Genomic DNA, 69630 nt, shown 5'->3' on the forward strand with positions numbered 1-69630 from the left:
CCTCACCCCCTTCTCTTGCAGTCTTCTCTATTTTATCACCCAATCAGATTTCAGGAGATTAGCCAGAGCCTTACGTCTAGGCGAACGCGTGATGCGCTTCAATCCACCTGCAGGACCCAGAGAGCCATGCAGATGGGCCCCAGCCCCAACCAGTCCCAGCCCCAGCCACAACCAGCCCCACCCCCAGCCCCAACCAGCCCCAGCCCCAGCCCCAACCAGCCCCAATCCCAGCCCCAACCAGCCCCACAACCAGCCCCACCCCCAGCCCCAACCAGCCCCAGCCCCAACCCCAGCCCCAACCCCACCCCCAGCCCTAGCTCAGCCCAGCTCAGCAGCGCCGGCCGCTAATCCGGCTTGACAGCGCTAGCCCTGAGAGGTGGTGGAGGGGTGGTAGGGCCAGTGCAGTGGGGCAAACAGGGCAACTGTTTTCATGCTCTTTTAATTGTTTGGTTCAGGCAACACATCACAGAGACAGACAGTCAAGCCGGACTTTAACAGAGCGGCGGTGGTGTCAACATGAGAACGTCTCGCCTCTGGATCTTAATTGTTTTAATGAAATATTGAGAAAGAGACTGTTCCTCCTGTCTTCCACAGGACGTTCTGGGATGAGAAGGCCACAAAGCAGTTTGGCCTCGAGTTTAATGAAGCAGGGAGAAAGCATGTCTCTCTTCCCCCAGTCTCCCTCCTCCTCCCCAAATAGAAATAGTCATGTGTTTATTATACACACCCCAGAGAACCAAGAATAAAGGGAGAGAGGGTGAGAGAGAGGTGGAGAGGGGGAGATCCCTTCTTTCGTTTTCTCTTTTATTCCCTCTGTGATGGTGTCTGTCAAACAGCGTATCCATCAGTGTGCCACAGTGGGGTAAACACGGTGTGCACGGGGGCACACTGTCACTTCAACACAGGAGCTTACTGACTCACTCTTCTTCAGCCGCTCCAAAGGAACCTCTAATTGTGTTTTGATCAATTGGAATATGAAAGCAATACATATATGATCAAAAATGACATACGTTTATTATAGATATTTTTTTGTCTCAGTCAGAATGGTCCAATCTTTTTTTTTAAAGGCTACTTTTTGGGGTTGGTAAAAAGCTGGTTTTATTATTATTATATTATTATAATTTTTTTACCCCTGAATCTGTAATACAGTACAAATATATTCAAATGTTTAAATGGTACATTCTGGCTCATATAACAAAGGTTGATGATATTGGTTAACCATTAAATATAGTTTCAAGATTTTTGCAGAACTGACATGTGGTCTTGGGAATCTAGCCGTGTGTGTTTTGCAGGGTGTGTGTTGGTGTGCGTGATGTCAAACTCTCCCACCCTCTCTGCCCTGGAAACAGGCTACCTAGAGTACTGGGGACAGCTGTGGATGAACTGGGTTGCATCTAAAATGCACTCTCCACTGCATATTTCATGACCTGTGTGTGTGTGTGTGTGTGTGTAACCTATGTATGCAGGCTTGGGTGTATCTTTTAGGGCCATAGGTGACTGAGGACTAAAGATGGCAACACTCATGTCGCCCTCATCGCTCCCTCCTCACGCTAGCCTGAACTATACGATGCTGTTCAGCTGCTCAGCTGTGGTGCTTCTTATGTAACATAACAATACAAAGATTCTGTGACACTGGAAAGTTGAAGTGGGGGTTGAACTCAGTGAGGTCTGGAGTGGGAAGTTCACCTTTATCTGAACTCAGAAAGCAATGAACTTGGGAGGAAAGTTCAGCGGTTGGGTGGGCTGGTCAACACTCCCAGTCTGGCTAGCAATTAAAACCCACACAGACACATGAAAGAGCCTGCCCAGGAGTGCTGTTCAAGTGTCCTTTGTGTCAACTGAGTTTCCCACAGATTTAAAAATGTGTTTTGTTTTGTTTAGTTTTTCTCCAGCTTGGATGAAAAGGTATGTACAGTATGGTGAAGTGAAGACTGAAAATAAAGCCAAAGGGAGTTGACTAGAATAAATGTAATTATTTTACATTTACTATAATTACATGTTCAATCTATTATAGTATTTGGTTGAATTACAGTATTTTGGCATATTCCAATATTTGGGTGTAGTACAGTGATTTCAGACAGTCTATTGCAGTATTTGTGTGTATAATAAATTATATATGTGTATAGTATATTCCAGTATTTGGGTCCATTATAGTCTTAGGTTAGTTATAGTGTTTCTGGATATTGCTGTGTTTGGGTAAATTACAGCATGTGGTTGTATTCTAGTGTTTGGGTATATTTCAGTCCCCGTGGTGAGTTGTCACATTGTACTGCTGTTTTTAAAAGTTACAATAAATCTGACATTTTGTTTGTGTACGCATGACAAAAGAGGAAGACAGAGGGAATGACAAAAATATGTGTTTGTGTGAACCCAGGGGACATAATGTTTGTTTTGGGAGGCAAGAATGTGTTGATATGGTCAGTATTGTAACAAGCAACCATCCCCATCATGGATGTGACGAGAGTGTAGCAGGGGGGATGACTTCCCTCCATCCCCCTCTCTCACATCTCACCACGGGGGAGAGAGAGAAGGAGGGAGAGAGAGAAGGAGGGAGAGAGAGAAGGAGGGAGGGAGAGAGAGAAGGAGGCATGGGGGGGACAGGGGTCACAATAAGCCCACTTATCTCATCCCTTCTCTCATCCCTCAGTCCTGCCTTTCTGGAGGTCACAGCCACTGGGGTTTAATACAATCTATAAAGTCATATGTCTGTTTACATATCAGCTGACCATGGCTCTCTGCTGTCCAGGGCATAATGTATAAACACACACACACACACACCCTGTATGTATCTCTTTCTCTCTCACACACGCACACACACAGTAAGAGAGAGAGAGGGACGTGGTGTTGTGTACACACACACACACACTGTGTACACAACACACAGAGCTTCCCAGGTGCCGTGGGGGAGGCCTCTGCTTTCACAGCACACTGTCACTTTAATGAATAAAGCATTCGCTCCAACGGCCTGGCAGTGCAGCAGGCCTGGCCACATTGCGTGCAAACCCACCTCACTGCCTCTCCCTGGCTGGCCTTGAGTCTAATGCAACCTGACATGTTACAGTGAAAGTACTTTATAAAATCAATATTAAATTCACAGCCTCTGACATCCTGGGACATCTAAGATAAAGGGGAAATAAGGCGTGGAGTAAATAGTCCTACAGCTACGAAAGGGGCTGCAGGAGAAGACTGGGGAAAGACACAGGGGACTGCAGGGAGAATTAGAGCAGTGCTAGTCATGTTTTATACCAAGGTCTTGACATCGATGAAAACATTATAAAACGGCACGCAAACTCTGACAGAAAGAAAAAAAGCAAAGCAAGGCAGGGGAGGCTGAGCGGGCAGGCGGGGCGGGGAGCTGTGGGTAGGATCACTGCTCAGCCACTCATACTCATGGAGATGGGCTGGCTGCTTGGCTTACTGGCTGCCTGGCTTACTGGCTGCCTGGCTTACTGGCTGCCTGGCTTACTGGCTGCCTGGCTTACTGGCTGCCTGGCTTACTGGCTGCCTGTATAATACTTAAGTATTATTAAGCTTCCTGTATTTTCGTTATATTACTGCTTGTGTATTGTAGTGTACAACTTATGTTCTCTTTATTTACAGTAAGTACAGAGGAATATGACTTCAGTCACTATTTACCAAAGATAGGTTCACAAATTTTGATATATATGTAAAAATAATATGACCGTAGAAAATAAATATAAACTGTAATATTACCAGACATTACTAAATAAAATAAAAAAATGTTTTTTTCACAAAAAATTATTAAATTGATATTTCTTTTCTCCTGTGACTTTACAGTACAGTTAATATATAATATATGAGAAAAACTCAGTCATTAACACAGAAAGATTTACCACATGACAAAATTATCTCTTTCAGCAACCTTTTTGCTCACATTGATAAGAACATTCATAACTATTCATAAGTAATATAAATAAATAAGTATTCAAACATTTACAAACTGTTTTGAATATTCATAAATATGATACTGCCTTCCTTGCACTTACATTTAAATATGTGGATAAACTAATTTATCATTTATGAGGAGACAAACCTTGAATGTTGAATCACTTTTTCTAACTTCCTGTGTGTCAATGTGTATAAAACAATTACTTTACTGTAAGCGCTATGACCTTCTGAACTCTCCCAGCAGCCGGCAACATGTTGGACAACTGCTCCCTGGCAGGACAGGCAGAATTAATGGATACTTAAAGGATGGATGGATACTTTTTTTTTTTTTTACTGTTTGTACTTGTGTGTGTGCATCCCATACTGTTTGTGTTTGCATGTGTGTGTACTTGTGTGTGTGAATGTTGGTGTACAGGCCATGCTGAGAGTATGTGTGTGTGTGTGAGTGTGTATGTGGGGCACAGCAGGGTTAGATAGGTCACCAGCCCCTGTAGGAGATGTGTTGTGACAGGGATGGGGGGGCAGAAGGTCAAGGGTGGGGGCTGACCCATCCATAGACCACCTTCCTCCACCCTCCCACATCCTCCTGCCTCCTCCCCTCTCATCTTCCCTCCTCCCTCTCTCCTCACACCCTACCAAAGACCCTAAATCTGGCGGTTTCCCACTAATTAGTGTAGGAGGGGGAGGGTTCAGCGCGTGGGTTAGGGTCAGTAAGTACACGAGGAGATGAGGTTTAGGAAATGTAGGGGAAGGGATATTGGACATAAACACTACCAGAGTACCGGAGTACCGGAGTACCAGAGTACCGGAGATGGAGACAGAGAGGCCAGGACACTGACGGGTGTCTCTGCTCACGACAGACACATGGTGCGTTCTGTCTCCGTACCAAAACAATCACACTGCTATCATTCAAATGGAATACAATTAGAAAACCGAGTAACAGACGTACAACATTTTCTGCTTCAGAATACAAATGTGGTTTGTGGGAATTGTACTATCACAACACAGTCAATTTATTGAAATAGACCAGAAATAGATTATTGAAATAGTCTCATTCTTATTATATAGAAATAGACCAAGTCTTCCTGGACTACCCTCTGCTCAAAGGTTGGGTTCACACAGAATCACAGTGGTCTGCAGACAGTTCAACTACTACCTTCCTGGCCCAGGTATGGCTCAGTTGGTTCTATAATGATGTACAGTACAAGTCCTGCACTGACCTGCATAAATACTCCAGCTACAGAACACTGCACACTCAACGATTTCCAGAAAAAAATCATTATGATTTTCATGCGGTTGAGAAAGTAGTTAGGTGTTATTGTGGGTTATGTGTGTGTGTGTGTGTGGTTAGCTGCTGGAGCTGTTCTGAGGTTTGTGCCCCCCACCACCCAGCTTAGCAGGCGAGAGACTGGAGTGCAGGGAGTCTCTCCTCTGAATGCATGAGTGACCCACAACTGAAAATCAATGCCAGCGAGCCTGACGCCACACTCACTGACAACACCAACTCTTGTTCTGTAAAAAGATACACACACACACACGCACAAACACCACACCTATACCCACACAATGCTCTGCACAGCCTAATTGATGTGTTTTCTGGTGCTGCTACACAGACAGACACCCTGAGCAACAAACTGGTCAACAGTACCCTTCTGACTAATACATCTAAGCTCATCTGTCTCTGTTTTTCTCTGCCTCTGTAGTCAGTCATAGTCTCTCCATTATCTCTATTTCTAATCAAATGTACTAACTGCAGAGATAACTAGATCTGAGGACCGAGGAAGAACATAGCTGAAAATATCCAAATGTCCAATAAACAATCTTAGCTCTTCTGCTGAGATTCAGTTAGAGTATGTAGACCAGACAGGTATTATATTAGGAAGTCATTACCTGAGGCGACAATGTTAAAGCCTACAGCAGACTTTTTAGCTATGGTACCATCATGGGGTCTCCTTCAAAGAAGTCCACAGGGCCATTAAGAAGATGAATTAGACTGAGAGAGAACTCAGATTTCCATTATTCATATGGGCTCTACTCCAAAACCATTAGTGATGGTTGTGAAGTACGATCCATCTTCATATAACTTACACACATGTGCACACACACACACACACAATATTCCAAATCCAAATTCCAAATCCCTTAAATGTAGCTGGGGAGACAGGAGAGGGGCCTCCTGGCTGAAGTCAGTGGTTCACCTGGATTTACAATTTCAATAAAAAAGATACCACTACAAGGAAAACCCCTTAAACTCCCAAAGCTGCTGGTTCCAGGAGGAGAGCTAAAAGTGGGGCGAGGAGATGTATATTTCAAGGCTCCTGATGGGCCGGCCATTGATAGATGGCAGGGTGTGCTTTACATGAGAGATCGATGCCAAGACAAGAAGAGCATTACAAAGCTGTTCTGGCACCCTGTTTCTCTCCCTTTTCTAAACGATTCTAAAATATAATTCCAAGTGGTTTCTAAATCTCTGTTACAGCAGAATCTACAGTATTTTTGCACTTTCTCCCGAGTGCGGTAAAGCTGTTCCCTCCTCCGAGTGGATGAAGCCTGAGAAATCTTGACATTGTGACATGAGAGACAAAACCGTCTTTGAGAACACTGTCATTCACTGGCACTGACACTCCTTTCTCTCCCACTCCCTCGTTTCTCTTCTCACTCAACCCCCCCCCCCCCCTCCTTCCCTCTCCTCCCACCCCCTTCAGAGTCCTTTAGACAGAGCTGTCCATAGCAGTGCTTGTATGCCGCTCATTAGCGACGAGGCCCTTGTCTCCGGGGAGTGACAGACAGCTTGTTATAGTCAACCAGGGGCCTTGCCTCGTTAACACCAACACGGACAGGGGGAGGCCATGAAAGAACCTGGCAACACATCTCCCTGCAGCTCTTAGCCTCTTTCTAGGAAGCTGCTTCGGGGCCCATTCAGACCGAGGACAAACAAAGACCCCGACTCTCCTTTAAAACATCACACACACAAATCCAACAGACAGCTGGGCTAGGAAATCTCACACCGTGTGTGTGTGTGGGGGGGGGGGGGTGGCGGAATGCCCATTATCACAAACACACACACATTTATTTGTTCCTTGGTACTTCAACTAGTCCCCCCTCCATGTCACACACACCCAAAACCTCCACACCTACCCACAATGAGTCCCTGAGAAAGACAGAGATGGAGAGAGAGAGAGCGAAAGAGAGATGGAGAAAGAGAGATGGAGGGAGAGAGAGAGAAAGAGAGATGGAGAGAGAAAGAAAGAGAGAGACAGAAACAGGAAGAGAGGACTAATTGCTTTAGAGCATCAGACGTGATTCAGTTTTTTTCCCTAACTCCTCTACCTCATTATGCCCTGATCCCATTGAATGACCATCAGGTCATCACACACACACACTCACACACTCACACACAGTGTGAAAGGCGATATTTTGTTATTTTTCCGTTTGACAGTTTTTTTTGTCCGTACACCATCAACTCCTTGTCTACAAAAATGCGAGTCTTCTTTCTGCACTGGTCGAGCTGACCTCTTATCACATGACCTGGTGGCATCATGTGACCCAATAGATGACTGATTGGGTCATTTCTGTGGGTGAACGTTCTGCTGCCTGCCTTCTGGATTCCAAGCGTGTCACCTCTGCTTTAAATGAGGGTTACAGAGTTATATTAGTTATATTAGTACAAGATCAGGCACTGACTCATGACATGAGACTGTAGAGTTACATACTTGAATCCTATCCATTGTCAGGTCTCCTTGTCATCAGTATGTAAACAGCATCACATGGAATCATGTCTGCCAAGTGGAGACAGGACAGCAACCTGAGAAAGAGCCATGCTGACAAGTGTTGGGGAAACACAGTTAATAGTTATACAATCATCTGATGTATTAACATGCCACTGTTGTTTAAGGCAATGCAAGGGCCAGCTATTGTGACACCAGAGAGATCAGAACTCCAAACAGTTGACATTTTACGTTACATTTCGAAAGGGGCAATGAAAGAGGAAAAATGGGATGCAGTTCTCCATGGGTACAAAATGGTTCTCCAGATGGCTGTGTCATGTCAGACATGTTTGGGCTAGATATTCTGACAGTCCTGAGGTATGAAATATTGAACACTTTGCGGGGCAGGAGGCCTGAGAGGGAGCTTCTGGTGCCTGACCTGTAGGCTGATCCCAGTGGGCTGTCCTGGCCTCCGACTCCATCTCTCCCCTCGGCCCTTTCTCCCTCCCCTTCCCCAGCTCTCCATCCTCTTCCTTTCTTCATCTGTGCCCCTATCCTCCCGCTGATGCAGCGCAACACTGAGTTTACAACTGACAAATGGCCACGAGACAAACGGACTCCCAGTCTGCTGTTGCCCTTGAACTGCACCTCTCGTTTTCTCTCTTTTAACTCCCCCCTCGCTCTCCCTGTCACCATTCCTTCTCACGATCTCGCTCTCGTTTTCCTTCTCTCTACCCCCCCCCCCCTCCCCCCCTCCCCCAGTCATGTGTTGCAGCGTGAATGGATTCAGAGTCATATACCTTTCTCTTCCACGCCAGATTAGAGCTGTGTAATCTGTCATGTGACCAGGCCCGGCTCAGTGCTCAGGGCAGCGGAGGAGTCCTGATGGTGGGAAATCAGTTTTGCGGTCTGCTGAGACCGAGTGAGGGGGCAGGAACCTGGGTCTTCTAAGACCCCCGGACTAGCAGTAAACTAAAGCCCAGACGTGCAGTACTGCAAGCCAGAGGAGATAAACCAGTGCATGGCCCCCAGTGAAGGTGCTCTCCCTAATACCTCCTGTACAAGTTCACTCCATCACACAGCCATGGACTGTGAATACCTTAGCCACATTGATGGTTCTCATGAACAAGACAACACATTCTGCCCACGGACCAGAAGAAGCTGTCTGATTGAATGTGCAGCACAGCCAGTCCACCACACAGCATGCTATCAGACAGAACTATCAAGCTAAAACTCACAGCTACTTCCTGGGTTGTTTCTCTCGAAATGAATATTGGTGACTAATTATGACCAGAAAGAAAGACAGAAATATATATATATAGAGAGAGGGGAGAGAGAGAGAGAGGGGAGAGAGAGAGAGAGAGAGAGAGAGAGAGAGGAAAGAGAGAGAGAGTGAGAGAGAGGAAAGAGAGAGAGAGGAAAGAGAGAGAGTGAGAGAGACAGAGAGGAAAGAGACAGAGAGGAAAGAGAGAGAGAGATAGAGAGAGACAGAGAGAGAGAGAGAGAGAGAGAGAGAGAGAGAGAGAGAGAGAGAGAGAGAGAGAGAGAGAGAGAGAGAGAGAGAGAGAGAGAGAGAGAGAGAGGAAAGAGAGAGGAGAGATCACAGCTTTGCTGTCCCAGTGTTGTCAGCACCTCACCGGGTGTGCCCTCTTTATCTGTTCCTTCTGCTCTGCCAGGAAGCACGCATGTGAGTGGTGAATACACACGCGTGTTTAGCCGAGGCTGTGTGTCCCGGTGAATACACGCGTGTTCAGTCGCTCGACCTCCACAAAACCACCACCTGCTGCTTCTGTGCCTGTTTTCATTCAGTCTCCCATTCATACGCCAGCCAGAAAACATCAATAAATAACATGAAAATTCATTAAAATAATAATTTTCAGGGGGTTAAAAAGAGGGCTTTATGCTCTGGTGACGTATTGTGGAGGTGATTCAAATGGTGATTCAGATGGAAATCTCTGTCTCTCTGGAACCTTCCACCAACAGAGCAATGGTTCCGTATTCGGTTCTCTTTCCCGGTTCTATCAAGTAACAGCTGGACTTTTGTTATGTGCGTCTGTGTTGAAATTGAACCACCCCTCCTTCTCTCTTTTTCTCTCTGTTTCTCCCATGCATCCATGCAGTCATCTGATCTGACAGCATGGCAGGCAGGCATGGGAGAGCTAGCTGTATTGTACATCAAAGAAGGTTACAATCGACGGCTCTCCCATGCAGACACCCACCAGGACCAGCCTCTTGCGTTAAGCCAGCCTCAACTATCCCAGAAAAGACCACAGGCTGTGGGGTTGACACCCAGCACTTGCCCTCTACCTAGCTGGCTAAAAGCACTTTTGCTCTGCTAAGCACATAAGCCATTTAGGGGTGTGAAATTGTGCTGCTTAGGAATAATACCATAACTTCGCTTTATCCCTCAGGACCCAGTCAGCCAGTACAGACAGCCCCTGGGGGTTTATAGGGCACCAACATGGCAACCATGCATAGCTTTCCTCTTAAGGAAAGATAATTCCTGTCTTTCTCTCATGCAGAGAGTAAGGAAGATCAGGTTGGGACAATGGGTGGGAATTAAAAGATTTTATGGGTCATATAAGTGTGTTCATCGGATATGCAGTTATTTTGATTAGATTTAGATTGGGTTGAAGGCGGTTTGATACCTGGTCAGTCACACAAAATTTCCTGAATTGCCCGCTCTTTCTCTTAATCTCTCTCTCTCTTTCTCTCTCTAGAATCACACCACCATAATCTCAGTTTTTCCACTGCAATCCATTCTCATCGTCACACAAAAGGACAGTCCACCAACCAGCTGGCCTGCTGACAGTCAGTATTTACAACAACACCACTCAGACTCTGCAAACAAACGCCTGTCAACAGCCAGGGTAGTGATCAACACTGACCTGGGATCAACTGTCCGGAGGTACACAGTACTGTAATCCTTTGGGTGGGCAGATTACAGCTCTTTTAGAGACCAGGGGGTGTTGAACCCTGGTCATTCTTGGGTCAGTGATCATTCAGCTAAACCTCAGTGATCATCTGGGTCACACAAACAAACAGTCAAACTGGGAATTAAACAGACTTGCAATGGCACTGCTGTACATAACCAAGCTATATGTGCAAATGTATTCAGTTACACAAATAAAGACCATCTGATTATCTGAATAAGAAGACTGCAGCCCACGAGCAGAAATCAGTTAATCCAAAAGAACATTATAGCTCCAGCCAGATAGACTGTGAACAGCTTGTCATCTACTATGTGACCTTGTTAAGTCTTACCTTATTACTTTAGGTTTGCACCTGTGTCATACATGTCACATACATGTCATATATAGTTTTAATCTACCGGCTAGATGACATACACACACTGTGTCTTTCTCACCTGGACCATTACTCTGGTTACCACAGAAACATCAGCACACCTGTCATGTATGTGAATTGTGTTTCTGGCATGTGGGTTTTACACGTTTGATGTTTGTCATGTGTGGACTGTCCTACGTTAATTGTTTCGTACATAGAATGAAGACAAAACTGGGGCAATTGGTGTGGAGAGGTGAGGGGAAATGAGAGCTGAGGGGGACAGGTGAGGAGAGTTGGGGAAGAGGTGAAGGGAGAGTTAAAGGTAGAGTTGAGGGAGGTGGGGGATAGGTTAGGAGAGGAGGGAAAGTGGAGGCTGGGGGGAAGGGTGGGGGGAAGGGTGGGGGAGAGGTGGAGGACAATTGGAGGCCCCGAGGGAGACAGATATTAGAGGGATACCCAGGAAACATCACAGGGACACAGGTTAAATGATCAGGTGGTGAGATCAGATACTGATGGATAATCATAAACACACTTCACGCCTGATACAGAGGCAATCACATATTTATGACACCAGAATATGACAGATTAAGACTCCCTTTCACATACACGACTAATAAAGACCTGTCAAATGTATTTTCCTGCATGACAATTAGATGAAAACTGCAGACTAGTAGAGTCTGTTGACATGCAGTAGTAATGGTTGACTTGATTTACATGTTCCTAAGGATGGTGCAAACAAATTGGAAAAACAGCGCCCCCTGTTGGAGAGATGTCTCAACAGTTTTCATTGCGGTAAGTTTCGAGTTAAGGCAGGTGAAAGTAGAATACTTTTAATATGGATTGAAACCTTATCTTATATCTTATCAAAACGTACTAATTAATAAAATTGAAGAATATGTAATAATACCAAAAATATATCCGCGAGAACGGTGACAAAATTAGGCCAACACCAGTTTTATAAAAAACGTAGGCCTAAAATTGACTAATTTAACAAAATAATAAATACTTAGTTCCTGTTTAAGGATAGATTATACACGAATCAATAAGATGCACCGTTACCAGATAATGTTATCTGGTAACGTTTTCACTTGGAGTGCAAGTTTACTTACGGCCTGCAGGTGGCGGTGCAGAACACAGCTTGAGCCCAAGGCATACCTGTCGGTTGCGGATCAACATACTGTTGGTACTGCAACAACACAACAGCGGCAAACATAGCACAACAAAGTATGAAACATGTAGACTGACATGTATCTTCTGTAAGTTGTTTCTTTAAATACAGTTTGGCAATGTTGGAATGTAGGGAAGGGTTTTTAAAAAGGGAGTCAGATGGCTGAGCGGTGAGGGAGTTGGGCTAGTAATCTGCAGGTTGCCAGTTCGATTACCAGCCGTGCCAAATGACGTTGTGTCCTTGGGCAAGGCACTTCACCCTACTTGCTTCGGGGGGAATGTCCCTGTACTTACTGTAAGTCCTTCTGGATAAGAGCGTCTGCTAAATGTAATGTAAAAAGCACAGAAGAATGGAAAGTAGGTGCTGCTGTAGAATGTGGTCTGATTCAGTCGCCCTATTTACTCCAGTGTGTCATTCAAACGACAGGCTGGTGGAGTGTGTCTGGGATTCGATGGAGAGATTTAGAGAAAGAAAGACATATTTCAAGATTGAAAGAAAGAAATTTTTATAGAGAAATAGTGTGTGAGTGAGAGAGAGAGCATAATATCTACATACACAGAAGTTGGATTGTTTTGGCATTATTGTGCCATTGTTCTCAATACCGAATCTTCATTATTCATTTGTGAAAATGTATTATTCTATTAGTAGAAGCATTGAATGGCCCAGTTGTATATAAGTGAATTCCATCACCACATCTCAACATGAATGCATTTAGCGCACACATGATTAGTTGTCAAAAATTACTAGAAATATAAACTAGAAATAAGTATTTAAATTGTTTAACATGTCAAGGTATTTATAATGACTACTGACACACACGCACACACACACACACACACACACACACACGCACACACACACACACACACACACACACGCACACACACACACACACACACGCACACACGCGCACACACACACACACACACACACACGCACACACGCACACACACACACACACACACACACAATGGTCTTACACATTCCAACATAAAACACACTGCCAGAAACACACACAGATTCAAATGGTCGTCATGGCGACAGTACTGCAACGCCATAGCAGGCATGCAGCTGGCTGGCTATCTGTGTGTGTACGGGGGTTAGGATATAGATATAGGTGGTCTGGCAGGAGCACCTCCTGTTTACACCACATACTGTCCATTCAGGCCAGTCTGTTGGGGAGAAATGCATCACATCTTGTCTTAAATGACTCCTGAGGACCCCCCCCCCCCCCCCTCCCACATCTGAGATAATGAGCACACACACTCTCATTCTAACATACTCCTCACACCATGGCAGACTGATGTGTGTGTGTGTGAAGAATTTGTATTTCCCTCTTTGGAAACTCGATCCCCTCAGGAGACTGCACCTGGAAGTCACATCTTCACTTCCAGAGGCTGCTCCCTTCCTGTCTTCACTTACTTATTCCACTTCCTTTTTTCTGTTTGGAACCACAGACATTCTCATCGTATTCATGGTGGCCATCAGCAAAACCTCTGAATGTGTAGGAGTGGTCACACTTGTGTTCGCTACTTCCATCAGAGTCAGGTGGTGTGTGGTCTAGCCAGCAGTCAAGGACATGCTGACAGAGTTGGGAAAGTGTCTTCATAGATATTCTCACAGCTGATCATATTCAACACCTAGTTCAACAACAACAACAACATAATCAACAACAATAACGTCAACAACGTGTTTTACAACAACAATACCGACAACAACTTCATCATCAACAACAACAACTATAGATTCTTTGCACTCTTCATTCCAGAACCTTGTCACTCTGTTGTGTTACCCACCCTCTGTTGTGTCCCAACACAAGCTCTTCTCCTGTCTGGCCCCCCAGTGGTGGAATCAACTCCCCACCTCCATCAGAGACACTGACTGTCTCTCCACCTTCAAGAAAAGGCTCAAGACGCACTTGTTCCGGGAGTACAACGGTATTTAGGAATGGTTCGCTTGACCCGATGTTAGTTTCCTCAAGGATCACAATGACTCTTGCTTAGAGACTTGTTGCTCTTGTGGTTAGTGGTAACTGATTTAAATTTTTGTACTCGCTGTGATATATTGTTTTTATTATTGTTGCTTGCTTTTTCCACAGGTACACTTGCACTTATAGCAGTTCATTTTGTTTAATTGTAACTTGTTTAACTACATGCTCTTATGGTTCTTCCCTTTGGCACTTACTTTGGTTGTTCACAATGTGTGCTTCATGTTTTGGCTACTCGCAATGTTTTTGTGGCTATCTTGTTGTTATGATCAGTGACCTATGCACTTTGTAAAGCTCTCTCTTGGAAGTCGCTTTGGATAAAAGCGTCTGCTAAATGAATAAATGTAAATATAAATGTAAGTAAATGTGTTAGATGTTCTCTACAACATTACTTTCACTGGCAGAATGTTGGAAAGTATACTTTTCTCCTTAGTTCCTCTGTTATTCTCAAACCATCTGGTGACTCGCTGGGGGAAGAAGGATAAAGTTGTAAATTAACACAGTTCCACATGTTCCAAGGTGAAAGTGCCACCATTTTTTAATTATACCTGGACGCGGCTAATTTCTAAATACTTAATCTAACAAATGGCTGTCTGGTCTCCAGGTAATTGGGCCTGTGTTCCTGGCGTCTGCTGTATTCATTAGCACTGTGATGAGCACTGCGACAATATGCTCTTTATTTGTTCAGAGTAAATCCCCTGAAGGGATTCGAGGATAGATGGGAAAGCAACTGATGGGAGAAGACTAACCTGTAGCTCATTAGGACCCAGCCCTCCAACCACGACTGCTGTGCCAATGTGAAACACCCCTCCCCATTGGTTGGCTGGAGAGATGGGTGGGTGATGTGGGAAGGGATTGGTCAAGGTTGTTTTCAGATGTGAGGTCTGCATTATGACGATGTGGGCTCATGTGTTGTTCCTCTAATTAGGCAGTGGATTGTACGCCACATAGACACACACACATCTGTGTGCATACAAATACATGTACACACATGCACTATTTCACGCAGATGGAAACATACTCACACCGAGAAATACACAGATGCACACAGGTACATACACATACCACAAACACACACACATAGGGACACACACACATAAACACACACTTACACACGAAAAAACACCTAGGCTAATTACCCTGTTCTTTGGTGTGAGAGTGTCCTTCTACCTGCCAATCAGAGGCTCTCTGATGTTCTCTCCTCCTATACTCCACAGCCCTACGCCTGTCTGATTAATTTCAGTTTACCTATTCTCTCCCATCCCCTTTTAAAGAGGATTTCACAGTAATGCCTGCAGTCCGCCCACACAGAGCCCTCCTTCTTGTACAATGGAAGATAATAGCCCAGAGGTAGGGTTTGGAAATGAATGGCTTCACATCCCATAAACACATTAAAACGAGTTCAGTCTCTTTGTTTGTGTATGTGTGCCTGTGTATGTGTGAAAAATAGTGAGCGAGAGAGGGAACAGAGAGAGAGAGAGAGAGAGAGAGAGAGAGAGAGAGAGAGAGAGAGAGAGAGAGAGAGAGAGAGAGAGAGAGAGAGAGAGAGAGAGAGAGAGAGAGAGAGAGTAAAGAAAAAGAGACAGATACAGAGAGAGGGCGGGGTGTAGTATTAAGTGCGTGTGTGTGTGTGTATGTTCTCCGAGCTGTTTGTAATTGTAAAAGGGAGCCTCTGACAGTTTAGACATTTTGCCAACGAGCTTCTTCCAACACAAAAATATTAATGATCCGCTGGATAATGACTGTCTAGATGAACACCAACCAGAGTCTTTGTTCTGCACATGTCTGATGTTTGTGGGTTTCATTTCAGTGCTCTGGTGTGTACATCTGCTCAAATGAGTTTGCCATTTCCTTTGTTCTAAAACTTTCTCATTTGTCAAGGACAAATTCTTAGACTACTACAATAGTATTGCATTCATATCTAATTGGTACGCATTTACATGGAACACTGTTCTGTTATTTTCTTATAATTGTTCTCACATCCAATCTGAATAGGACTCACATGACCCATGTCTAATGCGCTGCATCTCTGATGTGTGTTTGTGAGAGAATATTATTGTTATTACAGTAATATTATTATTGTGTCCTATTATTACGATTCTGGTGTCATTATCATCCCTCACATCTCCTCTGTATCTCAGTGGTTTGTGTGTCTGTGCATGTGTGCATGCCTATGTGCGTGTGTGTGTGTGTGGATGGGAAATATTTGCGCAGTGCAAAGGGAAGATGCTACAGAGATACAGACCAAGGCATCTTTCAAACTGGTGGGGAGACACTCGAACACAGCAAACTCTGCTGTGTTCGAGTGTTTCCCCACCAGTTTGAAAGATGCCTTGGTTTGATGGAAGAAGTGTGTGTGCGTGTTGTGGAGAGGATTAAATATGAGTGTGCTTGTGTTGTGGTGAGAGTAAGTGTGTGTGTGTGTGTCTATGTTGTGGCGAGAGTGTGTGTGTGTATAGAGAGACACTCCCTTAGCAGCACTGGTTACTCAACACGTCGTCAATGCAGCATCTCTTTATTGGTAAACAAACAACCAGTGAGTTTGGTCAATAGAGCCTCTGTAGGCATACTGCTGGGTCTGGAGGAGGCAGGGTGAGCCTGTGCACCAGCGGCCGGCTGCCTCTCCTTTAAAAACAACACCAATACGCCGTAATGAGACGCCTTTCCTGACACACACAGCCTCAGACACTTGCAGCCAAACGCCTTTTGTTGTTTAGTGCAGTATTTCTCGGCACGCCTGGCAATCGCAGTGGTAAAGTAGCAGTAATTGCTGGCTGGTTTGCAGCTTGTTTAGCTGGTGTAGCCAAGCCAGATGAGAAGCGCTAATGAGCACAGCTTCCAGCAGCAATTAGTGAGCCAGCCGTGTACATCACAGATGATTTGCAATTAAAGCAGATACATATCATAAACATGTACATGTGACCGCTGCAGGATGGGCACTGGGCACACAGTGGGTGGTGTGTGTGTGTGTGTGTGGGGGGGGGAGGGGGGGGGGGGACTGAGTAAAGTAAGAGATGTGTCTGTGTGTGACAAGTACACATGATACACACGCGCACACACACACACACACACACACACACACACACACACACACACACACACAGTCCGTCTCTCCCCCACACTTGCAGAGGTCCAACACCATTATAGCATCACTGTCACTGTGTGCACCACCTGATTGGGCTATTATAGGTTACCAAGGCAACGCAACCAACTGCCGGGGTGACACAGAGTCAACAGGCCAAGGCGAGGAAGCCATTGTATTGTGGGTGGGTCTCAACAGTCTACAATGACCTCCTGTCCTCTGAACATGATGTTCGTGCCTTACATGAAGTGACACTCTTGAGCTTTGGAAAGAAACATTTGAGACAGGAGCCCTTCTTAGGTCAATAGACAACAGCTCAAAAAATCTATGAACTTACATCGTGTTTTTGTTTTGCTTTTTGAAATAATACTGTAGTGGCAATGGATACCATGTGCTACTTACATACAGTGTGTTAACAAAACTGACTAATTACAGTATCTTTGGCCAGTATCTTATTTCAGATTACGGAATAAATAAAGAATCAAATATTATTATGTGAATCCAAGACAAACAACACTGGGGTCATGTGACACTGAAAGTTCCTTTTAAGGAGTGAGTTATTTTTCCAAAACGGAAGCTAGCTAGTTTTAGTTAGCTTCCGTTACCTAGCAACCTAGCATAATACTCGTAGCAATGCTACTACCTGCTAGTGTTACTTGTTAGCCTCCTAATTGTAAATTTTGAAGCCATACTATAGCGTTTGTCATATAGTTTTTGTCTATCGGAAAATAGTCGGTTGGAATGATCAGAATCACATATGTGTGACGCTACTCCTTAACGGGTTAATAACCACCGCTATAGTGACTAAGGTGATCAGAGGTGACTTGACAGCTCCCCCAATTATGACGGTGCAACATTTACCAAATGACCCCTGCTCCAGCTGAACAACAGAAGCGAGCACTCTCAGAGGAGGCCATCTTGTTCCACAGTTCAATTTGCAGGTTTGAAACTGTAGATTGAGGAGGTCCCTCTGGGCTCTATTACCCTGCTAGCTGGCCCATGCCCTGATGTTCTCCAGCCCTACACCCTGACACAGACACACCCAACCCCAATTACCCAGCTCCCAGAGCAGCCTGAGGGCAGAGGCCGGGCTGAGCTGGGGCTGGAGCTGGGCCTGGGTCTGGAGCTAGCTAGCTAACTAGCATGCTATTGCTAAAGAGATATTGGTGACAATCACATGGGTCATTAGTGGGCTGTGAATGTAGGCAGAGGGAGCATCCATTAGGGGACAGTATACATTCCCTTAACGTCTCCAGTGACCACACTCGGTGCCTTGGCAAGCCCTCCCCTGCCTCCTCCAAGCCAATTAAACTTGTTTGTAGGAGACGCAAAATAATTAAAGGTGCACTTTGTTATTTCTTGTTGCGGGCGGATGAGGGCTGCCCCTGGCACTGTTGCAATATGTTTTCTGCTGTTTGCTATTCAATTTCCCCCCATTTAAGGACAAAAAATAAGCACTTTCCCGCTCTCTCTCCCACTCTCTCCCTCTCTCCCCACTCTCTCCCTCTCTCTCCGACACAAACATGGGTTTGTTATTGTGAGAGAAGATGAGTAATTAAAGACGGAGAGTTTATATTTTGTACCAATCAGGTTTCATCACACTTGCTGCTATGGGGAGGATAAACAAAACACATGTTTATAAATATCCATGCACAAATTTGACAGTTGAACACTATTGCTTTGTTTTCGTAAACAGTGAGGTCTGTGTATGGACTTTTTCTAGAGCCTTGAGCAGTATAAACAATGTAGGATTTTACAATGGTTCTCCGTCTCCTCCTCCTCCTCTCTTCTCTTCTCCGCTCCTCTCTCTTAATCTCTCCTCCCCTCCCGTCCCTTCTTCTCTCATCTTCTCCTCTCTTCTGCTCTGCTCTCCCCTCTTTTGGTCTCCTCTTCCAGTGCCTCGCCTGTCCTTTCCTCTCCGCTCCTCTCTCTTAGTCTCTCCTCCCCTCCCGTCCCTTCTTCTCTCATCTTCTCCTCTGCTCTGCTCTCCCCTCTTCTGGTCTCCTCTTCCAGTGCCTCGCCTGTCCTTTCCTCTTCGTCGGCCTCATAAGCAGAACTTGCGTCAGGATGCAGTTTCATATCTGAGCTATGGGGGGCTCTATGAGCTAAGGCATGGATGCAGGCAGAGAAGGAGAGGGGGTGGAGAGCGTGCTCATCATCGTTACCAGGCTTATCTTTGAGAATGACTCCCTGGTTGACAGTCGTTGTTTCAAAACAAGCAGCATGTGTGACTGAGGATCACTCATATTACAACCTGATGACCCTGGTCCTAAACCATAACAAACTGTGTACAAACTGCAGGTTTATATTGTGGTCTCATTTCATATATTAGGAAATTAGTTTCTGTCGCAGAAAACGTTTTAGTTGCACATAGACAATTGATTCATAACCAGAATACTGTTGGTGAATGATATCAGGTATCACAGTCTTCTGTGGGAGTACTATTGTGGTGTGGTTGAGTTCCTTCTGAGCCAGGAGAAACACTGTTAGCCTGCTATCACGGGATGAGAAGCTTTCTCTCAACTGTGGTGTCCTTTGCTCTGTCACTGTATTGTTGAGAAAAACTCTGCAAACTTTAACCAAAACATTTTCATAAAACACGGCATCAAGTGCTGTGACATTTTTGTATGTGTGTGTGTGTCCCATTGTGATTTGAATATCACCCAGGGATAGGCCTGTGAACAATAGCGGTGCTAACTTACAAAGTGGTATGACACACATACATGCACGCCCGTACACAGACATACACACACACACTTACACACAGACAAACAGGAAGTGTTTGTAGTGTTAGTGGAGACGTGTCATCACAGATAGTGTGGCCTCTCTCTAGGGACGCACAGCCCAGCCAAGGCCTGCCCATACTCTAACCAGTAAGCCAGGAGCCAGGTTTTGATACAGCAGCCCACACAGTGTTTTAGACATAGTGGGAAATAGTAATAGACTCACATTTGATAGCACCATAACTGCCTATCGAGGGTTTGGAAGATTAAACATGGCTGTTGTATTTCAACCTGGCTGGGTATGGAATGTTTCAAATCCCAATTAACGGCGTAAGGACACAAAAGGGACAGATTTTCAATCATTTTGATACAATCGCTTGTGTCAACTAAGCACACTGCCCTGCAGTTACTGGCCACTGACACTGGCAGCACAAGGATCTCTGTCTGATGCAGTTAAGGGTAAACTCTACTAGGGATGAACAAAGCTTTACCAGTAACATCTATTAAAATGAATTCTCCCAAACAGCTGGTTTGCTCTTTAAAAATTTAATGCAACAACTTGGTGATATCCACACACTGAACAACATATCGCATCATCACTACCTGCCTGTGCGTGTTTGTGTGTGCAACCGATAGAGAGAAACAAATTACAGACAATCTAACACAAGATCACAGAGAAGGTGGTGTCTCACTGACAACTGTCACACCTGACAAGCCATAATCATTCCTTCTCGGTATCCATGCTTCCAAAACTCCCTCTCGGTTTATTGCTAAAATTGCAATTAGGAGTCACGATGACATGCAGCAGGAGGTCGTGACCTGTGATCCCTGCTAGTCTGGGAGACCATGCTCTCCTGCTTTGACAAGCCAACATGATTGACTGAATTTTGGGCGCCTTGTGTGACATGCTCAGATAATCTTTTGACTCTAACCAACTGTAATTTAGACAGATTTTAAAAAGGTTATTTTACGGATTTATGAGTGGAATAATTTCTGCTTCCTTTGTCAGTGAGGAAATTACCTGTCATTACCGGAGTCAAACACGAACCGATGTAGCATTGCAGGGAAGGTTACCCACCTGGAAGAGAGACAAGCTTCATGTTGTTGATGTTAATCACTAGCTAACTAAATGCCCTATCATATTTAGTTGTGATTTACCATAAACTGAAATAGAACTGATGGAAAAAAAATATATATATAACTCAAAACCCAACTTTATAGACAACGTCATGGCTTGTTCTTTTTTATTTATTTTTAATCAGTAACGAGGTTGTCTTGAATTACTCCATTTATTGATTATACTTTTGAAATGTAAGTGCAATTTTATTCTGATCGACACAGTTTAATAGGATGCTTGTACATAGCTTTGATGAGAAAGTTTTGTATTCTCTAAACAGACATTTAGGAGCTCCACAAATGTGGTGAAAGGTGTAACAGTATAAACACTATTGCACACGCACACACACAACACATCCTCTAAAAGGATTTATAATGGATCTGGTCTTTTCTATCATTCCTCACTGGCTTGCAATAATCTCAGTCATTTGCCACTGAAGGCTTTGGCCTTCTTTGGGAATATGCATGGTTTATCTCGCTCTTTCTCTTGGCCCTTCTCTCTCTCTCTCTCTCTCTCTCTCTCTCTCTCTCTCTCTCTCTCTCTCTCTCTCTCTCTCTCGCTCTCTCTCTTTCTCTCTCATTCTCTCAATCTCTCTTTCTCATTCTCTCTCTCTCTTTCTCTCTCTCTCTCTCTCTCTCTCTCAATCTCTCTTTCTCTCTCTCTCTCTCTCTCTCTCTCTCTCTCTCTCTCTCTCTCTCTCATTCTCTCATTCTCTCTCTCTCATATGAGAACAATTCATCAGTCTACCTCTACACTGTCCCTCGTAGATCCCAGTGAAGGAAACATTAGAGAGAGAGAGAGACACACACTGCTGACCCGGCTCATGTCGCTCTACAGTCAACATGGGGGTCAGATTGCTGAGCGGTTAGGGAATCTGGCTATTACAGTAATCAGAAGGTTTTTTCGATTTTCGGCCGTGCCAAATGACGTTCTGTCCTTGGGCAAGGCACTTCACCCTACTTACCTTGGGGGAATGTCCCTGTACTTACTGTCGCTCTGGATAAGAGCGACAGTAACTAAATGTAAAAAGGCTAACTAAATGTAAATGTAATGGAAGTAATTTAGCAGATGCATTTATCCAAAGCAACATGCAAATAGTGGAAATACAAAGTACAGAAGAAAATCAAGGATCAGAAATGCATAGTTCTAACAGTATTTCAGTGGTTAGAGTCAAATAACATTCTGTGTTTTACCAGACAGTGTGCAGCAATTGCAGAAATGATACACAGTGCAACAGCAACATCTCAACGACAGTGCCACAATAACATCTTAACTATATAGTTCAGTGCAAAAAAACTAACAAATAGTGTAATGTAATATCTTAGCAATTTGGTGGGTGCAGTTTCTTATGAGAAAATGCTACAACAGGATCTCAAATACAGTACATACTTACCCACAAGACACTGGTTTCTTGTGAGAAACACAAATGCACAGAGCAATGAGCCTGAAAGCTGTTCATTTTAGCATTACTTCTTTACTTGACAGAGACCTCATGTTGTGACTCACTTTTACTGCCAAACCTGCAGCCCAATTCATAAGAGCTCACCACAGCCCCCATTCAGAACAGATCTGCTGAAGTCACAGACCGGGGTCCTTCCTCTGTAGCTGAAACCACTTTGTCCCTTCGAGGCTGAACACCAGGGGGAGGGAGGGGGGGGGGGGGAGAGGGGGAGGGAGAGGGGGGAGGGAGGGTCCAACGACTGCTGTGGAAACGTATCATGAAGGCGACTCCCCACCTCTAAACAGAATTCCAACAGTTGCTGACATGAACCTAATCAGACATCACTGACTGACACCATTGCTGCTCTTGCTGTCTTCCAGTATTGACAGTTTGGATAGTGTTCATGAGTGAAGAGGACACACACGAACTGGGTCATAAGATTCCTATACACTCTTTATGGTATACAGTGTCTGCAAGCAGGCACTGTATACCTTATGCTGAGTCTCTGAGACACAAAACAAAGCAAAAGCAGTCTGTCAGAATAACATTTGTTTACATATTAGCATGTAAACAACTAAAAGCAAAGTTAGGTTACAGTTTTTCTGAATTGCTAAAACACTAAAACCCATTGGCTGAACAAAGTTCTCAGTTGCCTGAACTCATGTAGCTCATTGTGCAGTCTGTTGTCAATACCTTAAACCATTTCACATGGTAAAACACAATTTGCAGATCTCACATAGACTTTTCAGCAAAACTCTAAACACATTCTCATTCTCAAAACACATTCTGCACTCTAATGCACATGCCATCCATACTGGTAAACACAAATGGCAACAATCAAATACAAATAGAGAAAACATGTCATTGACAAAACACAACCACTCAAAATTGATTTCACTTGTTTCAAATGATGTGACACAACCAATATAAGCCAGTTCAGAGAGCAAACAGGTTGTTGAAGGTGGGAAAATATTGCTTGTGATGTCGACAAAGTGCTCTGGCCTGACCCAGCCCAAAGACAAGAAGAAGCACATTGATCACATGTTTACTCCTTAGATTGTTGTCCCTTTTACTGTAGTATTGTATACTGTAGTACAGTGCATTGTAGGCTGTATACTGTACAATGAACAAATTGTATGGCCCTGAACATTGTGCTTTCCATTTGTTACAGTAACAGTACTGACTGCTCAATAGATTTTGACTGGTTGCAGGTTCATATCAACAAAGAACAAGAGTGAGTTGTGAGTAGTGAGATGCAGGGTACAGTACTGTATAGGGGTAGTGAGATGCAGGGTACAGTACTGTATAGGGGTAGTGAGATGCAGGGTACAGTACTGTATAGGGGGGTACAAGGAGGAGAAAGAACAAAAAAAAGAGAGCAAAGCAGAGTAGTAATTTCTGATACATTTTGAGCTACTATGATAGAACATGTTGTCGTTCATAAAAAGACAATGACGGATAAATATGAAATTTGTTTTGAGGTTACGTAAAAATGATCTTCTCCTTGAGAACTATATGTTTTGAACAATGTGTTTTCAATTTTTTTGTGTATTGTTTACTGACTGCTTGATAGTGTATATCATTTTGATCACTTTGTTTATGATTTGAGAGCAGTGTTTGATTTTGAGCACAGGTAAATCTGTTTTGAGGCGAAAGCTTGATTTTGAGCACAGGTAAAACTGTTTTGAGGCGAAAGTTTCATTTTGCAAGAGGATTCAGAGGTTTTGTAAATAGTGCTTGAAGATGAGGTTTTGTGTTTACAGTTTTGAGAAAATGGGTGACTGTTTCAAGAATGTGTTTTAGCAATTGTGAAAAACTGTAATTAGGCGATGTAACGTCATTAACATATCTCTGATTTGTTTATATTAATAAACAATTAAAATAAGTCTGTCTGACATGTTGCAGAAGCATGGTCTGGTCTTTTAGTGCGAATGCTACTGGAGTGTGTGACTGTGTAAGTGTGATGGGGCTCGAGTGTGAGTGTGTGTGAGAGAAGGTCAGAACTTTTGTGTGTGTGTGTGTGGCTGATGGGTGTGTGTGTGTGTGTGGCTGCTGGGTGAAGCGTGGGAGGAGAGGCATCAGCTGCTCTGTCTCTCATAGCAACAGCCTCACTCTAAACTCTCGTTGATAACATGCCAACGCTTCACTCACACACGCACACACACAGACAGACAGACAAACACATCCAAACACACACACACCATAGGGTAACTTAAAAAGAGATATACTGTATAGTACAGAAGTGTATACTGTCATAAGTAGACTACGACTGCTGGAGCACACACTGAAAAGGGTTATTTCGTCCATTTTAATGCTTCGACACATTTGAAAATATTGTTATAGAGTATTTTTCAGCTAATGTATATGTTTTGTAAATTGAATTGCTCGTAGGCTAATACCACATTGAACCGACATAACTAAATTGTATATCTATAAATATTTGCCCTATCACTGTTTAAATATTCACTGAATCTCTAAGCCTCTCCTATCTAGGTCAGGCAACACTAAATATGCTATTGTCTCATTAATCAGTTCAGATTTTGAAGTAGAGGTTCTATCCACATGACATAAATGATGAACGTTCCGTAAAAAGCGCTCTGTCGCTGGGTACAGATCCTCCGCGCGCCCCGTCCTTCCCCGCTGCGCCCTCGCGCATCACTCTGCCTATTCAATGATGAGAACTCCAGCAGCTATCAGCCAAGAGGCGGGCTCAGTCTGATCACAACTCAACATTCTAACATAACTGACGTCTATGGCTCCATCATCGCCTCTCACCGCTCGAAAATTACTTATTATCTCTCCAACCGATAAGCTTTTTCACACGTCCTTTATTTTATTTTTTTCATTTTTCTAATCATTTGAATTCATGATTCGCTTGAAGAATTGAAGTTTGGGTTCGACTCCGTTATCGATCATTTAGCAGTTACAGATATTTTATATCTTAATCTCTGACAAGTGGTTATTATTTTGTCTCAAGGGAAATTCATATGAGTGTGCCTCCGGTGATCCGGCCGCCGAGTCCCCCCCCGGGGGCGAACGGCATCTCGTTCCAGATCCAGATAGGACTGAGTCGCGAGCCTGTCCTGCTGGACTCATGCGACTTCAGCCTCGCGCAAGTCCGGGAGATGGCATGCTCCATAGTCGACCAGAAGGTACCGTTACAGTCGTCACTTTGGTTACGGTTAACTTTGTTCCCAGGCTTCACAGTGGACTATACAATCAATTAACTTTACAAGTAGGCTAATGTAGTTTGTTTGGTAAAAGCCAAAAAGTTATTCAACATATGTAATGAACTGGCATACAGAGGTTGCCGACTTTTCTTTCTACGTAGGTGGTCAACAGACCTAAAGAGTCAGACCTATAGGCTATTTATGATGAGCGTCACCGACAGCCTTTAGTAAACAGATAAATAATTGCCAGCCATTTCAACAACTGTGTTAAAACTTACACTGATTATTCAATAAATCCTCTATGCTTGTTATCTGAATTAATATCCAGCTGTATTGAAGAAATAGCCACAACTTCAAACAGGGCCTGCATTGGAAACACACAGGCTAATTTTAAGCTAACTACCAGTCCTACAGTGGCCAGTCCCCTACTAGGACCCACAACTATTAGATCACTGGACCTTACCCATTCTGGGCTGCAGTCTCAATTGGTTGTCATCCACAGTTGTAATAGTAGATTATGTGTCTGTGGCTGTCATGGCGTCTTTGTAGAACTACAACAACGCCATTACAGCCACAGTCAAAGTGTTACTAGGCAGTCAAAGGGAGACAGCACAATGTATTTTAATGTTAATGCATGTGTCTGACATGAATGTTACCCACCAATGATCTGACTAGTAATGGCACTGGTCAGGCCATCAGGTTACCAGTGAACTGCAGTAACATAACAGCTTTCTGCAAACATGATGTGAAATTATTATTAGCTCAAAAAAGTTGCCTGTGATTTCTACTAAAACTATCAAGGTTGCACCTATGTCATATGCTGTACTATGGGTGTTAACATTCTTTGTTGTTTTTTTTGTAATCAGATGTGGCATGGCATTGCAGTAAAAACACCTCACCCTGTCCCTGGGTTGTCAGTGCTTTCCAGAGGTGTGTGTGTGTGTGTCTGTGTGTGCGATGGTACAGTATGTGTTGTATGCGAGGCGACGGGATTAGGTATGTTCTTAATTAAAACAACAGGTCTGCTAGGAGCTTCAACAGCCCACCTCAACACCTCCCAGATATGGTGTGTGTTTCACTGAGGATCCCTCTTGTGTTTTCTCATCAGAACTCTTAGAACACTCAACACTTTAAATAGTACAAGGTGAAATGGTTAATGTGTACATGTGTGTGTTTGTGTGTTTGTGTGTGATGCATATGACAATTCTAAGCAGTGAGGGGAGGTTGGTGTTCAATTGTTGTGTCAGGGAGAGACTGGAGCTCAACTCCTTCCTGGAATTCAACCAATCACCAACCTTTCTTAAGATTGAAGGACTGGTTTTGCCACTTTTGACAAATCGGATGACAGTTTCTCTTTACAATACTACTGTGCTGTTGGATTGACAAGAACATGCTGCATGTAGCCAAAGCAGTCTGGATCTGCAGGCAGTTAGTATTCTTTACCTTAGAATCAATGGGGCTAAATGGTGTATACAAGTATGTCATCTTTGTCTAATGGTAGATCTTAGCTGGTGACCAGGGGTTTGCTTACACAGGACAGCCAGTATAGTAAACCCCTCATCCTCAGGTACAGTCATGTTTTTGGTTGTGCTGGATTGTGGGCTGTCTTTGGCACTTGAGTGAATGCACAAAGCACCCCAAATCATTTTCATATAATTGCTCTTGAGAACACGACCAGAGAACCACACCAAGGAGAATGTGACGCAAACACTGACGAAGCTGGTATTATATTCTGTTTTCACATGCATCTCAAACAGTGTGATTTTCAAGTGCTTGTGGAAAATATCAAGGAGTCGAAATTACAACATTTAGATTCCGCTCAATTATTTCTATTGCTAATGATTGCTGCATGCTGAAATGGATACGCACCGCATGATGGCCGTCAAGGATGCAGGCATGTAAACAATCAGAGCCGAGGGTGTGCCATGTGTACCATGTGTAACCCTGAGAGTGGGCTGGCTGTTTGTATACAACCCACTGTGATCCTCCCCTTACGCTGTCCCAAAAGAAACCTCAAAATCACACCTCGCACCACTTCTAATCCGCCTCCTTCCTTTCTCCAGTCCCCTCGGTAGGTAGCCTAAGATGCTGTTCCAAAATACCCCCCAACCAGATATTCCTTTCTTTTTTCCTCAGAATTTCCCTCCAATTTTCCCTCCTCCTCTGCTCCTCCTGCTCGGTCTTCTTCTTCTTCTCTCTCTCCCCCTCAGTAGGCAGTCTAATAGGCCGATCCATCAGACCTTTAAAGCTCAACACTATCAGCTCTAATTAAAGAGAGCTCTGCTTGCACCTTTTCACCTCCCCACCTCTTCAGCGGTCTCTGAGCTACAGGGGGGTGATGACCTTGCTGGTGTCGGTTCTCCCCTCCCAGTTCAGAGGCAGGAAGGTGAGCAGTGCACAGGGATGGACTCTGCAAACCATATTCAACCTATGAGTCTGGTTCTAGAGAACTTTGAACCGTTTTACAGGTAGGCCCAACTGCAATTCCCACAGTGGTTAACTTTCTTAAACTGCAGTCAAGTCCTTGAACTACAGTATAGCTTAATTTTTCCATTTACTATTCAAACAAAGCCGTTAGCAATGATTCTTCAAACCTTGATTCCCTTGGAAACCCTGATTTATATGCAGTTCTTTATCTTCTCACTCACAGCGGCGTGTCAACCAGAGAAACAAAAAAAACTATTTGAGATTAGCCATGGATGCTGCTTCTCAGTCCTGGCTCACATAAACTTCTCTTATGGTTCAAATCTTGACATCGGCTGTCTGATCAATAGAGGCTAATAGCAGTAATTGGCTAGACAGGAATAACGTTTTTGTACTAAATCTGACCGTAATATGTCTCTGTGTCACCGCAACTGTGCTAACACTGAAACACTTTTCATTAGAAACCCTCACATTGCACACATTTGGGTAATAAACTGAAATTAATCTCTTGTGTTTCGTAAATGCGAAACATTAGTCAAGTGTTATCCAGTTAAAGCTTACCGCACCTCTCTCCCCAAGGTAATAGGAATGAATTAGCTCTATTAGATTCTGTGGTCAGCTTCGCCACATTGCTACCCTGCTTACAGAATAGTCCCCAGTTGCTTGGCAACTGATTATGATTGCCTGTGAAGTATCCATTTGAGTGTCATCATCTGACAAGGGATATAGGCTGGGAGTGTGCTTGTTGTAGGGGTGGGGGGGGGGGGGGGGCCTGATGCTAGGAGGGGGTTCACTGACAGTAGCTAACGCAAGCACACAAGCCCATACAAACAACAAAGTACACGCACACACACAAACATGCACAAAACCACACACACACACAGACAGAAGATGAAGGTTGTATGTAGCGTCTATTGTGGAGCCGCTGTTTGGAAAAGCATTCAAAGCAGTGCCATGTAGCATTATTAGCATCATGGAGGAGATGCTGTGTAAGAGCTGAGAGGTTTTGAGGCTCATGGCCCCTCTCCATCCATCCGACAGCAACGAGAGCTCTCTTCTTCTCGGTCTGGCGGTAGAATGAAAGCCCTTCTCTGGCCCTCTCCTGCTAATCAGCCCGAGAGATGTATAAGACTACATTGAGGACCATTGTGTTTTTCCACAGTGAATATTCATTAGAGACAGAGGTCTTCTCTCTCTTCAAGAAGAGAGGATAGGCAAAGCTCTGGTCATTAGACTGCCATTGTACTTAGATACTTAGATTAGTTAGTTCGATTTCAACCCAAGTAGAGGTGATGTTTGGATATTTTCCTCTTGTTTGTTTCCCCCCCGACTACCCTCACCAACTTACCTGTTGCACTGTCCGTCTTTCTCTAATACCCGCTCTTGTTCACGCTCCCGCTCAATCTTTCTCCGTTTAAATGTGTTTAATTACTGCCGTGATTAGCTAGGTGAAGACAGCACGACTCAATAATTAAAATGACTAAAAATAAGAAATGTTTCCTGTTAATGTGCAGTGCTGAAAGGTTAGTTTACTGTGGTGGCAGGCACTGGAAAACACAATTACCTCCCCAGTGGCTGAGCGATGCTAGCTAGCGTGAAGGTCTCTGTTACCACTGCATCTGTTATTTTTACTCTGGCTACACCAAGAGGAGAAAGCTACTTTCAGAGAAGACTACTTTCTCTCTTGTCTCTTCTTCTCTCTGCGTGTTTCTAAAGAGTGTCTCTGGTGTTGAAAGAAACAAACACAGCTTACTTTCTACAGACCGGCTAGCTACTTTGTCTTCATGGTTTCTCTGAGGTTGTTTTGATTGTTGTCCCGGTGACACAGTCACCTGTTCTTTTTTCTCTAAAATGTGTTATATATCATATTAATGTTTAACCACTTGAACCTCACCAGGACGGTTTAGTCTGACAGGAAGTAGAGATCTCTCTTCCTGTGTCACTGGTGCAGCATCGCTGATCGCATTGAAGTGTTCCCTCCATTGTTTATACAGTCTGTGCAGGTTCACTGAACTGAGTTAGGAAGTTGAATTAGATAGTTATATATAATTATATGTCAGATAGTTATTCTGCTAGTTGAAACGTTTCAATAATATCAGTGATTGCTACTAATATGTAGTCTAGAGTGTAATTTCAAGAGAATGTGCTAATTTCCATAACCTGTTTAAAGTAGTTTGACAGAACTCTGATGTTATTAGGCTACAGTATATTATTCTGAAAACCAGCTTCACACTATATATCACTCCCCCCCCCCCACACACTCACCTCCCCTCACCCTGAAGTCTGTACTGTGGTGTGTGTTAATGAGAGCAGTGGAGAACCCTACCACACACAGTCAGACGCACACAGAGAGTCACACACAGTCAGACACACATACATACTGTACACACACACACTCACACGTACACTCTCACACAGAGCAGTGTGACTATGGCAGAGGAGGGGGCCATGCCATGCTAGCAGTGCCCCATAACTGTAAAATACTCTCTAATAACGTGTGAACATTTGGCTATTAAGGTGACAATGAGATTTTTTAAAGTGCTTTTTAAGTGATCTATAATTAGATAAACTCCACAAGTCAAACTATTAAAGATACAATTTGTGTATTTTTCAAGTGTGTATGGTAGATAGAGATTTATACAAATAAATCTTACGCTGCCCTGATATTAATTAATGAATATGATGTGTGATATACTGGTGTACAGTATGTGACGTATACATTTCCGTCTATATACTGGTGTACAGTAAATGCTGTATAAGCTCCAGTCTCAGTAGGCCTAGGATAAATACCTTAATATCATGCTGATATGGAAATACTGAATGACAAAGGTGTGCTTCTATAGTTAAAGGTGAATCTATGTCAAGGGATGCTTCATTCTGTTATGATCAGCCACCATTATGGCACTTCGTCCATCTTGCCCTACAGTCTCCTTCCTGTCCAGTTTCAGGCTACCTGTTCACTGTATGAACATGGGCAGGGGTAGGCACAGTGTGTGTGTGATAAGTGTGTATTGGTTGATGTGTGTGTGTATACCAGAGGGAGGCAGGGCAACAAAGGGGCCCAGTGGTGTAACAGTATTGACCCATGGTGGTCACACCACAGTTACAGCTAGAGAATGACAGGCGACAGCAGTCTGTGTGTGAGCCAGCTGGACGCAGATAGAATGGGCAAGAGGGTTGGGAGGGGGAGTGTTGCTCATACCGCTGGTCCTACCACACTGGGATAATGCAGTAGGTTAGAATAAAATGGAAGAGAATAGACTAAAATAGACTGACAATAAGCAGTCAAAGAAACAGATGAATAAAATAATGAACAATAAAACAGAACAAAATCAGAGTAGAAGTTATGTATTTTCCGAATGGATCAACAGCTATGACCATTTTTTTTTCTCACAAATATCCATTGCCAACTCAACTAGGCAAATGACCCGGCCATACAGTGAGCATCCATAGACCAAGTCAGAATAAACCATTGGGAAAAAGCACTGTTTCTGTAGTACGTGGCAGCATGACACCCATGGACACCAGGAAAGGTTCCCACTGCTTCATTTCTGTAGCATAGAACAATTGAGCCACAGGGACTTTGATTGTTTGAACATTTACATTTAGTCATTTAGCAGACGCTCTTATCCAGAGCGACTTACAGTAAGTACAGGGACATTCCCCCGAGGCAAGTAGGGTGAAGTGCCTTGCCCAAGGACACAACGTCAGTTGGCACGGCCGGGAATCGAACTGGCAACCTTCGGATTACTAGCCCGATCCCCTCACCGCTCAGCCACCTGACTCCCCATGAACAGTAACGTGACCTTCAGTGTAGTTCCGTCTCCCTGGGGACCCATCATCTCCCCATGGCACCTGTCTGTGACCCTCCTTGCCCTACGCAGGCTACTGGCGACACACTCAGAGCAACTGAACTGGGATCTTAAGGCTGACCTTTGATAATGAACTCTTCTCCCTGCATGGTACCTTTCTAATAACCCTGTCTGGAAAGGCTCCGTGTTGTGCCATGGTTTGGAGATATTAGCCTTGGAAAGGATATGCTGATCCATATACATATGGCTGGTAGGCATGTTGGCAGGCAGGCAGTTAGACAGGCAGGCAGTTAGACAGGCAGGGAGTTAGACAGGCAGGCAGGCATATAAGCAGGCGGTCTGGAAGGAAGCTATGATGATCTGGTTGGACTGGTTGGGTCTCTCATCTGGTGTCAAGCACTCCGACACATTTAGACAGTACTTGACAATATTAAAAACACAGACCACACATGCAACAGACACCTGTCCTGGTTGAGGTCTTATTAATACGTGGCTCTGAGTCTAAACATCTTCTGCGATGGCTGAACTAACACATGATTCCTGCTGTGTTAACAGGGTAGCAGGGAATGTTGTATAAGCGTTTATGTAACCTGCTGTTGATGGGAACAGATACAGTTCCTTCTCACTGGGGACACACTCTGTAGGTGGAATGTAAGGCTGAGGATCAGGATGTGAATGTGATGTCAACTGATTGTGATGTCATCCCTCTATTTTCATACAAGTAACATGGAGTGTATGGTATAACAGAGATATGGAATTTCTGTTTTCCTGGGGGGGTTTCTCTGTATTCCTTGAGGGTTTTAGGTTGGTTTAGGTGCAGAACTACGGGGCATCCATGAAGCCCTCTGTGACTATGCTTCCAAAAAGGGCTATACTATTTTTCTGGATGTTCTTTGATGGTCTTATAATGGAAACATCAATGTGAGCATGGCCAACATGACAATTGATGAGATAAAAAAAACAAAAAAACATTTGAAATGTACTTAAATTACAAAATGTTCAAGTTCATTTTTAGTTCTTTGTTTTTTTGTTCTGTTTTTCTAGCTCATGTCTGGCTTGAGTGCCCTGATCAGAAAGTGGAAATCACAGGGTGCACTTCCTGCGTCCCAGATGCTCTTGGGTATATTTAATTCCCACGAATCTGACCTGCCTATCAGGGTTTCATCGCAACGTGTCATGCTCTGACCTATTATATTATGTTCTATTCTACCCTGCCATACTCAGTGGAAGAAGAGATGGAGAAATACTTTTGTATATTTGTTTGATGTTTTCTCTCTGAGTAGATAGTTACAGTGTGGGTGGAGCTGGGTGTTGGCAGTTAGAGAGACCTGCTGATGATTCATTCCACCTTGTGAGCCTCCTCTGCTCTCCCCCCTCTCTGTCACTCTCTCTCTCTCTCTCTCTCTCTCCCTCCCCACCCTTTCCTCCCCTTCCTCTCCTCTCCCCCGTCTCTCTCTCATCTCTCCCTTCCTCTCCTCTCCTGACCTAGTCCTTTTGTTAAGAGGGAACACTCATCCCACTTATTCCCCTCTCAATACCACGCATACACACGCACGCACACACTAAAGCCTACAACAAACTACAAACACAACAGCAGAACACAACTAAACCATCTCTCTAGGCTGGTGTCTGTCAGGTTATCTGCAGCAATATTAGCAACTTGTAGCACCATCAGAGAATCCAGTGCCTTTTGCATAGTAATAGCATATTATACATGTCTCAATAGGCTGTGTGAGTGCATGTGTAAATGCGTCTCTAAGCTTGTCAGATAAATGAATAGTGGTCGACGGCAAGAGAACCTTGGTTTCCGCTGCCATGACAACACTACTGTTACAGTGGCGTTGCTGTCATGGCGACCTGAGAGCCACACACTTACGTCTGTGCATCTTTTTGTGTCCAACCTGATTTAGCCTGAGGTAGGCAGAGAGCAGGGAAAATCAATGCTATTAGTGAGAAAGACGAAAAACAGATCTGGAGCTTGCTGTTCTTCCTCCAGCTATTTTGAATGGGCAACATGCAACACTATTGACTAAACTATTACTCTTCAAATGTCAGTTACCCTCAGGATCAGGTTAATTTAATAGTACAAACGTATTTTTGTTACCTGCTCTTCATGAATTACTGCTTCACAAATCAGTAACACAACTCAGACATCTGGACTGACAAAAAAAAAAGAAATAATAGCCTGGCTAAGCTTTGTGTGTGTGTTTGGTGGTGTGGGTGCTATTGACTAGAGAAAGAAAAGGATTCTGGGAGTTTAAGGGCATGTGACTTGTTCACTGGTCAATGATCAATGTCTGGCTGGTTATGGCTATAGAGGAACTGGACCAACGTATACTGTAGCTGCTCCATCACTGATGTAGGATGTAGACTGGTCTACATCCTGGATCACCCTGACCTCTTCCAGTACCCCCACTGTCTCTCTCCGACATATGGCTTCTCTTAGAGGACAACATGTTAAGTCAACTTTGCTCTGAAATGTTCAGTAATTGTACAATACATTTAATGTATTATATACATGCACTTTTTACAAAGTAATAAATCATAATTCCACTCTACATAAAAAAATATTTAAACGACTACCATAATGTTAGCTACTTGACCGGCTGATGATATTCTCGGATTGGCCATGTGCTGTTGTGACTGGGCTCTGGGGAGATCAATAGCGTGTGATTGGCTGTGGCGGTTTCCTGGGCCCGCTCACAGGTCAGTCGATATGTTGCTCTTCTCTCTGCCAGGGGATTGATCTGGTTGCTGCTGGAACTGTTAATCTTAAACAGAGAGGGTGTTTGGGCTTGTGGGTTCCACACTGGCTTGCTCTGGTTTCTGTTAATGTCGGAAGGTTAGACGCCTACAGGATCTGAACTCATATCGACATCATATTGTTCGTTATTTGATGACGTACACAGTTTTTAAGGATGATATGGTTAGATGTTGTACAGTATAGGTGAATCGATATCCATCTTTCTTAACAAGTCCAAAGCAATAAAATATAGGAATGACAGTTGCACATTCCTAATTCAAAATATATTTCCGTTGCATAGAGGAGTCTAGTCTGTTAGTACATTCTCCAGAGCAGTAGCCTAGCAGCGGATCCGGGGTGATTTCCTGGAACTCGTCCCGCTAACCAGATGAAGAACAGGTTCCATGTTTTAACAGAGAAATTATGAATGAGGGCTGGCCTGGAAGAGCGCTTGTGTAGTAGGCCAGGTTCACATATACTGTCATTTTAGGATGTCGCCCAAATCTGTCATGTTATGAGCTTTTCAATACGGTTTGACTTTTAGAATCTTTAAGCTTTAGATTTCATCGTCCAGTCACGAATAAATAAGATACAGGAAATAGTAGTTCAACAAATGGAATGACTAACAAAAAATGAAAGATGACAGTCTTTTTTTGTTGATTCCTCTACTCCAGTCCCATGAGGGTTTACTATAAACATTGACATAGTCTCTCCATTTCCTCTCTCCTCGTTTCCAAACCCCTCATCCCTCTCTCTTCTAGTTTCCCGAATGTGGTTTCTACGGGATGTATGACAAGATCATGTTGTTCCGCCACGATCCGTCCTCGGACAACGTCCTCCAGCTGGTCCGTTGCTCCTCAGACATCCTGGAAGGAGACCTTGTGGAGGTCGTACTGTCAGGTATACACGCTGACACACACACATACACACATTGGCACTCACTCACGCACACAAAAACACACATGGACACTCACACACACGGGCGCACACACACACACACACACACACTTCTTTGTGCCATGTTGTAAAATTGAGTTCTGGTGCAAACGCCATGTGGCTGCACTGAGAAGGAGGAAGTGATGTCGCTTTGCGTTTGACACAGCTAAAGTGTTTTTCCAAATGCTCTGCGGGCGTCTCTTCTTCCATCAGCGCTCCGGCAGGTAATCAACTTCCTGCAACGGTGTATGAGGTAGACATGGGAGACTGACACCTCACATACCCCCCAAGTACACCCCACACTTGGGTAAGACTGGAAGTGATACTCTGTACACACACGCGAGTGAGCAGGTGCACACACACACACACACACACACATTCTAATGCAGTAGATTTAAAAAACCTGTCATGACACTTTGTAGCGTAGTATAGTGGAGGGTTAGAGAGGTATCACATAAAAACAAGCTCCATCTCAAAGTGTGTGTCAGGTGAGTGATTATTGAATGAGACTTCACCCCCAGCTGAAGCAGGGTCCTAGGGATCCTGACTGTAGCCCAGGTTATTTCTGGATCTGGATCAACACAGAGCAGTATGTTGTAGAGAACGTGTTCGTGGTGAGTGGTAAAACACATGGTGTGTGGCACACAACCTACTTTGTGTAACTCAACACATACCACTTAGCTCACACCTGTTTGTAACTGCTGGAAATTGGTGAAAATTTGACAAATGTGTCCTTGGAGAATAATGTCCTTGGAGCACACGTGATAACCATTGTAGTATGTGTAATTACTTGTCATAAAGTTGGCAAAAGGATACAGTATAGATGCTTGAGATGCAAACTGTAGGAGGGAAGGTAGAAGCACGTAGTAGCCTAACAGTAACGTAACAGTAACAGTCCGCCATACAGCTTAACTACACCTGAACCGATAATGCCTTTGTAGACATTCAAGGAACTACCCCTTTAGAGGTGAGTAGAATAAACACCGAACTAATGTTGGGTTTCGCATTTGGTACATTCGCTCTCTGTATTGATAATTTCAAGGTTCGGCAGGTAAAATAAACACTTTCGTGTACGTGTTAGCTCTGCCTGTTGTTTGCCACCAGGCTTCCTGTCAGCCTCTCCTGTCTCTCCTCCCTCTCACAGTTTGATCATTTGGGCTGCTGGTGCACAGCAGTTTAATGAGTGTGAAGGTGGATACGATGCTAACAACACTTTAGCTGCCACCAGCTACGGGGTGTGAAGATCGTAGACTAGCTAACGGAGCTCCGTGCTGCGGAATGCAAACAAGAGCGCCCCGGAAGGTTGATCCACGTGAATATGGAGGGAGAAAAAAGGAGGGGGAAAGTGACTTTTTAGGTTCAGGAAGGGAAAAAAACATGTTTAATATTATACGATCATGCAGAGTCCCGCTAGAGTGAACAAGATGAATGCCTCAGCATGATGCCAACTTGTTTTATCATGTTGTGGCAACAGAGAAGCTCAACATACACAGACCTAGAGGATTACTACAACTACTAATTTCACTTCAGAACACATAAATAAACATAGGTGTCCTAAGACGCCATTGAACACACACACATACTCTCTCTCTCCCTCTCTCTCTCTCTCTCTCTCTCTCTCTCTCTCTCTCTCTCTCTCTCTCTCTCTCTCTCTCTCTCTCTCTCTCTCTCTCTCTCTCTCTCTCTCTCTCTCTCTCTCTCTCTCTCTATCTCTCTATTTCTCTCTCTCACACACACACACACACACACTCATTTTCTGAAGCATGTAATGACGGTTTACAGGTTGTTCAACTTCTAAACATATCTTGGCCTTTAAACAAAAGGCAAAACAATAATTTGAATAAATGGAGGCAATTTCTCCCTGTAGAAAGTCTAATCAGGCTGCATTCTGCTTAAGCAGGCAGAGACTAGCTTGGTGGAGGGCTCAGGCTCGGTGCCAGTCATCAGGCTCTCTGTTCCCATGCTGGGCTCCAACCCCCTTCAACGCTCCCAGCAACTCCTGCTACACACGGACAAACACGAGCCAATCAGGACCCTCCTCCATCTGTGGCTGACAGCATGTACAATCGCTAAACTCCGAGGACCCCAAGGACAAATACCTGTTTGTTTACAAACCATTCATTTTATTTGATACACAAATCATCTTTTCTGTTTTGTTTTTTCATATGGACTGGGATGGGGAAGGATTTTCTATTCTCTTGGCCTTAGTTTAACTATTTGAATGTTAATCTTGATACTAATGCAGAACATCTGGCTTTGATTAGTATATCTGAAACAGTTCAATCTCAAGATGTTAAACTAGCAGATAATGGGATCATCCCACGTTATATAAGACACACAGAGTTTCAAACATGCTCTGTAGTGCTGGCTAGGGTTGAGTTAAGGGATCTCAAATCTGCTCCATCTGCTGTTCAGGCCTGTAGACACCAGGCAGGCCAGACCATCAAAATGTCTATCCAGGGCATCGATGAACTGAGGGCCTGGTGCCTTAGGTCTCAGCTGTGTGTGTGTACGTGTGTGTGTGTGTGTGTGTGTGTGTGTGTATGTGTGTGTGTGTGTGTGTTGGATCTTAGAGTAGTATTCTCCAACGTTGGCCAGATATGCAGCCATCTGGGACTGGGTGCCATTCCAGACACAGTCAACACTGTGACTTAAGCGCTGAAGAACTCAACAGCCCGTCTCTTCGTCCAAGCCCGTCCTCCTGCTCTGTTTTCCCAACACCAGCACAGCCCACCACCCTGCATCATTGATATTCTTACCACAGCGTCGCTAGGAGAGAGACATCACATCAGACTGTGAAGCCTCGTGGCCTCCAGATCTGGCTGTGTTTCTGTGCTGCTACGCCCCAGTCGGACTGTGTCACAGAACTTCTCCTTAGGTCTCGTCTTGCCCTTGATTTGCATCATTATTTGTAGCATCCAGCCGTGGGGTCAGATGGCTGAGCGGTTAGGGAAACGGGCTATTAATCAGAAGGTTGTTGGTTTGATTCCTGGCCGCGTCAAATGATGTTGTGTCCTTGGCCAAGGCACTTCACCCTACTTGCCTCGGGGGGAATGTCCCTGTACTTACTGTAAGTCGCTCTGGATAAGAGCATCTGCTAAATGGCTAAATGTAAATGTGTAACCACTGTGTTCTATGGTCCAAACCTTCATGTCTGCTCGTGGCCTGACGGCGTCTCTCTGTGTGTTCCGCTGTTTTTCAGCCTCGGCCACAGTGGAGGACTTCCAGATCCGCCCCCATGCTCTGTTTGTCCACTCGTACCGTGCCCCGGCCTTCTGTGACCACTGCGGCGAGATGCTCTGGGGGCTGGTTCGACAGGGACTCAAGTGTGAAGGTGGAGGAACGCGCGACTGTTTGACTTGTTTGGCGCTGTGATGATCTGTCTCTCTCAATCTCTCTCCCTCTCTCTTAATCTCTGTCCCATCTCTCTCTCTCTCTGTTGCTCATTCTCTCCCTCAATTCATTCTCTTTCTCAATCTCTCTCTTCCTCTCTCTAAATCTGTCTTTTTGTGTCTCTGTTCATGTGTCTCTATCTCTCTATTTCTCCATCTTTCTCTCTCTCTGATTCCCCAACCCCCTATCGCAAAATAACCAGCTTTTATGACCTTCCCTGTCTGTCTCCCTTCTCTTAAGGCTGTGGTCTGAACTATCACAAGCGCTGTGCCTTTAAAATTCCCAACAACTGCAGCGGTGTCCGTAAACGGCGTCTGTCCAATGTGTCGCTGACCGGCATGACAGGGCTGACCATCACTCGCTCCAACGATCCCTCCCCCAGCCCCTCAGACGAGGCCTTACTGGTGAGCCACACACGCACACGCACACCCACACACAACACATGCACGCACACACACAAACAGACAGTGAGACAGACACAAAAACACACACACGTACACTCAAGCCAAATAGTCTAATAACCTTGCAGAGCATGCTTCTGCATTGTGGAATCTGCTGATGTTATTCTAGAAGGTGTCTGGTGATGGTTGCACTTTCTTTCAAAGCCTCTGATGCCTCCTCTATTTGACTTTCTCCCTTTCCTCCCTCTCCTCCCTGTCCTCCCCTGGGTCCTTCCATCCCGCCTGCATGTCCAGTCTCCTGTCAGTCCCAGCATAGAGGTAGGCAACACTCTCTAGCCCTACACCACTCCTGCCAGTGAGCGTGTGTGTGCCACCCCCATACTGGAGCAGCCTGTGTGCTACCAGAGAACTATCAGGGAATAAACTGTAGATCTGTGGTCTTCACCCCTGGTCCTCATGTCCCACTGTCCTGTACGTTTTAGACTTTTCCCTGCTTCTACAAACCCAGATTCAAATGGATGGTAGTTATCAGGCTTCTGCAGAGCTTGATACCGATCTATTCATTAGAATCCCGTGTGTTGGAGCTGGGAAACATCTAGAACATACAGGACAGGGGGCCCTGAGGACCAGGGTTGAAGACCACTGCCTGACTAGATCCTATTTTCCCCTCGACCTGTCCTCAGCAGAAGACCCAGTCAGACATCTTTCCGGGAAGAGAGCGGAGGCTCTCCTCCTACATCGGCCGTCCCATTGAGCTGGATAAGATCTTTCTGTCCAAGGTCAAGGTGCCCCACACCTTCCTGATCCACTCCTACACACGTCCCACTGTCTGCCAGCACTGCAAGAAGCTGCTCAAGGGCCTCTTCAGACAGGGCCTGCAGTGCAAAGGTAACACCAGATGGACGATAGAGTGAGAAGCAGTTTAAACATTTTTAAGAGATGATATACTGTCTATTGTCTTTGTTGTATTTTGAATAAAAGCAGTTATAGCAAGAGCTGGAGAAAGGGGGATGTATGTAAAAGGAGAGAGGAGGATGAGATGGAGAGAGGATGGGGAGATAGGGAGAGGAGGAGGATGAGAGAGTGAGAGGATATGAGATGGGGAGTGGAGGAGAGGAAGCGATAAGACAGGGAGAAGGGGAGATCAGAGAGAGAGAGAGAGAGAGAGAGAGAGATAAAGAAAGAGAGAGAGATAAAGAAAGAGAGAGAGAGAGGTGGGGGTGGAGTCAGAGATCCTGCTGCATACAGGATGTTGTGTTAGTGATACCTGGAGCTCCACCAAGGTAACTCATCTGTGAGACGCTGCACAGAGCTCTGATATGAGAATATCCTAACTTCTACAGGGCGCTATCTGTAGACGGTATTCACTAGAAGAGGCCTGGTTAGACATTCTGACAGCAGGCCTCTCTCACTCTGTCCTTCTCACGCTCTCTCACTTAAACATACAAACAATATTCTCTTTCTTCCTCCTTTCTTTCTTTCTTTCCTTTCTTCTTCCTCAGACTGCAGATTCAACTGCCATAAGCGATGTGCTCCAAAAGTGCCAAACAACTGCCTTGGAGAGGTGTCTAAGAATGGAGGCGAGTCTTTCTGTGTCCAGCTGACATGGTTGATGGTAGACAGACACTGAGGATATTTGCTGTGTAAACCGAACCCAGCAGAAATGTTTTCTCTGCACTCCCGTCCACACATATCTTTCTCCATCTTTCCGTGTCTGTCTATGATCCATGGCCAGACACAGGCCTGATAATAATCCTTGTAATCCATCTCGCTGTCCGTCTGTCCGTCCGTCCATCTGCAGACCTGCTGAGTCCAGGGGTGGAGTCGGACGTGGTGATGGAGGAGGGCTGTTGCAGTGACGGGGACGGTGAGCGAGGCGGAGGTCTGATGGAGGATCTGGAGGACAACATGGCGTCTGACGCTGCGTTACTCGAGGCGGGGCAAGGTGACCTGGCTGACCTCGGGGACCAGGACCTGGACGACTCCAACAGGGCCATCAGGTGACCTGTCTCACGCGTCGCATCATCTCCACTGATGACCGTGACAGGACAAGCGGCTTTACTGTGTTTGTTAGAGATGAATACTTCAAAGGAAATGTTAGGGTTAGGGTTTGAAAACTGCCAAAGCGTCTTGAACCCTCACTTCCTGTGCAGCCCGTCCACCAGCAACAACATCCCCCTGATGCGCGTGGTCCAGTCGGTGAAACACGCCAAGAGGAAAAGCAGCAACTCCATGAAGGAAGGATGGCTTGTCCACTTCACCAGCAAGGACACCCTGGTCAGTCTGGAGAGATCCCGTCCACTCACCTAACCCTTACATCTGTCCATAAATCCACCAGTCCATCCACATCGATTTGCCTAATTCTCTCAGAAGTTCCTGTAAGAAAGTGTTTGACAGTGGTCTGATTTAAAAGAAAATCAGTTGTTTATACTGGCAGTTAATAAAAAATGTTATAAAAACATTTGTTTTCCCTTCCCTGTCTGTCTGTCTCTCTATGCAGAGGAAGAGGCACTACTGGAGGCTGGACAGCAAATGCATCACCCTGTTCCAAAACGACACAGGAAGCAAATATTACAAGGTATAGGCTCCCCCTCCTCTGTGACATGATGTGATTGGTTCAATAGCAAATCAACCATAAAAATCAATTTCCTGTTTGGACAGGAAATCCCCCTGTCTGAGGTGCTGTCTCTGGACCCAGCCCGGACGGTGAACCTGCTCCCGGAGGGCGCCAACCCCCACTGCTTTGAGATCGTCACTGCCTCTCTGGTCTACTATGTAGGAGAGAACCTCCAGAGGTCAATTCATCGTCCTACAAGTCAGCATGTCCAGTAAGTATGCACGGGAACAACCTCGTTTGTGACATAATTTGTGTGTATCAACCCCCCCCCCCTTCCCCCCCCCCCCCCTCCTCCCCCCAGGTCTGGCGAGTGCGGTGGGGGTGGGATGGGTCGCCATGGCAGCATGCTGGTCAGTGGGGTGGGGCAGGATGTGGCCAGGATGTGGGAAATGGCCATCCAGCACGCCCTCATGCCCGTCATCTCCAAGGGCATGTCCCATGGATCGCGTCACGCCGGACACAGTATGTGACCCCCCAAAACACATGAGATATAGACTACACATGCACAAAAGCACATACTAAATAGACACACACACACACATACACACATACATACGCCTTGGCACAAAGAGACAAAAACTTGCTGACTGTGTGTCTTGTTCCAACAGAGGATGTGTCTGTCAGTATATCTGTGTCCAACTGTCAGATCCAGGAGAATGTGGTGAGTAGACAATATTCTGCTTCAGTCAATGTCATTTGTCTCTACAACATCCACAATGTCTGGAGGTTACTGTAGATCTAGTGGTCAGATGAGGGGAAATACCATCAAACACAGACAGTATCCATACCATATGAATGTGATTTGAATGTAAATATCCTTACACAGTATCTACTATATTTACATTTTACATTTAGTCATTTAGCAGACGCTCTTATCCAGAGCGACTTACAGTAAGTACAGGGACATTCCCCCCGAGGCAAGTAGGGTGAAGTGCCTTGCCCAAGGACACAACGTCAGTTGGCATGACCGGGAATCGAACTGGCAACCTTCGGATTACTAGCCCGATTCCCTCACCGCTCAGCCACCTGACTCCCCTATATGTATCGTTCACCGTGGTTGAAGTTCCTCTCTGTGAGGTGGCGTTAGTGTTGGGGGATGTGTGTCTCCTAGCTAGCTGTTTCTGCAGTCGTCCCCAAGCAGTGCTGCGCTGTAGCTGCGTAGCTCCCAGAGGTGAGCTCATCACTAAGAGCCACAGATACAGATTATCTTGATTGCCCGTTCAGGCAAGGCGTTACCATGGTTTCCGATGGCAAAATGGATAACAGTGATAACAGTGACAGTTTCTTGGGCGTCTCTCTGAAAGTCAGAACAGGACTCTGGGCAGGAAGCTGTCATGGGAGGAACCAGATAAGATAAAAGAGATAATATTTGTGATGTGATTTGTCATTCTACGTCCTGATGCTTTTGTTTGTTTCGTTACCCTTCACAGGATATCAGCTCTGTGTATCAGATATTCCCTGATGAGGTTCTTGGTTCTGGACAGTTCGGGATAGTTTATGGAGGTAAGGACTTAACTCTACATCGCTAGTCTTCATGCTGGAGCCTTGTTGTCGACAGTGTTCAAATTCTCTCTTTCTTTGGTCACACTGTGAAGATGCCTCCCTAAGAATACAGGCAGGTAACTTACAGCATGTGCACTGTAACATGCACTTGACTGCTTCCATGTTTCTACTCTGCAGGGAAGCATAGGATAACAGGCCGAGACGTTGCGATCAAAATCATCGACAAGTTACGTTTCCCAACCAAGCAGGAGAGCCAGCTCCGAAACGAGGTGGCCATTCTTCAGGTAAACACGCATGTGAACGAGGTGGCCATCCTCCAGGTAAACAGGCATGTGAGCGTACACAGGCCCCCTGCCATGTAATGCCCTCCGCAACTGGGAGAACGGAGAGAGCGGAGCCTCCAGAATATGAATGCTGATAATGAGGTGATTATGATGACAGCACTGTGGGGGTGTGATCACCTGTCAAGTGTGATCCTGCCGCTTAACCGAGGTTCTTTCCAGTGTTCTAGAATCTTTTTAGTTCATTCACTCAACAGCTGGAAACATCTCAGATATCTCACCTGCCTTCCAGAACATTTTAGTACTCTGCTCATGGATGGATTGATTCTTTAATTTTTGTGCCGTGCACAAAAAGGGCCTAACTCTCGTGGGTTTACAAGACAGCAAAAAAGTACCATTGCGGTGGTCGAACATCTCATTAAATTTCATTAAATTACTAAATTAATGACAACTATAACATTATTAATTACGAGTTATTTTACAGCTTGGCCTTAAACAAAACATTCTGCCTTTTCTTTTTACAGGACAAAGATTGGAGTTCTTTGTCCTGTGTTCTAGAATAGTTCTGTCCTCATTGGTTTTCTCCCATTCGTTTTCTAGAACTTGCGTGCTCTGTCCTGTGTTCTAGAACCTCCACCACCCTGGCGTTGTCAACCTGGAGTGCATGTTTGAGACTCCGGAACGGGTGTTTGTTGTCATGGAGAAGCTCCATGGCGACATGCTGGAGATGATACTGTCGAGTGAGAAGGGAAGGCTGCCTGAACGCATCACCAAGTTCCTTGTCACACAGGTAAGCCTGGATGACAGGCTGGCTGCCTTGCAGGCGACACACACACACACGCATTCATGCACAATTGCACGCATACGTACACACACACACACACACACACTTACACACATACACCCAAACACACCCACAGACATATATGCTCACACTCTTATTTTTGTTTGTTTTACATGGTCAGTTACATGTCACAATGGCTCATGTTTGTTGTTTAGTGTTTGTGTGTGTGTGGTGGACCTCCTGTGTTAGACTCTACATTACAGTTCCATACACACCTCTGCTCTACAATCGTCATCAATGTCTTAACCTTTACAACCGGTGCATAATGACTTCTTTTCACTTGTTAAAACACACTTAAACTGTGTTTTTCTTTCTGTTTTGTTTGTTTGTTTTTACAGATTCTTGTAGCTCTCCGTCACCTTCATTTCAAGAACATAGTGCACTGTGACCTGAAACCAGAGAATGTCCTGCTGGCTTCTGCCGACTCCTATCCTCAAGTAAACACAAATACACTCACGCTTACTGTACACAAACTCCAGAGGATCACACCCGAGCAGGCAGAAACAGAAACAGTTATTTCACCTATGTAAACATGCTCTTGTATATCTGTCAATATTGTGGTCCTGTGGAGAAGGGTTGCAGGCGGCAAAGCTACGATTCCTTTTCTAGTTTTCTATGTGTCTTGATTTTAATTATATACTCCTAATTATCCTCCTGTTCTTTTAACTATCCTCCCCCTCTACCCTCCCCCAGACTGTTGCAGTGTCTTTGGTCCTTTACATAGTTAGAATAATTGACATTTGGGAATGACTGGAGTTGTGTATGGTAGAATTAACACAGATTCTCACAGAATGACCAACAACAAACTGAAAATGTGTCTTTTTGTTTTTTTTTCCTATTCAGCTACAGTTATGCAGAATGAGCTATATTCCAGATTCTAAATATTCCATTACAGTCTATGTTCAGTGTTCCACTCCTTATATGACCTTGGTCTTTTCCTCCTGCTCTGAAACAGACATTTCCATTTGTGTGCTATGTAATAATGATAGGGCGCTTCAGAATGTTTTGTACGTTCATCCTGAACATAAACAGTTTACCAAGAATACCCTGACTGTCCCTTTTCTATTTGCAATAACATAACTGCTAGACTGTCTGGCTTTTTAAGGGATATGAGTAGACAACCCAGGAGGAATCCTCTAACAATACTTTATTTCCTTTATTTCTCCTCGCTTTCTTATATAAGTAATCTCTCTGCAGGGATTACTGACTGCAAAGAGTAGTCATTTTGGATGTAGTCCAGGCAGGCTGAAAAGAGAGCAACTATATTGGATGTAGTCCAGTCTGACTATACCCCTGACCAAAGTATTTTGTCCAGTAAGAGAAAGCACTTGGAGAATCATTAAACAATGTACTGTCATTTCTTTCTCTGGTCCACACCTCCTCTTCTCTTTCTCCTTCTATCCTCTAACCCTTTGCCTTCTATTCTCTTCCTGCTATCCTCCTCTCTCCTCATATCAACCTCCTCCTATTATCCACCTCCTATCCTCTTCTCCCTTCCTCTTCTCCACACCTTGTCCTCCTCTTCCTCCCTTTCTTCTCCTAATCACCTCCTATTCTCCTCCTATCCTATCCTCTCCCCCTCTTCATCCTCCCCTCCCCCTCCTCCTCCTGTAATCCTCCTCAGGTGAAGCTGTGTGACTTTGGCTTTGCCCGCATCATCGGGGAGAAGTCGTTCAGGCGGTCTGTGGTGGGCACGCCGGCGTACCTGGCGCCAGAGGTACTCAGGAACAAAGGCTATAACCGTTCTCTGGACATGTGGTCGGTGGGCGTCATCGTCTACGTCAGCCTCAGCGGAACCTTCCCCTTCAACGAAGACGAGGACATCCATGACCAGATCCACAACGCTGCCTTCATGTACCCCCCCAACCCCTGGAAGAAGGCGTCCCAGGAAGGTGGGTGACCGGAAGGAGAAGGCAAGGAAAAAGTCCAGAGAAGTTACCTTGAAATACGTCACACGTACAAGTACATTGGAGCAACAAGAAAAAATCCCTTTTATCAAATGGTGTTGATGCCATTTGATGCTGGTTTGGGCTGCTGTAGTTTGTGGTTGTTTGTGTTTGTGGTCAAAAAGCTTATTTTTACAGGTGAAATTAATTCGAAGTTTATTGCAGCTCCAACAAATAGAATGATGATTATTTTGGGTGTAATCTGTAACTAACCTAATTAAACAAAAATATAGTTAAGACAAAAAGATTAACCCACAGAGCATCTCCCAATTCTACAAAATCTTTCTCCCTATTTCTACTTAATTGTAGCATTGGCCATGACAGAAAATGTACAATGTATTAAAAAGATAATTGTCATACCTAGTAGATCTATCTAACCAGGCTCCTTAATTATCCTTCTGAACGCTTGACTATGGTGACTCGGATGTCTTTTTATAGACAACTCCACTGTGTTTGTGTGGTTGTAAGCTAGACAAGCAAGTACTTACCAGGGTGAGTCACTATTATGTTTGTATGAGGGAGGCTGCATAGATGGCTAACTGTACACGCTGTTCCAACTACACTGGGGGTGAAGAGAGGACGCAGTCTACAACATCAATCTTGGCTGCGCCGCCATATGGAAACAAAGCTGGCATGTGTCACATGTATCATGTCCTCAGATGAGAGAGCAAGAGAGAGAGAGAGAGAGAGAGAGAGAGAGAGAGAGAGAGAGGGAGGGAGAGGGAGAGGGAGAGGGAGAGGGAGAGGGAGAGGGAGAGGGAGAGGGAGAGGAGAGAGAGAGAGAGAGAGAGAGAGAGAGAGAGAGAGAGAGAGAGAGAGAGAGAGAGAGAGAGAGAGAGAGAGAGAGGGAGATCATTAAATGAGAGAAGGGAGAAAACAAACTCAATTAAAGTGTGTGTGAGAGAGAGAGAGAGAGAGAGAGAGAGAGAGAGAGAGAGAGAGAGAGAGAGAGAGAGAGAGAGAGAGAGAGAGAGAGAGAGAGAGAGAGAGAAAAATGTGCCTGAGAAGCAAGAGTCCGTGTGTGAAAAGTTGAGAGAGGGAAAGGAAAAGGGGGATAAAGGAGGCCAGGACCAAACCAGTTCTTGTGTCAACCCATTCATGTGAATAACACCAAGCCGTCAGGCTTCTATAGAAGACAGGGGCCTCAAGGTCACGGATCCCAGCTGAGGCTCAGAAAACTGTGACCCCTTAAGTAACGCTAACATGATGTTAGCTTTGCTCATTAGCCCCTGCTGGCTCTTTATGAGGCCCCCCTGGCCTTCTGCAAACCCAGTTACCTAGACCTCATCCCAGGCCCCTGGACAGACCCAGATAGACCCCTGCCCAGACCCAAGCTGGGTCCCAAACCTGACCCATCCGCTTTGTTGTTGCAGCAATTGACCTCATTAATAACTTGCTGCAAGTCAAGATGAGGAAGCGCTACAGCGTTGACAAGACTCTCAGCCACCCCTGGCTGCAGGTGAGACGCAACTACACTATCTGATATTCAGCACAGTTAGATAGTAGAGTCATCAATATGTAATATTTAATACTGAACTTCAAGCTGTTGTTTTGTTGTTGTTGGTGCTATTGTCATATTTTCGTAGTTGTTGTTTCTGTGTGTCTGATCATGTTATGGCATGTTATGTCATGTTATGTCGCGGCACTGTTGAACACCTCTGTCTGTCTTGTCTCCAGGACTACCAAATGTGGCTGGACCTGCGTGCTCTGGAGGGCAAGATGTCGGAGCGCTACCTGACCCACGAGAGTGACGACCCTCGCTGGCAGCACCACGCCGAGCAGAACGGCCTCATGTACCCCGTCCATCTGGTCAACCCGCATGCTGACGTCAGCGAGGGGGCGGAGCCTGAGGAAGGGGAGGAGGAGGAGATTGTCACCCTCAGTGACCGAGTCAGCGAAATGTAACAGACTTACGAGAGATCAAAGAGCATTCCGGCAGTCTCTGCACATAGTATTTCACCCCAAGTGTGGAATGTAAACACAGTCGCTACCTGCATTCTAATTCCTCTACCATCTCTCCTACTGAGCAGGTTCTGGGTGGAATATACATAGTCACTGTCTGTTCTTTGTCTTAGTCCACTACCTGTTATTCCCTGGCAGAGCCAGTTTTAACCCTTTTTGCTGCCTTCGGGTCACATGAGCCAAAGGTTCATAACGAACCATCGTTGTGTTTACCCAATTTTACCCAATACAAAAACAAATAAAAATAATTTTCTTTTAACCTTCGCAATGTGGGGGGTCTGAGACAGCCCAACGGTTAAAAGAAAATGATTCACTTTGTTTTTGTATGCAGTAAAGTTGTCGCAATACGACGGTGGGTCACAATGACTGATCGGTCACAATGACCCGAAGATAACACAAGGGTTAAGGGAATATTTCAGGGCAGTGACCAGTCAGAAATTATTGATGTATGTTATGAAGTTAATTTACAGCTAGTTTGTTCAATTAAGATGTGACTCAGACATAATCAACTGGGTTGGTAAGAAGAGTTTCTGATTGGATGATGCACAACACTTTACCCCTCTAGGGCTAGACCTGAAATGTTTTGCCCCTGGGTGTCAAGTTGTTCAGCTTCATACATGATATGCCAGACACTGAATAATAGAATGGATACAAGCATCTGTTCTGACACCAGTCCTATGCCTTATAAATCTGTGTAGGGTGTGAATTAGGATGCAAGTGTGTTCCTCTACCCGTTTTGAAAGCTTTCTCTCTCAAATCACATCATCATCAAAAACGATTTCGTTTTCATGTAACTTGTTTTAACTTGCTTGAGAGAAAGAAAAAAAAGCTTTACAAGAGACAATAGCTACTGACAGCCAAGACCCAACCTCAGATAAAATGTTGCAGACACAACTCTGTGAGTAACCGTCTCCTTTAGACGTTAAAGTGTATGCATGTCATGAAGGTGTAAGTTCAGTCTTCTACAGCCTATCACCCTCTCGTCACCTCACCTGCCCTCCTACCTACCCTCAGTCAACCACCAAACGATGCTGAATAATTGATGAAACCAAAACTGTTCTTCACTGTGCCTGAAAGATCCCACGAGACAAGCAGCTCAGGGATCACGCGGGGTGTTACTCTCAAAGAAGAGGTACGTTAACTGCAAAGATTGAATGTGCCTGCTAAACGACACAGTTTCATTATTTTCATTTTCAAATACTTTACGGCCAAACCAAGTTGTTGCAGAAGTCGAGGCCTATGTATCTGGCCAGAGTTGGAGTGATTGACATGCGAGGGGGAAAAAAGGTTGAATAAATGTTATTTATTGACATAATTGAAATTATTTAGTTTGATATAAATAATAAGTTATTGCGTTGTGTTCCAATAGTACATCGTGACAGGGCTATAGTAGTAGGAAATACAGACTCAGGTCATTGACGCAGACAACAATAAATGTTCTGTCGTGTGAGCAGTCTGACCGCATTAAGAGCTACAGCCGTTGCTTCTCCGCTATGTGTAGATGTGCTGATGTTATGCTGTTGAACGGTGGATTGTACTCTTGTGGTGGTTTATGTTTGTGCTCAACCGCGACCAAGTACGCTGCTGCCTGCAAGGAATCAGACCTGTTCTCTGACTATTGTTTTAAATAAAGATGTTTTAAGAACTTGAGTTTTTGTGGTCAACCTTTACGATATGATCATACTCTATGAAATGTATTGTATAAGCCTATATAGATTGTTTTTATCGTTCCAAAAGGTACAAAGAATATTGCAGAAAAGCAATCCACGATAGAGTCCGGGTTAGTAAACGGAATACTGTCGAACGTTTGGTGTTGTAAATATTAAATGCTTGTCCACACCACACCACATTTTAACACCAGCTGTTATTTCAGATTCAATGCATGTTATTCGATTTACACATGTACGCCATCCTGACCGTCTGTTACCGTTTCCTTTAGCTGACAGTAAACTATGGCCTTGATAGATTATTTGACCAAAAGAGGGCGCTCTATACAAGTTGTTTCCCGTGACAGTCAATGACATCAAAGCGAAACAGAGTCTACCTACTTCGGTGCTTATTTGGACTCCAAGGGCACATGAAAACACACACAGATTAAGAAATGCTAGTAAATGAAAACAAATACGCTTGTACGATGGAATTAACCACATTCATACCTAGCCAAGACACAATAATGAATAGGCGTATAGCCACAGAAGAACCAGATTCATGATTTATACGCATTTTCTCATGGGTCTAAATACCTTTAAAATAGACCAGCCTACACACTCGATGGATATGTCAAATAAAATGGCATAATCTATAGACTTGTATGTTGTTACTATGAAATATTTAAGATTCATATTTGAAAGTTTAAAAAAAAAAGTGACACACATTAATACATGTACATGTATAAATATGCATTATACTCAAGAATTACAATAATAAAGGATTTGTAAAAATATTTTACACCCCTCGACGAGCCTAATGTGCTTGAGTTAAAATGTGTCTCATGCGCATCTTTTGTTTTGTCATTTTGTGGTGGACAAAAAGTCATAAACCACACCTGTCAAAAATAGTAGGCTATGCTTCTCGCCTTGTAGTTCTGTTTATCTTAAGATTTATTTCATTAAATAGGCCTAACTGTATTGGCTATAGAAAGAGTCCAAGAACAGCGCATTTGCAACCATGCCAACAACAAAACAAAGAAAAACCTCCTCATCAATTGCTCCACTGGTATAGTTGACGAAGTTGGTATAGTTGATTGTGGACTGTTAAATCACTAAAATCGGGTAATTCTGAAGGTGTACTTTAATATTTTTAAACATTATTTTAGGGAATTATGCACAAGAGGGTATGTTACTTACAGGGGTCAATCATTTTCAGAGAGAATAAACTATTTCATTTGAGTTAGCCTATAGCCTAGCCAACTAAGCAAACAGTCACAATTAAAAATAAAATAAAATCTATAATAATAATGAAAATTCTTCTTCACAGCGTTATATATTATGTACTGATAGCCACAACAATTATAACAAAGATTATGATCGTCTGATAACAGTAAGAATAACTAGTAGGCTATTACAACAACAACATTATAACAACAGCAACGTGCAATTATTATTATTAGTAGGCTATTATGATTATTAAAATAAAACGACAAATAGTCCTACTGTGTTTCTTAAAATTAAAATGAGCCTACATTTGTTTTACGTGAATTAAATAAAACATTTCTTTCCCTTTGTTTATTTATTTTATTTTATTTTAGCTTCTTTTTTTTCTTCATTCACGTCATTCTGTAAAATAACTAACATAACCATAATGTTTTAGCTAAATAAACAAAACTGGTTACCATAGGCAAGACTTGTGTGATTTTTAGAATTTTTAACATATTTATGTTGGCCTATATAAATTCTATTATACAGTGGGCTATGTTCACCAAATACTATAGGCTGTAACCTAGAATAATCGCAAAAAGATAAGAATGTTCAGACTTGTGTGTTTGATCATAATTATTAGCCTTGGCTAATATCGCCTCAACATCAGGTTTGTGGTAGCTGTGTGTGTTTTATTAAAAATAGAGTACAGCTGTCATACACATCCCCAGCGGTTGTGTGGATAGGTTCGAAGTATAGGCCTATGCAAATGAGAAATCACAGATATTTCCGTGACAAGCCATATGGCCTGTCTGTTTCCAGGCAAAAAGATATGCGGGGACTGTTGCCTTAGAAACTCTTTTATTCACCCTGTCACAGTTGGCACAAATCATTTCACCAGGAGGAAAACAGAGATAACAGTTTCCCACGTCTAAATTATTTAGTTCTTTTTGTTAGACAACAAGAAAAGAAAACATGACAAATTGTATATTCCACCCGTATTTTTTGTTTACACACAGCAAACAACAAAACAGACGTTCCATGAGTGTCTATGTTTGAATTTGTTTAAACGTGGCATTTCTTCATAAATGTTCATTAATCCAAGTAAAACTCTGTCCAAGCCAACGTCAATTTAGTCAAGGTTGATAGGAGAACATGCGCGCAAAAGACACTTCATCTACACTCCTGCATGTGGTCCCTCTGCCCTGCAGTTACCCGTTGCGGCTATATTCATCCTCTGATATTGATTTTGTGTCACGTCTGTTTCCCTTCGCGTGCCGCTCCCAGAGGATCATTTGAAAAGAGTTTCTCAACTTCGAAAATGGAATGGTGTTCATTAATGCGTTGGGTGGCTGTTTGTTTGGGTCCAACAACACGGTAAATGTATAGATCAGCTTTTTTTCTCCAGAGTGGAAGAGCGGGGCTGTAGAGTAGGCCTATCACAGCCATGCATGTGAACAGACTGTGTCCATTACTGGGGGTGGAAATAGCAGAGTGTTGAGAGGCTGGCAGGTCGCCGTGTGAAGAATGTACACCTGCGGCTGCTTGCTGCCCCCGGTCACTCAACTACAAACAGCATTCCTTACAACAAACACCGCTTGAACAGCGACGAAAGAGACAACTTTTCAAACACCACTTTTATAAATAGCCTAGGTCTTTAGCAACACAAACAGTAATGTTTTAAGCTTCACTAACGTTTTAATTGACCACATTGTTTGTTGTTTGGCCTTCTTGGCCGAAAAAAACAAACAAACAAACAAATAAAATATTTTAAAGAATGTTATTGGAATAATGTCTAAACCCACACTGAAATATTTCACAAATAAATTTTGGAAATTGAACCTTGCCAGCAGGCTATTAGAAAAAATAACAACTATTTATCAGCCATCAACAGTTAAATGTATATATTTTTAAACACACAATTGATTTTTTTAAATCTAAAAATCACTGTAAAGTACATGAAGTATATGCAATTATTGTAGGGAATGTACTAGCTAAGAAAAGATAAATAGGTTCAATAAACATGTTCAACTATCAAAGCACTGGAGGTCAATCAGGCGGTAAACTAGGCTATATATTAAAAAAAAATCTAGACACGTTGAATAAAATCCTATTACTTCAAATAGTGTGAAACATCACATTCATAAACATTTAAATAATAACCTTCGAAATCAGACACTCCGTGTGGAGCATTCTCAATTAAAATATATCACATAAATTAAAGCATATATTCCACTTATTTAACATCATCTCGGGGTTTCAATCGACCTATAGGCCTAAGTGTGCCACTCACTAGTTGCGTTTTTAAGAAGCCGTTATAAAACGGTAGTTTGGTAGTTTTTTCAAGAAAATGTAACATTTACCTAGGCTACAATACAGGTTTAAATTGAAAACGTTTCCAGCTGTAGTTTAAGTGTTGTGATATGGTTAAAGATTAATGTGGTTCGTACCAGTAATTGTAAACACAGATACAGGTATTCCAAAGTGTATGGAGTTTGTGTGTGTGTCAGTGTACATAACGTGTATATATTCATTTATGTGTATGTGTTGATGGTAATGGTGGGAAATACAGCCTGCATTTTTGTGTGCAAACCTTAAACTTCGCTTCACACTTTGGGTGAAGACTGTGCGATCTGGAGCTCCTCTCCTTGCCCCTCATACTCCATCCCCTCCCCTCCTCTCCTTTATTTTCCTCTTTTCTTCCCTCACCTCCTCTCCTCAAAGCTTCCTTAAAACTTCACACCATTCCTCAACTCTAAAGAACTCCAGGAGTCTCCATATCTATTTAATATTCAAGTAACATTTCTCCCATCAGTCACAACTTTTAACTTTTTTGATGGAATATGTTATTTTCATCCAGCGTGGCCCCAACGTGTGCAGTTCAAGTCTACAAATTGGGCAAGCTAAATATTTTGATAACCTTTTCCATCCTAATTTGTAGTGTAGTCTGAACACATGCAAGGATCAACATCAATTACTGTGCAACATTTCCAGAGCACAGTTCAGGGAAATGCCAGGGAGCCAGTGGAGGGGAATGTGGGGTCCTGGGATGGGGGCTGTGCCAGAAAGCATCATGGGTACTTGTTACATGCTGTTATCTCTGTGTGTGAATCCTCTGACCAGACCCACACACTTCTCTGTCTAGTGGAGATGAGAAGATCAGAAAAGTGATGTGTCAATTTGCCTGTCAAGTCCCAGAGAGAAAGAGAGAGAAGGAGACAGAAAGTTAAAGCGCTAGAGTAAGAGAGAGAGAGTGCGCGAGAGAGGAAGAGACATTGCACTTGTGTGTTTTCTTAGGATTTCACACCTAGTAACGTCCATGTTGAATGTGTGTGTTTGTTATCTTAGTACTGGCTGTTTGGGCAACAGTGCAGCTAAGAGGCTCACAGAACATTTCTGTGCAAAATGCCATGATAGCACTCGCAGAAGTGCCTGGTCAGAGAGAGAGAGAGAGAGAGAGAGAGAGAGAGAGAGAGAGAGAGAGAGAGAGAGAGAGAGAGAGAGAGAGAGAGAGAGAGAGAGAGAGAGAGAGAGAGAGAGAGAGAGAGAGAGAGAGAGAGAGAGAGAGAGAGAGAGAGAGAGAGAGAGAGAGAGAGAGAGAGAGAGAGAGAGAGAGAGAGAGAGAGAGAGAGAGAGAGAGAAACAGAGAGACAGAGAGAGATAGAAACAGAGAGACTGAGCAAGAAAGAGAGAGAGACTGAGCAAGAAAGAGAGAGAGACAGCGCGAGAGAGAGAGAGAAAGAGGGACAGTCTGTAACTCCCTCCTAGTTCTCCTAGTCTTGCTAAATTAAGTTATTTGGGGTCACTTCTCCAACCTTTCTCTCTCCCTCTGTCCACCCTCTCTTCTCCCTCCTCCCTCTCCCTCTCTTTCTTTCTGTCTTTTTTTCTGAATCACATGCAGTGGGAGCCCCTCTGAGTCTGAAATTCAATAGTTGGCATCGGTGAGCACAGCTCTGCCCACCTTGCACGCAATATAACACAGCTAGTGGCGGAAGTTGTCAACCCTACAAACCCACACTTTTCCGCTGCTGCTGTGGTTGTTGTTGATATTGGACAGAGCAACAAAGGCAACTCCACCATTATTAGAGCTACAGTATATGCTGCAATCACAGATTCACTGATCAAATACGAAGGTGTCTTTAGATTGTGTTTTCCGTCTTAATGGTGGGCAATGCGACAGAGATTATGAGGATTACAGAGAAGGAGCTGGAGGAGAAGAGGAGGATCAGGAGGAGGAGGAGGAAAGTGGAGGGAGGTGGAGGAGGGTGGAGTGTGCCAGGACTGCAGTGGACACACCAGGTTACTCTTTGTGTTTTTCTGCTCCAGTACTGTGATTATCTTTCTGCTCCAGTACTGTGATTGTCTTGAAGAGTGATCTATAACATGTGTTTATGTGTTTTTTTGTGTGACTGAAATGTTGTGCGTTTGTTTTTGTGTCGTGTATATCTAGGTCACCTAGAGTCTGAATTAACTGTTGATTTGGGGAGGAAAACGTGACAATTATGACAGCTGGAGTACATGTATCTCACTATGTATCACAATAAACATGCAGCCGTACTTTAGCCATGTCACAGTCATTGCTTAGCCAACAACAGTATTGTGGTTTATTAAAATGCTACTGAGCAAACCCTCTTTGTAGATCAGATGCTGCAGGAATCTGTCGCTCAGGGCTGGTCACTCATTAGAGGACAGTCACCAGCTATAAAAGTATAATTGATTCTTTAAGGAACAAACTCTGAGAGAAACTACTGTACTTTCCACAGAGCAAAAATATAATGATGTCGTACACAAAATCAGGTAATCATAATTTGAATGAATATTTTGTTTTCCAGTTAAGAGATTCATTGTTAACTACACAGTTAACTTTTCTTAAAAATATCTAAAAAATTAAAATAAAAACAACACCTTTTAATTTAAGTTTAGTTTTAAACTGTGTCATTCATTCAGTAAATATTTTATGTTTAGGAGGAGGAGTTTGTCTGTCTAAGTAAAGAAAGGAAAAGTCATTTCTTGATTTCGTCCAGTAGTCACACTTTTAATGTCCCTGATATGTCCCAGAGTGTCAGGGTCGAGACAAGGAGTATGAGCAACGGCTGATTTGGAAAATTAGGAGAAGCACGATCATCCCTCCCCTCGTAGGCAGGTTTTTAATGAGTAAATATTACCAGTAATGGTATGCAATTTCCCCGTGTCGGACTCACCTCGCTCCTGGTGACTCGCTCCCGTGACACGAGACGCTGTTTGCCAAAGCCGTGCCTAACATCACCTTGGCAACCGCAATCATGGGAGCCCCCTAAGTGAGCGAGAGAAAATGAGAGTCCAGCTTTAATAGAAGCCTCCTGATAAACCAATGTTCCTTGGTTGAGAATAAGAGTGTCTTTCATATGAGCAATGTCTCAATCAGGGGGGAAGAGAGGGAGAGAGAGAGTGAGTGTGTGAGAGAGAGAGAAAGTGTGTGTGTGAGAGAGAGAGGGGTATAGCTTAATCCATTAAACACACACTCAGATGGCTCCAATTTGCCTGGAGAAAGATAATAAAATCTGTTGATTAGTTCCAACATCTTTAGATGGACAAAGACCTGCTCTCTTATAGGGTAAAATAACTGTTATGCAAACAATTGTAGTCTAAATTCTCATGCAAATTACTCTGATGCATTTGATAAATATGCCTTTTTCCTGTATGTTTCTTTACGAGAAAGAGGGGATAGAGAGAGAGAGCGAAAGAGAGGGGGAGAGAGAGAGAAGAAGAAAGAATCTAAGAGCTGAGAAAAACCTTCATGAAATTAGAAGTGTTGAAAACTAGAGGTTTTATCTTTGATTCAGTCACCTTTTATAGTGTAAAATGTCTCTCTTTAAAAGGCCCCCATATAACTGTCTACCCGCCGTTACACTTTTACACATTTATAAAAGCATAAAAGCTGATTTTTGCAAAGAAACTTCAAACTTATTCCTTTGAGATTCAGCTTTGTTGGTGTTGAGTTTGTTATTATGATATAAATTGGTTCAATATATCTTACATCTGACAAATTAGGTACCCTAACCCAGGTTGTGTAAAAACTTGCTGAGATATATTATGAATTTAATGCAATGTATTCCAATATCCCTTTCAGATTAGTTAATCCTAAATTTTTAATGTGTTGCCAATACCATTCTACACTTTTCTTAACAGTAAATAGTTAGAACTAGTTAATACACTGAACAGATGTCCTTGTTTGCCAAAGAGCCTCAATTTGTTTGGAAAAACTTTACACATTTTATTGAATGTAAATTACTTTACATGTTTTAATGATATACAGTTGTGATGTGTTTGAGTTGCTTTGCGAAACTGTATGTAAAATATAAGGTAATCCTTTGTGATGTGTGTCTATATTTGTTTTCGCATGCACAGAGTAATTATTAAACCTCAATAAGCATATTATTTTCTTGTTTGTAATTTCTTTAATCAAATGAATTATCTATAAAGGACGTAATACAAACAAGGTAGAGACAGAGTATTGAGTTTTTCATTCTTTTACAAACAAAGTAGCATAAATCTTAATGTCAAACATGTACACTGTTGCAGATTTTTCCATAAACACAGGCATAAGATAATTATGAACAACTGTAGATGATTAACAATCTAGAACTAGCTTTTAACATGCTAATTAAAAGGCTTCATAAAAGCTTTATGAACACATTATCACTACTCTAATGCTACTTTAACACCAAACAGAAGCTCTGGGTGAAATCTGGGTGAACCATAGTTGTGCTAAACCAGGGTTGATTGTGGGTGTGAATGGGTGAACGGGGTATACATAAAATTTTACCATGGATAGTAACGCAGACATTTAAAACCAAAGAATAATTGACACAACTAGTTGTCTGTTTAAACGAATCACATTCTATTTCGACCATGCTTCGCAAATAGTTATCCCAGCTGACATGCCTTCCTTGCCAAGAAGATAAGTAATGAGGAGGTCACATGGGTGTGAGCTTCTCTTCGCCGTGCTAAGCAGAATCACATGGCCAGGGCAGGCCATGGGGCTGGCTGTGTGTAGGAAGAGGGTGAATGTCCTGATGTTTCAACACTTCTAACACCTTCTCAAACCACTGCTTTGACAGCCATCCGCCAGCAGCTCTGCCTGCCATGGCCGACCAGACTAGAGGCTGCGTCCAGACTAGAGGCTGCGTCCAGACTAGAGGCTGCGTCCAGAGTAGAGGCTGCGTCCAGACTAGAGGCTGCGTCCAGACTAGAGGCTACGTCCAGAGTAGAGGCTGCGTCCAGACTAGAGGCTACGTCCAGACTAGAGGCTGCGTCCAGACTAGAGGCTGCGTCCAGACTAGAGGCTTCGTCCAGAGAAGAGGCTGCATCCAGACTAGAGGCTGCATCCAGAGTAGAGGCTGCGTCCAGACTAGAGGCTGCGTCCAGACTAGAGGCTACGTCCAGAGTAGAGGCTGCGTCCAGACTAGAGGCTACGTCCAGACTAGAGGCTGCGTCCAGACTAGAGGCTGCGTCCAGACTAGAGGCTAAATCCAGACTAGAGGCTTCGTCCAGAGTAGAGGCTACATCCAGACTAGAGGCTTTGTCCAGACTAGAGGCTAAATCCAGACTAGAGGCTTCGTCCAGAGTAGAGGCTGCGTCCAGACTAGAGGCTTCATCCAGAGTAGAGGCTGCGTCCAGACTAGAGGCTTCATACAGACTAGAGGCTGCGTCCAGACTAGAGGCTGCGTCCATAGTAGAGGCTGCGTCCAGAGTAGAGCATGCGTCCAGATTAAAGGCTGCGTCCAGAGTAGAGGCTGCGTCCAGACTAGAGGCTGCGTCCAGACTAGAGGCTGCGTCCAGAGTAGAGGCTGCGTCGCGTCCAGATTAGAGGCTGCGTCCAGACTAGAGGCTGGGACTGGGATTCTCACTGTGTGCTCTTCTTTGTGCAGTGCCGTGTCGCATGTTCACAGGGATTTAAGGACAATGCCAGTTACTTTTTCACTTACTGTATGCAATGTAGCCTGTGCGATAAATAAATGATATTAAATGAAACTAACAAAACCCCAATGGCAATCGGGGGGGTCAACTTCTTCTCCAGGGCGTAACGTAATATTTATGATTACAGGTAAGAACGATATATGAATGCATCGACCCCCCCCGAACTGTTGTTTTTAACTCTTTTGGGGGGATCCAAGTCTTAAGTCAGGTGGCTGAGCGGTGAGGGAGTCGGGCTAGTAATCTGAAGGTTGCCAGTTCGATTCCCAGCCGTGCCAAATGACGTTGTCTCCTTGGGCAAGGCACTTCACCCTACTTGCCTCGGGGAGAATGTCCCTGTACTTACTGTAAATCGCTCTGGATAAGAGCCTCTGCTAAATGACTAAATGTAAATGTAAAATGTAATTAGGGGGGGCAAACCCCCCCAAGCCCCCCCGTAATTCGAACCCTGGTTGTAGCTACATTGGTCAACTAAAACCTCACGGTCATAACATTACAGCTTTCAACCTCTGAGCCTCTAACATATAATCTATGCTACTGTATGTCACCATATTAATGTATTGATGCCATGTGAGCTATTGTTGATACTATTCTGTATGATATGTGTATGTCCGGCTATCTCTTCTAAATATTGGACCCAGCTGTGTTGAGGTCTGGGTGGTTTAAACCAGGGCCAGAGAGGTGGTGGGGGTCCTCAGCTTGGGAAAGGAGAACCTTGCCTCCCTCCATGTTATCAGTGAGCTTGTGACAGTTTCATCACAGTTTCACAGAGAACCCATCACCATCACCATCGCCAGATTGTTTACCTTCTCTAGACACTTCCCCAATCTTCTCACAGCCCCCCTACACCCCCCCCCCCCGGCTTCCCTCCTCTCACACACAGCAGCAGCAAAGGCCGTAACTTAGGTAACAGCACAGTACACCTTTAGAAACGTTTGCCAGACTTTTCACAGAGTAAAGGGGTGTTTTCATTAAAAACACGGCTTCATTTGCTTCATCAGTGAAGCTGGGCTGTGCAGGGAGGGAGAGGTTGAGTGTTGTGTTGGAGAGTTTATCCAAGGTGTAATGATTGCTGTGTCCAGTGTTGTGATCTAAACAGGTATCGTCAGTGAGCAAAGTTTGTCTGTGAGGTGAGGGACACTCTAAACTAGAGCTCTTAGTCTGATAACAGGCTATTAGGAGATTTAGGAACGAAGCCTGCATATCATAATATTTCACTGTCCCTTTCTCTATGGCTCTCTGAGCCAATCAGAGCTAATCAGAGAATCCATTTAGTCCTGGAGTGAGAGAGAGAGAAAGAGAGAGAGGTGGTGAAATTATCATACATTCATCAAATGAGTGGCACTAAAGACAGATGGAGGCAGTCATGCAATCAGGCTGGTTTTAAGGTTTACAAAAAATATTCACAGTTTTTCCTTTTAATTATGCAATAAAAGAAAGATTGATAGTGTCTGGCAGAAATGATGTACAGTATTTTTGCATGAGATGAACAGTTCAAAGGCCGAATGATTTCAATAAAATGTTGTAAATATCAGATATTTAAAATCGATGTAAAAATAGTCTGTAAATATTACAATATGTTAATATAATACAACAGAACCGTTTCTATTCATGAATAATTAGTTGGTTGCACTTTACAATGTAAAACTGTCTCCCCACCTTCAAGAAAAGGCTTAAGACGCACTTGTTCCGGGAGTACAACGGTACTTAGGAATGATTTGCTGGACCTGATGTTAGTTTCCTCCAGGATCACAATGACTCTTATTGAGAGACTTGTTGCTCTTGTTGGTTAGTTGTAACTGATTTAAATTGTTGTACTCGCTGTAAAAATATGCTTTTGTACAGGTACACTTTCACTTTTTGAGGTTCATGTTGTTTGATTGTATTTTGTTTAACTACATGCTCTTATGGTTCTTCCCTTTGGCACTTATTTGGTTTTTCACAATGTATGCTTCATGTTTTGGCTACCCGCAATCTCGTTATGATCAGTGACCTATGCACTTTTGTAAAGCTCTCTCTTGGAAGTCGCTTTGGATAAAAGTGTCTGCTAAATGAATAAATGTAAATGTAAAATCAAACAAAGTAAAATTCATAAACAAAAGTCAACTTAAAATTGTGACACATTCAGAACTACCAAGGGGGTGTGTCCTAACCAAGGTTTGGTTTTATTTTACATTACATTCCTTTGTTCCCTAAGGTCCGGAATGGTTTTCAGATTGGCACGTTTTAAAGAGCTGCTGTTAGTTTGAAAGAAGCTAATTGTGTTTTGAACATCAACGAAAATCGTATCAAATTATATTTAAACATAGTCAGTCTCTCTGGATAAGAGCGTCAGCTAAATGACTAAATGTAAATGTAAACATCTTAATAAATGTAAAGTGGATTTAAAAATACAAAATATTTAAAATACATACAAATACAAAGCCTTGATTTAAAAAAAAGAAATCTTCTTTTATGTGAGATCTTAAGAATTGATAATGTGTTTTTTAAGCTGATTATGAGAAACATACTTTTCAACTCTTTTCAACTCCCTAGTTAGCACATATGGCACTGCCTGATGTCTTAGATAATACTGCAACATCCACTATAAGGTATTGAGATTTCATATATTTTAGGACAGATGGTCTTAAAAAGGAAACTGACCAAGAATCCACATCTTTGTCACCAAAATAAGTTTTCTTTCAGTTTGATAAACTAAACTTCCTAACTTTACAACAATTCATTATTGCCACCTGTCGACCCACATTGTGGGAATCAGTTCCAGAACATTGTTCTTTCCCCTCTCATTTGGGCAGGTGTGTGTGCTTGGGTGTGTGTGTTAAGTATGTAAGACTGTTTGTGTGTGTTTCCCTCTCTCAGTGTTTGTGTTCCAACCTCCAACCTGAGCTTTTGCCCACCCCTCTATTCTAGTGACCAACAGGTATTTATGGTTTTCTGTGTGGTTATGGTTAGCTGGTGGGGCAGCCGCTAGTGTTTTTACCCAGGGGAAAGCCCTCTCCCCTGGGGGTGAGCCTGGCCAATCTGCCAGTGTTGTTCCAGACCCTGGGAATCCTGGTGAAGCATTGTATGTGTGGTGAGAAAGGTACCGCGGACGGGTGGTTCTGTGTGAATCTTGGACTCACCGAGGGTCCCAAGGCCTCTCATTATCCCCGCTCCGTGTCTCTCATTGGGGGGGCTGGTGGAGGGGTTAAAAGGGGAGGGGGGAGTGTAACCTGTGAATGTTAACGCACGGATACAGGAAATGTTTGTGGGAGCCTGCCTGTGTATGTAAGTGTGTGTGTTTGTTTAAGTGTGTGTGTAGGGTGTGCTTATTACCAATTTGCGATCAGGGAGGTTCCAGTGTGAATTCAGTTCATCAACTGATTCAGGTAAAGTCCTCCCTTCTCCTCCTGCTCCCTCCTCCTGCTGCTCCCTCCTCCTGCTGCTCCCTCCTCCTGCTGCTCCCTCCTCCTCCTCCTCCTCCCTCCTCCTGCTGCTCCCTCCTCCTGCTGCTCCCTCCTCCTGCTGCTCCCTCCTCCTCCTGCTCCCTCCTCCTCCTGCTGCTCCCTCCTCCTGCTGCTCCCTCTTCCTCCTGCTCCCTCCTCCTCCTGCTGCTCCCTCCTCCTCCTGCTCCCTCCTCCTGCTGCTCCCTCCTCCTGCTGCTGCTCCCTCCTCCTCCTCCTGCTCCCTCCTCCTGCTGCTCCCTCCTCCTGCTGCTCCCTCCTCCTGCTGCTCCCTCCTCCTCCTGCTCCCTCCTCCTGCTGCTCCCTCCTCCTCCTGCTCCCTCCTCCTCCTGCTCCTCCCTCCTCCTGCTGCCTCCTCCTCCTGCTGCTCCCTCCTCCTGCTGCTCCCTCCTCCTGCTGCTGCTCCCTCCTCCTCCTCCTGCTCCCTCCTCCTGCTGCTCCCTCCTCCTGCTGCTCCCTCCTCCTCCTGCTCCCTCCTCCTGCTGCTGCTCCCTCCTCCTCCTGCTCCCTCCTCCTGCTGCTGCTCCCTCCTCCTCCTCCTGCTCCCTCCTCCTCCTGCTCCCTCCTCCTGCTGCTCCCTCCTCCTGCTGCTCCCTCCTCCTCCTGCTCCCTCCTCCTGCTGCTCCCTCCTCCTCCTGCTCCCTCCTCCTGCTGCTCCCTCCTCCTCCTGCTGCTCCCTCCTCCTGCTGCTCCCTCCTCCTCCTGCTCCCTCCTCCTGCTGCTCCCTCCTCCTGCTGCTCCCTCCTCCTGCTGCTCCCTCCTCCTCCTGCTGCTCCCTCCTCCTCCTGCTCCCTCCTCTTCCTTTTTCCTCCTCCTCCTCCCTCCTCCTACCACAATGTGTGGAGTGCTGCTTTCCTTCTCAGTCTACAGGAACGGTATGCTTTTCATAGAGAGCTGCAGGTGTTAGAGACCCTCACTCCACCCACTCCAACAACCGACACACATAAACACACACACACACACACACACTAATTGTCCGTCTGTCTCTCTTACACACCCACAGAAACACACACACAGTGAGCTGGGGAGAGAGGGGGTGAAGAAAGTGAGTGTTTTCCTCTTTCCACGATATTTCATCCATGATGTCTAATCTGAGGTGCGTGAGGCCAGTGGGAGAGAGGCAACTGAAACTGCATTTGCCCCAATTAGGAACCAACCCTCAGTTCTGGTTCTGCAATTAGGGCCCTCCCTTGGCTCTGGTCCTCCACACGCTACATTCTGATTGGATCCTTCATGAAACACTGGGGTTGAACATTGGGTAAACCATTTTGAGTTGCCTGGCGCATAACTGAAACGAACGTTTCCTGCATGGAAACCAATTTAATGAAATAATGCCTTTGTGTTGTTATGTAAAATGTGTTCTCTCTCACATCTGTTTGTTACGGTCACTCTTAAATCTTTTAATCTGCAACAGAGACACAGTTCCAGACATGCACATGCAGTCACACACACATACATGTAGATGATATCAATGTAAAACAATGGAGGCCCTCAAAAATAATTACAGTCACGTCTATTTTAATCACCTATTCAGGGATGGAGATAGGAAAATGAGGTAGGAACGACTGATTAAAACAAAATAAATTAACTGTCAGCAGAGACCAGCAATAAAACACTACAGTAGCTTTTACTGTAAACAGAACAAGGGACAGGAGAGTGTGTGGAAAGTAGTTCTGTTTTTGATCCATGAGATTATCAGTGTTTGCATGTGTGTGGTTTGAAGTTGAGGCCAGATGCGTGTTCATGGACCCTATCATTATGCGTGTGTATTGTTGGTTGGATCTCTAACACCATTGTCTGAGCGTTCACCTGAACTGCAGGAGAGCCCTGTTTGTTTCCAAACACCAGCTTTTGTCAAGATGATACCTGACACCAGCACAACACCTGAGTCAACACACAGAACAAGCCCAGCTGCTCACCTGCTCACCTGTCCACCTGGGGATACACCTGTCTACTTACTGGGTTGGCTGGTTCCCACACGTGTATATCTACCAGTCTCACTACCTGGCTGTTTACCTGCCTACCTGTCTGAAGAATAGGTGGTTTTTCAATTTCTCCCAGGGCCTCCCCTTGTCCCCTAGTCCCTTATGGGCATGTTGTCCCTGGGAGGAGCTGTATTGACTGGCCATCTAGGGCTGGGCTTCAGGTAGACCTGGGCCCCAACCTCCAGGAGGGTGAGAAGCTTAACTATGCTATTATCCCAGACCACACCACACCATAACAGACCAGACCACACCATAACAGAACAGACCAATCCAGACCAAGACAAGAATAGACCAGACCAGAGTCAACCCAACCAGAACAGACTTCTGTATTTCCATTAATGTTCTCTCTTTCCATCTAATGGGGATTGAACCCAATAGCCCACCCGTCAAGCCCAAGTGTATTGCTCAAACAAAAGGACATCCTCAGTCCAGCGACAACAAGCCAATCCAGCAGGACCTTTGATGAGCTCGTTTATGGCTTCTAAGGCCAAGACAGGAAAGCCTCTGCCTTTAATGCTGAATCCTTTGCTTCCAGGAAGTAATGTATTGAGAGCATTAGCACCATGCAGAATGGCCTCCGCTGTGAGGAGACTAGCCTGAGTGGCTGGTCTGTGGTGGCTGTAATTCCATGATTGACAGATGGCTGTCACATTAGATGAGAGTGATAAGTGGCTCTCTATTGGGTGAAACTACTTCCTCATGACAGTGCTGTGACCTCTGACCTCCTGCCCAACTCTTGTCCCTCTCAGGCTGTTGTCCACAGGTGCAGGACAAAGAGGGAGCAGGGGTCAGGGGTCAGGGGTCAGGATAAGTGGCCAGTGATGTATTGTTCTGAAGGACTGCAGTCTAAACCGGGACTATCTGAAGAGAGGTGGAGAGGCTGGCCTGTGAATATCCTCTGGAGATCAGAGGCTGTGGGGCACGAAGACAGTGAGACACACACACATACACATACGCAGACACACACACACACACACACACACACACACACACACACACACACAACCACATACACACAGACACACACACACACACAACCACATAAACACACACAGACACACACACACACACAACCACATACACACACACAGACACACACACACAACCACATACACACACACAGACACACACACACACAACCACATACACACACACAGACACACACACACAACCACATACACACACACAGACACACACACACAACCACATACACACACACACACACACACACACACACACACACCACATACACACACATACAAACAAACACTTATGTAGTCCCACACACAACAATAATGACAATATATATAGAAAGATCTGTCTGAATTTTAAAAGTAAAATAATGGTTCTGACCGTTTTATTAATCACATTCAAGATGCATGTAAAATACAGTATGTGAATGTTGCAATCACAATATACAGTACATCAACCTAGAAACACAGGGTCTACAACACAAAGCCTAACCAGCAGAGTCTGTAGGAACTGCCCTCAGAAGTGCCCTGGAAGAAGAAGAAAAAAACCTCTAACATTTCGAGTTTGCATATAAATAAATAAATGATAATAATAATAATAGCAATAATAATAACACGGCTGTTGATTGTTGAGCCTCCCGGAGGTGTGAGGGGTAATAGCAGCTTAGCGTGGGAAGGAGGGCCCTCTTCCTCTCTCACTGGAGAGGCAGGAGGAGAAGGGATTAATAAAGCTGACGGCACTCAGCTCAGCGCGCGGCGCCACAACGCCATGATTACAGTATGCTATCAAGAAAATTAGTTGTTTCTCCGTCTCATATCCCCTCGGCATGGGGGAGGGAGCGAAGGAGGAAACATAACAACTTGCTTTTGTTTACCGCCTGCTTCATTATGTGTAGACGAGCTCACAAGGTTGCAAACACCTGCTACCAGCAAATCACATATTCAATTATTGTGCTTGCTTAAGATCATCTAAATATTTTGTCCACTTACCATGAACAAAAACAGTGGTAAAGTGATTACAGCAGCAGAGTCAAGTTTCCGTCAGGGAGAGAAAGGGAGAGGAGAGGGGACGGGAGGGTGGGGGGAGAGAAAGGGAGAGGAGAGGGTGGAGAAGAGAGGGGAGAGGACGGAGGGTGGGGGGAGGAGAGGGGAGGTGAGGGTGGAGAAGAGAGGGGAGAGGACGGGAGGGTGGGGGAGGAGAGGGGAGGTGAGGGTGGAGAAGAGAGGGAGAGACGGGAGGGTGGGGGGAGGGAGAGGGAGAGGGGAGGTGAGGGTGGAGAGAGAGGGAGAGGACGGGAGGGTGGGTGGAGGGAGAGGGAGGTGAGGGTGGAGAGAGAGGGGAGAGGACGGGAGGGTGGGGGGAGGGAGAGGAGAGGGGAGGTGAGGGTGGAGAGAGAGGGGAGAGGACGGGAGGGTGGGGGGAGGGAGAGGGGAGGTGAGGGTGAGAGAGAAGGAGAGAGGCGGGAGGGGGGAGGAGGGAGGTGGGGTGGAGATGAGAGGGAGAGGAGGGAGGTGGGGTGGGAGAGAGGAGAGGGAGGTGAGGGTGGAGAGAGAGGAGGAGGAGGAGGGTGGGGGGAGGAAAGGGAGGTGAGGGAGAGAGAGGGGAGAGGGGAAGTCGGCAGTGCCACGGAGAGGGGAAGGTAGAAATGGACTCGGAGACTCTCAGAGGTCAACATCAAAGGTCAGGGGTCACGACCCCGGTCATTACTCAGCCCCGGAGATACTTTGATGGGTAACGTGACCCTGGTGGCGGCGGTTCTCAGATAATTGTTTCTCTGGAAAACGCTGATTGTGTTACCGCCTTGCAGGGATTACATTTTTGATAGGAGCACTTTACACTGGGAAGTAGTCCACACTGACCCATCTGTCCACCAATCAGGCTTTATGAACATGTCAGACCACTCCTCCCTCCGCTCCAACATGCGCCATTGTGGTTGCAGGCCGGGGCCTACTGGTAATAATGGCAGAGGCTGATGGAGTCTGAGGCTGGGAGGTGGCCTGGGTGCGAGGATGCAGAGAGACGCTTGCTTGGTCACAGACGAGGAAGTGGTGTTTGAATAGCAGTCAGCTAATGACCGGGGTGATTATAAACCTGCAGTCGGCACAGGAGCCACAGGCTTTCTTTCTGTCTTGGAAAATGGAAAATGTCCGCGTGTAATCACACATGGTCGGCTGTATTATCCTCCAGGCTGAATGTACTTGGTTATTTGGTCATTGTTGCTGCGTGAGGGAGGTGACGAAAGACACATGAAAGGTGGGTTGGGGGGGGTAGCAGGAGGAGGTGAAGGGAGGCTAGGGAAAGGTGAACAAGGAAGTGGAAACATAGAGACCCTGATTCTGCTACGAACAGACATGGCGAAGGACACACGTTCTGAAATTGTTTTGGACTAGAGAGAGAGAGAGAGAGAGAGAGAGAGAGAGAGAGAGAGAGAGAGAGAGAGAGAGAGAGAGAGATGCAGAGAGAGAGAGAGAGAGAGAGAGAGAGAGAGAGAGATGAGAGAGAGAGAGAGAGAGAGAGAGAGAGAGAGAGAGAGAGGGAGAGAGGTAGAGGGAGAGAGAGGTAGAGGTAGAGGGAGAGAGAGGTAGAGAGAGAAAGAGAGGTAGAGGGGAAAGAGACAGACACTGGGAGAGACCAGGGAGAGAATTGAGAGAGAGGTGGAGGGTCAGAAGAGCTTCTTGTCAAGGCTCTCTTTAGGATGGGGTTTTCATTAGTGAGGTCTCGGTGCCTGGACTTCACCAGGTCTCGGTGGTAGCCAGGGACTCTCCTCTTGTTCCATTACGGCTGCTTATCAAGTCTAGAACTCTGTCACCGTTGCCTTGTGCTCTGATTGACAGCTGGGGCTGGCAGAAGCCGGGGAATAACAGTGGGGAGGGTGGAGGAGGAGAGGTGGTGGTGGTGGTAGTGGTGGTTGGAGAGGGGGAGGAAGCAGAGGGGGGTGGGGTGGGGGGGGGCAGGTTTGTGATGGGAACTCCACTTAAGATGTGAATTGCCTTCTCCACTCCAATCAGCTTGGTGGATGTTAGATGAAGTGCCTCTCCCTCTTCCTCTCCTTCACACTTCCTCTCCTCAGAAAAGGGGGCTCACACCGAAGCCTTGACAGCCACACAATCACATCTCCATTGAGCGCCGGGGCCTATTGGAGCTCTGCATAGAGAGCCCGCTCCACTGCACCGCCCAGTGCAATTAGGCCCAGGGGAAATATTTGAAAGAGACAAAGAGTCTATTGGTTTTACAGGTGTTTTTAGAGGGACAGGTTTGGGGGTGAGATATGTGGGACTGACGTTATTTCTGTGTTGTCTCCTGACTCCGCCTGTCCATCATGGGTCTGTCAAGCCCACAGGGGTGTGGGGAGGTGGTGGTGGTGGTGATGTGGGTGGGGGTGGGGGGGTGGGGGGGGGTTCTGGTTAATTTGTCGACAAGAAAGAGTGTTGAGTCGAGTGTTTCACAGTCAAGAGTAAAAGTAGATTGAGCTCTCTAAAGCTGGGCTCTCTCTCGCCAGCGGTTTCTTTTGTATCCAACAGGAGGAATTTCTGAGATGTGAGATTAATAATTGATGGACCGAGCTTTCTCCTTAGCCTCGTGGAATAACTGTAGATGAACATACTCTAACAGGCGTGTCACAAACATTATGGCATGAAACCTCAGTGGCTTCCACAAATAAACAAAAACTTAGAATTGGATCATGACTCTGACGAATTGTGCAGTGTTGTTTTACAGCTCAACAATTCCCTTATTAGGGTTATACAGTGAAAGAGAGAGAGGGAACAGGCGAGAGAAAAAAGGAGAGAGACGCAGATAAAAGGGGAGAGAGAGAGACAGAAGGAAACAGAGAGAGATAGATGTAAAGAGAGGTAAATCTGGAGAGAAAAATGCACCATTTAAAGAAAATGCTCACTCACACATGCACTCGCACAAAAACACGCAAAAAAGCAAATTCATTGACAGTCACAATAGATAACTTGTGTAGC

At 44.6% G+C, this 69630-nt stretch overlaps 1 protein-coding gene across 1 annotated transcript; it reads left to right on the plus strand.

Moving 5' to 3' along the window:
* The first annotated feature begins 25132 nt into the window (after positions 1–25132).
* Positions 25133–48681, plus strand: prkd1 (protein kinase D1). Its single transcript, XM_062470227.1, has 20 exons — positions 25133–25571; positions 35330–35468; positions 38707–38838; positions 39138–39301; positions 39593–39616; positions 39982–40186; positions 40801–40878; positions 41100–41298; positions 41452–41575; positions 41799–41876; positions 41960–42093; positions 42217–42377; positions 42524–42576; positions 43346–43418; positions 43596–43702; positions 44328–44489; positions 44882–44980; positions 46168–46435; positions 47863–47948; positions 48167–48681. Exons 1-20 carry the CDS (start codon positions 25407–25409, stop codon positions 48392–48394), a joined length of 2679 nt encoding a protein of 892 aa, XP_062326211.1. The 5' UTR covers positions 25133–25406; the 3' UTR covers positions 48395–48681.
* Positions 48682–69630: the final 20949 nt, after the last annotated feature.

This window comes from Osmerus eperlanus, chromosome 9 (assembly GCF_963692335.1).
Source record: "Osmerus eperlanus chromosome 9, fOsmEpe2.1, whole genome shotgun sequence".
Classification (NCBI taxonomy): domain Eukaryota; kingdom Metazoa; phylum Chordata; class Actinopteri; order Osmeriformes; family Osmeridae; genus Osmerus; species Osmerus eperlanus.

Excerpts from the sequence above, each read along its gene's own strand:
- prkd1 (XM_062470227.1), top strand. The coding sequence starts at position 25,407 with ATGAGTGTGCCTCCGGTGATCCGGCCGCCGAGTCCCCCCCCGGGGGCG. Across the intron at positions 38,839-39,137 it reads ACAGGGACTCAAGTGTGAAG|GCTGTGGTCTGAACTATCAC; the intron begins GTGGAGGAACGC and ends CCTTCTCTTAAG. Across the intron at positions 40,879-41,099 it reads AGAGGTGTCTAAGAATGGAG|ACCTGCTGAGTCCAGGGGTG; the intron begins GCGAGTCTTTCT and ends GTCCATCTGCAG.